The sequence below is a fragment of the Vicia villosa genome, unplaced genomic scaffold (genome assembly GCF_029867415.1).
Source record: "Vicia villosa cultivar HV-30 ecotype Madison, WI unplaced genomic scaffold, Vvil1.0 ctg.000029F_1_1_1, whole genome shotgun sequence".
Lineage (NCBI taxonomy): Eukaryota > Viridiplantae > Streptophyta > Magnoliopsida > Fabales > Fabaceae > Vicia > Vicia villosa.
The window spans coordinates 1240010-1312098 of NW_026704961.1; the positions used below are offsets into that span (position 1 = coordinate 1240010).

At 33.6% G+C, this 72089-nt stretch overlaps 5 protein-coding genes and 1 non-coding gene across 6 annotated transcripts in view; 2 read left to right on the forward strand and 4 right to left on the reverse strand.

Moving 5' to 3' along the window:
- Nucleotides 1–16889: 16889 nt before the first annotated feature.
- On the reverse strand, nucleotides 16890–19711 carry LOC131622311 (cation/H(+) antiporter 20-like). The gene is made up of 4 exons (XM_058893336.1): nucleotides 19532–19711; nucleotides 18417–19445; nucleotides 17375–18331; nucleotides 16890–17285 (listed from the first exon to the last, which is right to left on the reverse strand). Exons 1-4 carry the CDS (start codon nucleotides 19709–19711, stop codon nucleotides 16890–16892), a joined length of 2562 nt encoding a protein of 853 aa, XP_058749319.1.
- A 6188-nt stretch (nucleotides 19712–25899) lies between these two features.
- LOC131622345 (ADP-ribosylation factor GTPase-activating protein AGD7-like) lies at nucleotides 25900–30111 on the reverse strand. The gene is made up of 4 exons (XM_058893379.1): nucleotides 29131–30111; nucleotides 28990–29046; nucleotides 26888–27368; nucleotides 25900–26306 (listed from the first exon to the last, which is right to left on the reverse strand). The coding sequence occupies exons 1-3, from the start codon at nucleotides 29935–29937 to the stop codon at nucleotides 26889–26891; spliced, it is 1344 nt and encodes a 447-aa protein (XP_058749362.1). The 5' UTR covers nucleotides 29938–30111; the 3' UTR covers nucleotides 25900–26306; nucleotide 26888.
- An 8581-nt stretch (nucleotides 30112–38692) lies between these two features.
- On the reverse strand, nucleotides 38693–38764 carry TRNAC-GCA (transfer RNA cysteine (anticodon GCA)). Its single transcript has one exon. It is a non-coding gene; the product is annotated as a tRNA-Cys (tRNA).
- Nucleotides 38765–44690: 5926 nt separating this feature from the next.
- LOC131622283 (uncharacterized) lies at nucleotides 44691–45335 on the forward strand. The gene has a single exon (XM_058893307.1). The coding sequence runs from the start codon at nucleotides 44691–44693 to the stop codon at nucleotides 45333–45335; it is 645 nt and encodes a 214-aa protein (XP_058749290.1).
- Nucleotides 45336–54436: 9101 nt separating this feature from the next.
- On the reverse strand, nucleotides 54437–56906 carry LOC131622284 (eukaryotic translation initiation factor 5B-like). Its single transcript, XM_058893308.1, has 7 exons — nucleotides 56481–56906; nucleotides 56299–56399; nucleotides 55107–55197; nucleotides 54939–55019; nucleotides 54780–54845; nucleotides 54634–54693; nucleotides 54437–54496 (listed from the first exon to the last, which is right to left on the reverse strand). Exons 1-7 carry the CDS (start codon nucleotides 56904–56906, stop codon nucleotides 54437–54439), a joined length of 885 nt encoding a protein of 294 aa, XP_058749291.1.
- Nucleotides 56907–69246: 12340 nt separating this feature from the next.
- The window catches only part of LOC131622312 (UNC93-like protein 3), a 2921-nt gene continuing 78 nt past the window's right edge, over nucleotides 69247–72089 (forward strand). The window contains exons 1-9 of the mRNA XM_058893337.1: nucleotides 69247–69628; nucleotides 69732–69895; nucleotides 70034–70211; nucleotides 70315–70359; nucleotides 70638–70894; nucleotides 71075–71165; nucleotides 71301–71413; nucleotides 71517–71640; nucleotides 71823–72089. The exon at nucleotides 71823–72089 is cut by the window's right edge and continues 78 nt beyond it. Of these exons, the coding sequence (XP_058749320.1) occupies nucleotides 69449–69628; nucleotides 69732–69895; nucleotides 70034–70211; nucleotides 70315–70359; nucleotides 70638–70894; nucleotides 71075–71165; nucleotides 71301–71413; nucleotides 71517–71640; nucleotides 71823–72011 (1341 nt within the window). The 5' untranslated portion in view covers nucleotides 69247–69448 and the 3' untranslated portion in view covers nucleotides 72012–72089. The remainder of the gene's footprint in view (nucleotides 69629–69731; nucleotides 69896–70033; nucleotides 70212–70314; nucleotides 70360–70637; nucleotides 70895–71074; nucleotides 71166–71300; nucleotides 71414–71516; nucleotides 71641–71822) is intronic.

Here is a 72089-nt window from a genome sequence, read left to right on the forward strand (position 1 = left end):
ACATCATCTTTAATAATATTCCAAAAAGTTTGATAGAAAACACCACCGAAACCATCTGGCCCAGGCGCACTTTGCTTGTTAAGACTGAAAACTGCATTATGAATTTCCTCGTACGACGGCAACATCGTAAGCAGATTATTCATATCTTCCGTAACCAGCTTTGGAATCACTTCATCGACGAAACTCAGGTTTTGCGAGGGACCTGCAAAACAGAAAAGGTTAGAGAAATAAGAAACCGCAATATTAGCCATTGCGTCTTTATCAGTAACCACCGTGTCACCATCCATAAGCAGGGAAATAATGCTCCTGGAATTTTTCATTTTAGCAATCCTGTGGAAAAAAGCCGTATTCCGATCTCCATCACGATGCCATTCCAAATTGGCTTTCTCAGCCCAGAAAAACTCCTCCTGTTTAAGAGAATTCTCCAAAGCCAGCTGCACAGCTCTTTCTTGCTCACGCAACAACGGGGAAGCACCATTAATATTAATTTGATCTTGTAATTCGATAAGAGTTTTTTGTTGCTCCTGAACTCTATGGTGAACATTAGCGAAAGTGTCCCAATTCCACAGTTTCAACTTCGCCTTGAGATGCTGGAGCTTTTTGGACAGAATCCACATAGGGCACCCCGCACACTCTAAAGCCCAACAGTCAGACACCAAATCTCTGCAGGAGCTGTGCAGCGTCCACATGCCATAAAACTTAAATTGAGATTTAACTTTGATTTGAGAGAAGGAGCAGTCAACCAGAATTGGGTGATGGTCAGAGCGAAAACGCGGGAGGACGGTGGAAAAAGAAACGAAACAGTCATTCATCCAAGTTTGATTGCAAAAGGCGCGGTCAAGCTTTCTTTCAATGGAGGCAGTCCCGACACGACCATTGTACCAAGTAAAAAGGTTTCCTTTGTAGGGAAGATCTAAGAGACTATTGTTGTCAACCCAACTTTTAAAATCCAAAATAGGGATACGATTAGGGGCACACGAACCTCGATGCTCATGCGCTCCAAGAATCGAATTGAAGTCACCAATGCAACACCACGAGAGGGAGGAAGAACCGAGAAAGGACAGGTCCCCCCAGAGCTCTCTCCGTCTAATGTGACACGTAGAAGCATAAACAGCCGCAATACCTAGAGTTTTGTTATCGGATACGAAAGTAAAAGCCAAATGTTGGTTAGAAGAGCTGTGAATCTGAGGGTCATAATTGTTATTGCAAATGCACCAGAGGTTTGGGAGGAGTAAATCTCGATCGTTGACCGCAAACATTTTCATGTTGAATCTGTTCCAAAATGTGGCAGGGAAAGAGTCATGAGACATCCAAGGTTCTGCAATAAAGCAGAAATCAGGTTTATGAGTTTTGATGAGATTTTTTAGAGCTAACTTTGAGGGGGAGTTAGCAATTCCCCTAATATTCCAGAAGATGCACTTCATTGAGAAGATTTTCCAGAACCAGCTCTCAATCTGGTGCTAGGAATCTCCTTGGTTTTTGTTTTCTTCCTACTCTTTTTCTTTTGGGCTTTTGTAACCACTTCCTTGAAATTTTCGTCTTCCTCGTCTGTAGTATCTTCTTTGTCAACCTGCTCTGCCAAATTGCCCCAAGAATCTGTGAGGAATTTGTTAGCCATGATTTTTGTGTTATCCCACTGTGTTTCCACTACCAATTCAGAGTTTGAACCTGAGTCAACCAAATGATTTAAAACAGCAGCCTGTTTCAGAGTTTGTTCCTGCGTATTTCTCACAACTATAGCGTTTTCTTCCATCTCCGCAATGGGCATTAAAACAGTAGTATTATTTCCCACCAAACCAATTTGCTTACTGTTACCAATCGATTTTTGAATACCTCCGTGAGAGCTTCTCTCCGCCATCGATGGTGGTTCATTCTCTTCGGTAACGTTCCTCCTTCTGTTATTTATATCCAACTGTTTAGCCGTCCCACTAGATTGACCTCCATCCGTAGTAGGTTTTCCAGGGATAGTTTCCTTACTAAGAGGAATCGAATCTGTTTGAGAGTTGTTTTTGTTATGTTCTGTGTTTTGTGCTTTAGATTGTTGCTCCGATGCTAGCTTTCTCCTGCAAGTGTGAACTGAGTGACCCAAGAACTTACAAAAATTGCAGAAATCTGGGAGTTTCTCATACTCTATATCAACGAAGAAGGCGAATCCTGCTCTTTCGACCAAAATCTTATCTCGCAGATCCTTCAATAGGTCAATATCTACAAGCACACGGACAAAATGACCAAAAGGACGATCAACCAAAGGCTTGTTGGAGGAGGAGTCGATGCAAATGGGCGTGCCGATACTGCTAGCAATTGTGAATAGAATTTTCGGTCTCCAATATTCCTGAGCCAGCCCGTGAATACGAACCCAAACCTGGGCAGAGCTTTGATTCATATTGGTGGGAACAAAATCTTTCGTCCATGGGAAGAGCTTTAGGATACCTGGGTTCAGGTTCCAAGCAGGTGAAGAACGAACACGACGAACATCTTCAAGACTAGAAAATGAGAATTCATAAAATCCTTTACCAAGTGAGGTGATACCCCATTTCGGTAATACCAATCTCAAACTATCAGCTAAGAAGAATCGATTATTTTTGGCTAGCTAAGGAGAAAATTAATTATTTTGGCTCAATTATAACTACAAACTATCGGCCCAATCTCAAACTATCAGCTCTCTCTTGTAGGCCAATGAGAAACCACTACAAACTCCATTTATAATAATGATTAATTCAAAATACATAATTAATAGAAAAATACTTTGACCATTTACTTCATGCTCCCGTTATTATTCATTATTTTGATAAGCAACTTCGTATTCCCGTTAATATTTCAAATTTTTTCCGTTAATTTTTAATATTTTGATCAGTAACTTCATGTTCTTGTTAATATTCATTATTTTGATCAGTAACTCCTTGTTCCCGTTAATATTCATTATTTTGATCAATAAGTTCGTGTTCCCGTTAATATTCCAAATTCGTTTCCGTTAATATTCAAAAAAATTATCAGTAACTTAATGTTTCTGTTAATATTCAAAAATTTATCAGTAACTTCGTGTTCCTGTTAATATTCAATATTTTGTCAATAACTCCGCGTTCCCGTCAATATTTATTATTTTGATCAGTAACTTCGTGTTCCGTTAATATTCAAAATTTGTTCCCGTTAATTTTTAAAATTTGGATCAGTAACTTAATGTTTCCGATAATATTCAAAATTTTGATCATTAACTTTGTTCTCCCATTAATATTTAATATTTTAATCAATAACTCCGTGCTCCCGTTAATATTCAATATTTTGATTAGTAACTCCGTGTTCCCAGTAATATTCAATATTTTGATCAATAAACTTCATTTCCCGTTAATATTCAATATTTTGACCAGTAACTTCATGTTCCCCTTAATATTTAATATTTTGATCAGTAACTTCGTGTTCTCGTTGATATTCAATATTTTGTTCAGTAACTTCATGTTCCCGTTAAAATTCAATATTTTGATCAATAACTTCATGTTCCCGTTAATATTCATTATTTTGATCACTAACTTCGTGTTTCCGTTAATATTCCAAATTTGTTCCTGTTAATATTCAATAGTTTGATTAATAACGCCATGTTTCCGTTATTATCAATATTTTTAGCAGTAACTCCATGTTCCCGTTAATATTATATACTTTGCTCTGTAATTTAATATTCACGTTAATATTCAATATTTTGATTAGTAACTTCATGTTCTCGTTAATATTCAATATTTTGATTAATAACTTCATGTTCCCGTTAATATTCAATATAGTTTGATCAATAACTTTGTTTTCCCGTTAACATTCAATAGTTTGATCAATAACTTCGCGTTCTCGTTAATATTCAATATTTTGTTCAGTACCTTTATGCTCTCGTTAACATGCCATTTTTTATCAGTAACTTCATGTTTCCGTTAATATTAAATACATTTAATATTTTGATCAGTAATTTAATATTGCCTTTAATATTCAATATTTTGATTAGTAACTTCATGTACCCATTAATATTAAAAAAAATCTATTAATATTCAATATTTTGATTAATAACTACATTTTCCCGTCAATATTCAATTTATTTTTATCAGTAACTTCGTGTTTCTATTAATATTCAATATTTTGATGATATTTTTAAAACAAAAATAAATTAATTTTAACATTGTTTAAAAATATTTGATGATAATTAAAATATTTTATAATAACAAAAATCTTAAATTGACAAATTATAATGAAGAAATATTCTATCAAATTATATAATACAATTAATAATGAATATTTAATATAATTGATTAAACTCAATTTACAAATCAAATATATTATTCCATATATAAAAATTTTCGAATCAAAAGTTAATTATTCCTATATATAAATATTTTTGTTTTGGAATTATTTATAAAACTATTTAAATCAATTGTAAACTTATTCTCGTTATTATTCAACATTTAATTAAATGTGTTAATTAATATCAGTACCATATGCGCGTACCATATAATTACCTGTGTGTATCCGTAATATATTATTTTGTATTTGGATAGAATTGATCCCATTAAAGTTTTAATGGTAATATTTCAATTATATTAAATATATATTTATTATTGATGAACTTGTCCAATTAAAATTTTAAATTTTATAAATGACAAACAAACTATATGATTAATAAAAAATATCATACAATTTTGATATTATTTATTCATATATTACATATGTTTCATTCTATTACTATTTATTCATACATTACTTATGTTTCATTCTATTACTATTTATTCATAGTACTTATGTTTCATTCGATTACTTATACTTATTAACACCCATAGTTATTTTTAAATATGTTTTTAAAAAAATAGTCAATAGATCTAATATATTTATTTTATGTAATAATCTCTAAAAAATTTCATTATATATATATATATATATATATATATATATATATATATATATATATATATATATATATATATATATATATAACTTTCAGATTTTATATTTTAAATAATTTAGTAGTATTAGTAAGAAATCTTATTAAAGTGAAAATAGAAAATAGTAGTTAGTTTTTCTATACAGAGAATGACGATGGCACATGTTGTATGTTAAATATTTTGAAAATATACTTTATTTTTATAATAATAATTATGCATTTTTTATCAAAAAAAATCCATACAATATATAAAAGCAATGATATACCTAAAACACTTTATTAAAATATGTATCTAATAATATTTATCCTTTTGTTAAATGAGAGGTTAGAAATCTTCTAACCATATGAAATTTGGTTTCAAAATTATGTTGATAAATTCATTATTTTGGAAAGTTTCTATTAAATAATTTTGAAGGAAATCAAGTGAGATAAATTATTTTTATTAATTTTTAATGATAATTTGATTCACTCAATTTTTGGTGATACACCATCAATATAATTGGAGTACTAAATATATTTGTAACGTATTTATTTTATACCAATTAAGATATTGGTAAGTAATTGATATGATTTTAATGTATTGATTCTATATCAATTAAATTATTCCCAACGTAATGATTTTAACGTATGGGTCGTTAAAAAGACTTTTATATCTTACAAAATTAGATAATTTTAGGTAAAAGTACAATATTTTCTCAAAATTATATTTTTTTTTAGGTAAATCATACAATATTGTAAAAACAGTTTAATTTTGTAAGATATAAAAGTACAATATTTTCTCAAATCTAATAATTTAAAAATACTTTTTTTTTGCTATTTGCACCGGTGTCGACCCACCACAGGTGGGCCACTAATCCGGCTCGTGTGGAGAGGCATGCGCACTGGCCAAGCAAGATTGTTCTGCCTGGGAATCGAACTCGGTATTCCCCGAGTACGTCCTTGGACGGGGCTCCTTGCCAATGGAGCTCAAAAGTTGCAATCACATGCATTAAATCATAAATTAAAAGTTGCAATCAATCAATCAATGATTACTAAAGGTAATTATGATATTTAACTTTTTTATAGGTAAATGATTTATGTATTTTCTTTCTAAACTCTTTATTTACCTAAAAAAAGTACTGTTTTTTTCTTTATTCTTTGATTCTATTTTCTTATACATTTAAAAATTATGTATATATTTTTAATTTGTAATATTTTATTATATTCTATCTTTATTTTTTTTGTTTTGTTCAACCTTAAAATAAATAAATATCAATAATATTTTATAAAACTAACTTTATAAATTATATATATATATATATATATATATATATATATATATATATATATATATATATATATATTGATAAACTTAATATTTTAATTTGACCTAACTAAAATATTCTTTAGTTCTATAAATTAATATACAATATTATGTTATTTATATATTATAATATCTATAATTTTTATAATTACTAAGATTTAATATAAATATTACTCAAACATAAAATTAATTAATCAATGAAACTTATTTATTAAAATTTGCAATAATATACCAATTATTTCCATATCAAGAAAATAAGTGTGCTGCTTCATTATTTCAACAAACCATTCTTAAAAATCACGTTCAAATCGACCATAATACTTGGACTATTATGGATAAGAAGTTAAAAATTGCAATCACATTAAATCAAAAATCAAAATAATAAATCAAAAGTTGCAATCAGATTAAATCAAAAATTAAAGTTGCAATCAATTAAAGATGATTATGATATTTAATTGCAATCAATTAAAGATGATTATGATATTTAATTTTTTTTATAGGTAAATGATTTATGTCTTTTCATTTCAAAACTCTTTATTTACCTAAAAAAATATACTGTTTTTTTCTTTATTCTTTGATTCTATTTTCTTATACATTTCAAAATTGTGTATACATTTTTAATTTATAATATTTTATCATATTATATCTTTATTTTTTGTTTTGTTCGACCTTACAATAAATAAATATCAATAATATTTTATAAAACTAACTTTATATATATATTGATAAACTTAATTTCTTAATTTGACCTAACTAAAATATTCTTTAGTTCTATGAATTAATATAAAATATTATCTTATTTACATATTATAATATCTACAATTTCGATAAATACTAAGATTTAATATAAATATCACTCAAACGTAAAATCAATCAATTGAGATTTATTTATTAACATTTGCACTTAAAATATAAAAAATTAAAGTTCATTCTATGAATTAATATAAAATATCATGTTATTTACATATTATAATATCTACAATTTCGACAAAACTTGCGCAAGCATAACCCAGTAATTTCAAGCAGATTCTCCATTGTATATTGACACCAGCCAACTTGATTTCTACTTCTACTACTCAAACTTTCAGGACAGTCAAAGAAGAATATTTATTTCAAACGAATCATATAGACGATATTTGCTATGTCTGCACCAGAAAAAAAATCCAAAACACATGGATTAGGACAATATTTAAATTGTTTCTAAAAGAATAGAAAATAGGGATTGGAAACAACCCATGTAAAAAACGAACCATATACTATGGAGTCACGCCAATTGGTACTTCAGAATTATACACTACAAATACACTACAAATTCAACCTGCTGCAAATAACATGAAAGATATTTTCTATCAAGAAAAGAAAGGAACACGGTCTATCCATGAATAGTCGTGGGAATGGCTGGAATTGCAAAAATAGTATAAACCAAAATTTCCACGATTAGGTTTGATGAACATGATAGAGAATGTGAAAGTATGATCGGTTATATATAGTAATTATAAAACCTTTTATAGAAGGTTGAGGCTGCTGATGTGCAATATTGTGGAGTGGAGCAGCTGATGTGGACAGTCACAATGATCAAGAAAAGGGAGACTTTTCTTATATGATAGATTAGACTAATATTATTATTATATCTTGATTATAAGGATATATATATATATATATATATATATATATATATATATATATATATTAATTTATACAATTAATTATACTATTAATTGAATTGATTTACCTTGATTTTAATTTTTTTAATAAGTATTGAGGTTCTTTCGGTCCGAAAAATTTCAAGACCTAAAATTAGAATATTTCGGATAAGCATCTCCGAAGACATCTCTTTCCTAAAAAAAGTGTCTTCGGAAGTACATCTCCGAAGTCACATTTTTTCTAAAAAAAAGGTGTCGTCGAATATGCACTTTCGAAATAACTTTTTTTTTTTAAAAATGCATTTGGAGATGCTCTTTCGAAATATAAGAGTGTTTTTATAATTTCGCCGCAGATTTCTAAGAAGGTGGGGTCTATAAAGAAATTTTCTTAAATTTTTAATGTATTGCTAATTCATTTATGGTACACTTTCAGGTATATGGAAGAAAGGATTGATAAATTCATTTGGAAATAAATTATTCTGCTCTCTCTATGCCAATAACTATGGTTCATTTTAAAAGATTTAGAAAGATATAACTTTTGTGACTATTAGTATTTTTCAAATTTTAATTATAAAATAATTTTTATATAATTAATTAAAATTTATGATCAAATTTTATTTTTGATGGTTATTTATTTTGACCCTTATAATTTTATTTTAATTTATTTTAGTGTAAATTTAAAGATTATTTATATGTTAAAATTAAATATTTAAAAATTTATCATCAATTAACTCATTTATTATCACTTGTGCTTTGATTTATTATTTTTATGATCATAGAAATAAACTTCTTACCAATTAGATAAACCTGCGTATTAGGGTCAGAATATGATTTACGTCTACTCTACATTTTTTTAGCCATATGACTTGATTTTCCGCAATTAAAGCAAGAGAAAATGTCACTTTTATTTCTTTGAGTTGATGGATGTTGCTTAGAAATTATAGCAATTAAGACACTTAAGAAGTTCTTATTCTTAGAAATTAATGATTTAAAAAGTTCTCATTCATAATTTATTTGCCTCAATTTTGGACTACTTATCTGCATTGGAATTCTTTTTATAGTTAAAAACAACCAAGACCTCGAATATTTGATCTTGTCTCCGAGAGTTTTCTTCATTTTAAAGGCGAGTAAAACGTCAATTTTCTTGTTAGGGGTCCATTTATTTGTTTGCCCTGGGCCTCTAAAAAGTCGGGACTGACTCTGACTATCAGTATGTTGTTATTATCTTGGTTTCCCCCCTCCCTCAATGGGAGGCTCCCTTTTATACATAACCTTTAGGACATGCATTCATTGTGTAATGACCTTCCAACTTCCAAAATCAATAGCGATCTCTAACTCCTGCCTTCGTAATCATAAGGTGTAATGTCCCTTCACTGATTTTCATAATGTCCGTGCAGCCATTGGACAACTGTAACCATAACACTGACTTGGCACTTCGGCCGTCCGACTAGGCATGCCTCTCGTCTCGCCCGACTTCACATCGGGACTCCGGTTTAGTGCATCCTTCTTCAAGCCCGACTTCATATCCCGGCTCCGACCCCTTCACACACACACACACACCAATCATTTACATGCAATCCTGGTTTGTTTAGCATATATCCCTCATCTGGTTTAAAAATCGTCGATCCTTTGAATTTTAGGGTGTACATAAGCCCCCCAATCACGAGACCCAACATGCCAAAGTGTTCGGTCAAAGAATCCTGGAATTCTTTGGACGATGTTCCTGTTCGACTAGGCATGGATCCAACATTCATCTGCTCGCTAACCTGTCCTAGTGGATTTTCAAGCGCAATGATGAGCGCGCGTCCCATCGAACCTCTTCCCATTTCCCTGTAATCATGGCTTTTATGGGGAAGTCGCTGCCATCATGATCCTCTCCCCTAGTCACTTCATCTTCTTGTCTTAGGCTTTTAAAACACTACTTCTTCCTCTCATCCCAACTCATTCGTTCTTACTCTTCCCCAAGGTTTCTTCAATGCTAGTTTCACTCCTTCATTGGTGTGTTTCTTCCTTCTTTCCCACAACTCATATATTCTTTCCTTCACTTTATTTTTTTTTAATTTTTAATTATGGTACAATAGAAGCTAATCAGTGTGAGATGGGTCTGTTACGTGATGGCTAATCCCAAAGGTGAAATTGTCAAGCATAAGGCTCGACTAATTGTGAAGGGAATTTTGCAAAGAGTAGGTATAGACTTCGATGAGTAGTTTGTACCAGTTGCTAGGCTAGAAACCATAAGACTAGTTGTTGGCATTGCGAATTGCAATAATTGGTCGATGTATCAAATGGATGTGAAATCTCCATTTTTGAATGGTCCACTTGAGGAGGAAGTTTATGTAGAACAGCTCCCTAGTTTTGTTGTGATAAATCAAGAGGGAAGGGTCTAAAAATTGAAGAAAATGCTTTATGGTTTGAAACAAGCTCCAATTGTAACACCCCAAATCTACCCCACTATTAATAAGAGAAATCAGAGTGCAACACATCGAAACAAGCAACTAATTTTTGAGGCGTCACATGTTCGACTTAAACAAAATCAACAAAAATGCTCAAAGTACATGGATACATAACACTATATCAAAGGAAAACTCATAATACAATAAACATTTAAATTCAAACAACTTTATAATATCGCAGCGGAATTCGAATGACAACACATATCCAAATCTTATGACCTTGCCAACATGTCACAATGTGTCCCACATGTCTCGACAAGTCATAACAACAAAATCCAATAAAAGATACTCAACATAAAACAAGACACAAGCAAGTATCGCAAACATCCCCCCGAGTGCTACGTATCAGAGCATCGACACACCGACTCGAGCTATAAGGTAAACGGCTACTCCACGTCGCTACCTGCACGTTACCAACAGAGGGTAATATTCAAACAGAAGGGGTGAGATATCATTCATTATAAAGAAGCGTATGATAATATTCAGAGCAATAGAAAGATCATACGATAGTCACCACTTCTCATCACAACCTCAATACAACAATTCACGTCACATAATCAACTTAGGAAATGACAACAATATCATAAATGAATCATGACAATATATGCAATTCACAAGTAGGATTCCGACACATCTCGACAAACATCTCATCATCAAGTCATCACATCAAAACAAACATATCTTCATCAAGTCACAACGACATAATCAAATAAGACTCAAATGTAGTTCACATGTGACTCGACTTATGCAAATGCATGTGGTACCATTGGAGTAAAACTCCCACGTCTCAAAATTTGCCATTGGGCACACGTCACTATTTGCCATTAAAGCCTCGTCGCTTTTGCCATTAAGGCCACGTCTCTTTTATGCAATGGATGTGACTCTATGAACGTGACACCCACACAAACACCACACACAAATATCTACCAAACATCATTACTTTCATAGTAATGTGTCACTTCGCAATCACGTCGCTATGTTGTAACACCATACAACATTACATCACTTCACCACAACAATTATAAATATCAAACAAATTCATTTAGAGAAATCTTAAAAAAGGTTTCCAAAGGTTTCCAAATCATATACATTAGAAAGACATCAATTAGAGCTTCATGTAGGTTCAAACGACACTTAAAAAGGAGTTACGGTTCAAAAGATACATCATTTCAAAGTTTGGACAATTTTGTAAAACAGGGTCCGCTCAGTGAGGCACTGGCGAAGGGGTCCAGAAGCGAAATACAAACAAGGTCCACTTAGCGGAGCACTAGCGACTCGCGACAGAAGCGAAATGCAAAGCAAGGTCCGCTTAGCGGACTAGCTCCGCTCAGCGGAGGCGCGATTGTGCAGAAACTCAATATCAGTATCAGACCTACATAATCCCCCTCCCCTCCCCCATAACTCATTCTAAACATCAATTAAACAGGTATAAATACGAAATCTATCATCCTTCACCATCAAACATCAATTAAAACACATTTCAAATCATAAATTCATGCATTTTGTTCATAAACCCTAACATCTCTACACACAACTTCCATGGATACAAACATACAATCAAATCCCACCCAAAACATCATCATACATCCCTTTAGCATGAAGGAATCTCACCCTTACCTTAGGTTTGGATTGAAGCCAACTCTATGAACTTGAATCTTGGAATTCCCCCTTTCTCTTCTCTTCACTCTCCTCTTCTATTTCCCAATTTTGTGAAAAATGAGTTTCTATCCTCTAAACCTCTAAAACCCTTGTTTTGGTTAATCTTACCATCTTTCTCATAATGCTAATGGGCCTTAAATCACACCCTACACTTACTAATGCTATCTCAAGCTCAATAACTCTCCTAATTCATCAACTTATATTATTTACTATAAAAACCCAATAAATAACACCAATATCACATAAGCACTTAATTAACACCTAATTAGTAAAATAAAACACATAGCATAACATGACATAATTAAAAACGGGCGTTACACCAATAACTTGGAACAAACACATAAATGATTTCCTAGTCGACGATGGTTTCAAGAAATGTGTTTCCGAGCATGGTGTCCATGTAAAGACGGATGCGAGAAAAGATGTGATAATACTTTGATTATATGTGGATGATGTTGATCACGGGAAGCAATGAGTTGAGTATTTACAAGTTCAAGAGTGAACTTATGGAAGAGTTTGAAAGGAATGGCCTTGGGATTATGACTTACTTTCTTGGCATAGAGTTCCACAAATCAAAATTTGGACTGCTCATGCTCTAAAGGAAGTATGCACTTGAGATATTGAAGAGGTGTGATATGAAGCATTGTAATGCTGCCAATACACCAGCTGAAGCAAGTTACAACTGTTCCAAAAAAAATGATAAGTTGAATATGGATCTAACACAATGTAGGAGATTGAATAGATCATTACGTTACTTATGCAATACGAGGTCAGATTTGGCGTTTAGTGTCGGTATTACGAGTAGATTCATGGAGAGACCGAATGTGTCTCATTTGGCAGCATTTAAGAGGATCCTATGATACATCAAAGGTACTCTTGGTTGCGGAATTCTCTTTCCCGCATCAGATACATACAGAAAATGTGAGTTGCTCGATTATACCGATTCCAATTGGTGAGGAGATAAAGATGATTGAAATTCTACGGCTGGTCATGTCTTTATGTTTGGAGGAGCACCAATCTCTTGGTGCTCTAAAAAGGAACCGGTGGTTGCACTCTCTTCTTGTGAGGCTGAGTATATCGCTGCATTGCTATGTGCATGTTAAACTGTGTGGCTTATGAATCTGTTGGGAGAGTTGGGCAACAATGGTGGAGAAGCTAACACACTCTTGCACATGGTATGAGCAAGCATATTGAGATGAGATTTCATTACTTGATGGATCTAGTGTGTGAAGGAAAGCTGAGGTTGGGATACTATCGAAGCGAAGAACAAGTTGTGGATTTTTTGACAAAAGGGGTCACAAATGTTGTGTTCAAGAAGTTGGTGATGAGTTTGGGCATGAAGAAATTGGAGCATTTGAATTAAGGTGGTGTATTGGATGTGCATAATAATTCAAATGTATTGTATAAGCTTCTGAATGGGAACTGGTGTGAACAGCTTATCAAATAAGCACTTCTGAAAGCTGGAATTTGGTTTTGTCGAGGCCGTAACCGGTTATGGGAAAGAGCGTAACCGGTTACAGCAGGTGTTTTCAGCTTTTGGGTTTCTGTTTGAGTTGGCGTAACCGGTTACGAACCCGAGTTTGCACTTTTTGTCTTATTTTTTATTTGTTTTATATTCTACTTGGTTTTTAATATCTTGTATAAATATCCCTCAATTGTAACATTTATTGTTAATGTCAATTTCTCCCCTCAACTTAGTTATTCTCTCTATTATTTTCTTACATCATCTTCTCCAATTATCTTGTGTATGTTCCGATAGAGAGAACCATCATTTCATTAAAAAAATGTACTTTTTCTTTAAGAATAAAGAGAGAAGCGTGGTTTCTAATATAAAATTTTATTTTAGAATCTCAAATAATGCACAACAGATGCTTTATTTATTCTTTTTCGATTCATACACACACACACACACACACACACATATATATATATATATATATATATATATATATATATATATATATATATATGGCATATCATATGAGAATGTCATATTTATATGAGAATGTGAGAATGAATCTCAACCATTGGATTTTAAAATAAATGGTGGAAATTATGTGTGAATCTTTTTTTTTCTCTTTTCTACATCATTTATTTTAATAATGGAGGAGAGAGAAAAAAAGATTCACACATAATCTCCACCATTTATTTTAAAATTCAATGGTTCAGATTCATTCTCACATTCTCATATAAAAAAAGCATTTTCATATATATATATATATATATATATATATATATATATATATATATATATATATATATATATATATATATATATATATATATATATATATGGGGACGACTCAAGTGAGAACACTTGGTTATTATGAGAAATGAGAACAATGAATCACGACCATTAAATTTTGATTTTGTTGATTTTAATGGACTGGATTGATTTCTCTTTCTATAATCCTTAATATTTATTTTAAATCAATATGGAAAGAGAAACCAATCCAGTCCATTAAAATCAACACATCAAAATTTAGTGGTCATGATTCATTGTTCTCATTTCTCATAATAACCAAGTGTTCTCACTTGAGTCGTCCGCTATATATATATATATATATATATATATATATATATATATATATATATATAGGCCATATCATATGAGAATGTCTTTTTTATATGAGAATGTGAGAATAAATCTGAACCATTGGATTTTAAAATAAATGGTGGAGATTATGTGTGAATCTTTTTTTTATCTCTCTTCAATCTTTTATTTTAATGATGGAGGAGAGAGAAAAAAATATCCAAACATAATCTCCACCATTTATTTTAAAATCCAATGGTTCAGATTCATTCTCACATTCTCATATAAAGAAGGCATTCTCATAACCAAGTGTTTTCACTTGAGTCGTCCCCTATATATATATATATATATATATATATATATATATATATATATATATATATATATAGATGAGGAGGGATCAAATTACACCCGAAGAGTTACACCACAAGTTACACTCGTTCAATAACTACATTTCGAATTAATATTTTTTAAATTCAACCGTTGGATTGAAACATAATATCATATAGATCATACCTATAAAGTTTGAGCTTAATCTATAATGATTTACTATACGATCAAGATATCCAAAGATTAACGTCAAAATGAGCTTTCATATAACGTTAATTTTGATGTAATTCAATGACATAGTAAATCATTATAGATTAAGCTCAAACTTTATAGGTATGATCTATATGATATTATGTTTCAATCCAACGTTTGAATTTAAAAAATATTAATTCAAAATATAGTTATTGAATGAGTGTAACTCGTGGTGTAACTCTTCGGGTGTAATTTGATCCCTCCTATATATATATATATATATATATATATATATATATATATATATATATATATATATATATATATATATATATATATATATATATATATATATATATATATATATATATATATATATATATATATATATATATATATATATATAGGGGACGACTCAAGTGAAAACACTTGGTTAATGTGAGAAATGAGAACAATTAATCTTAACCATTAAATTTCGATTCATTGAAATTAATGAACAAGATTGATTTCTCTTTCTATATTCCTCTTTATTAGTAATGTATATAATCTTCAAGAATATTAATTCACATTTATATTTTAAGAAAAAAAATATTTATTTTATTGTTTTTTGGAAATAATGAAAATTGATAAAAAATAATTTTTTAAAGATGATATATTTTATTTAATAATTAACCTTTGAATAAATATAATCATACTATCACAAATTTAAAAATAATAATAATATATTCATCCAACAAATTATTTATTGCTAATATAATTATAAATATAAAATTTATTTATATTTTAAAAATAACAATTACTATAATAATGAATGAATAAAAATAAAAATATTATCTTATATTAATTTGCATATTAATAATATTGTTATATATTTATTATAATCCTTAATATATTTATATGAATTGTTTTTTTATAGAAATACTAAATATTTTCAATCGGATATCATTATTTTAAAAATACAATAATTCAAATATTTCATTTCTTAAAATATAACATATCTTAAGTTATAGAAATTATAAATATAAAAGACATTAGAATGAAAAATCAACAATTACGTTTTTAATTTCTTCAAAAAAAATTATGATTTTTATCTAAACATTACTAATATAATTATATGATAATTAAAATATTATATTTAGTTTTTATATAAAAAACAATTAATATAATTATATATAAATTATTAACATTAATATTTAATTATATAAACTATTTAATTTTTAAAAACGATGAGAATATTTAAGGTTAATGATAATATGTAACGTTAAAAACAATGAGAATATTTAACGTTAATTATTTTAAAAATTAAATAGTTAATATAATTAATATAAAGGTTAATTATTAAATAAAATGTATCATCTTTGAAAAAAAAATTTCTATCAATTTTCATTATTTCCAAAAAACAATAAATTAAATATTTTGTTTCTTAAAATATAAATATGAATTAATTTTTTGAAGATTATATACATTACTAATAAAAAGAACTATGGAAAGAGAAATCAATTTTGTTCATTAATTTCAATGAATCGAAATTTAATGGTTAAGATTAATTGTTATAATTTCTTATATTAACCAAATGTTCTCACTTGAGTCGTCCATATATATATATATATATATATATATATATATATATATATATATATATATATATATATATATATATATATATATATATATATATATATCACTTATTCTTCTGAATCATTTTTCTTCGTATTAATGTTATTAGCAATTATTTTTCTCTCATACACACAAAATCAAGTAATTTAATAGCAATTAACTATAATATGTTATATTAATAATAAATTATCTAAATCTATATTTAAAAAATTAATTACACTGCATAACAATTGAATGCTTAAATAAATAATTACACTGCATCTGCTGTAGTTATCTCATGCCTTCCAGACGAAACATGTGCAATATTCTCACCACGGACCTTAACCTTGTACATTGGTGCATCCTCAGATATGGTCACATCATGCTGCTGTATAATCAATACTGATGACACCATCCTATGACCTCTTGTTGAAGAAGTAAGAATGTCTCCAATGGGACCTAACTCTGGATGCTCTGCTGGCCTCTCTGCTAATCTCGCCACCATATTCGATGGAAACCGACCCTTCCCAACAATTATGAGATGATAGCCCACACTTTCTCCTAATGCTACCACTTCCTCCACAAAGTTGCTGCTACCTTTCTCAATATATTTGACTCTTTCGCCACAATTGCTTTGAAACTCTTCCATTGCCTTTTCATCCAACTCCTGCAATTTATAGCAATGTTTATATAAAAATATTCATATTGTGTCGAAGTATAATTGAGTCAAGTAAAGTTGTTTGGAGTGTTACTTACCAGTTCTTTTTTTCTGTTCATTTTTGCTATGGAGAAGCTATACCTGTTATCAGCACTTTTTCCAGGTGATTGGCGCAAAACAAAGTTATTAACACTTTCGGCATCTTGCTCAACAAACCTTACAACGGTCACTTCAACTGCTGGATGGTAAGCCATTTTCTTTCCCAGCTCTAAAGCCTCACGATCATCCGGCCCACCAAAAAACAATATGCATATTCTTTGGATCACATTACCTTCTGAGCTCAAATTCTTGGACCCAAGCCCATATCCTCTACCCACAAGCACACCAACTGAGCAAGGAGCATTTTTAAGCACCCTTTGGTTCACCCCTCTCCATTCATGCCCAACATTCTCCAACACCTCATGAATCTCATTGTCATTTTCATCATCAACTTCCTTTCTCCAATGTTTGTGGAAAGGCAATATAATCATTGCCACTCTCTTCTCCTCCGCTACATGGCATACATCTTCGTGCATTGTACATAGAGAAGAGATGGCTGTAGTTGACCGGACTATAACCCTGCCCAATTGACTATAACCCTGAAAAGCCCCAGCTAAACGATTATCCCATTCGCCAAGACTGAACCTGTTGAAGAAAGGAAAACCGTCTTTACGAGCGCGTTGGACCATGATGATGGAAGATGAACGTTCCGTGAGCTCAACAAGATGCATGATGAAGACTTTGAGGAGGGAATTTTGGGTGCTACGTGTTGATTCAATGAGGTTTATGATGGCAGGAATGTTGGTTTCACCGTGGATGCAAGCTAGGACTCGAAGAGTTTCCTCCCCCGCGTTTTTGTCTGTAGAGGAGTGTGAGGACATGTCACCTAGCTTGCGAATTGTTTTGGCTGCGATACCACGAGCTGGTTTGTAGATTGCCATTACTAGTGGGGTAGTGATGAATGTTGTGAAGAGAGCCATAAGCACCAATATTGCAAATATTTCGTCATTTAAAACCTGTAAAAAAAATTAGTTAAAAAAATAACTGTGGTGCATCTATAAAAAAAACTAATCACCATAGAGTAGACTAAGTAAAACTGACCTTTTTCTCTTTTCCAATATTGAGTACAATGAGTTCAACAAGACCTTTTGTGTTCATGAGTACTCCAAGTGTAATCGACTCTCTAACTGGAATCTTGCATATCATTGCAACTACAAATGTTCCCAAAATCTTCCCAGCGCAAGCTGTTGAAATCACCAAAGCCAATAGCCCCCAAGCTTTTCCGCCACTAATCTTAGTCACATCCGTTTTCAAACCACTTGAAGCAAAGTAAAGTGGAAGAAGCAAACCCAAAACAAAATCCTCAATTCTCTCTATCAACCTCTTCGCAAAATTACCAGTTTTCGGAATAGTCAATCCAAAAACAAACGCCCCGAAAATAGAATGAATCCCTATGAAATCAGTTATGAATCCTGAAACCATTACACCCGCTAGAGTTAAACAAATATAAACCTCATTCACGGCTTTGTTTTCCGCAGAGCATCTTTTAGCCACGCGCTTCATCACAGGTCCTATAACAAGCATCATGAAGGCAACAAAAGCAACACCGGAAAGAAGAACCCAAACAGAAACCAGAGGGCTTTTACTTTTTCCTCCGCCAGCTCCACTTCCGGCCAACGCAATGGCTAAAGCGAGTAGAATCCACGCGGCTAAGTCGTTGAATGCGGCTGCTGCCATCGCGGTTTCACCCACGCGCGTTGTGAGGAGTTTGAGTTCGGCGAGGATTCGCGCTAAAACGGGAAAAGCGGTTATTGATAGAGCGACTCCCATGAAGACGATGAATTGAACAAATCCGACTTTATCTGCGCCGTCGACGGCTTTTCGGAGGACAATGGCGATGCCAATGCCGGAGACGAAAGGAACCGAAATTCCAAAAGCAGCTATACTGAGTGCTTTTTTACCGCTTTTTCGAATGGAGTTTATATCTAACTCAAGTCCAACGAGGAAAAGAAAGAATAGTAAACCAATATTTGCAACGGATTCGAGCGTTGGTGTGCTCCATGACGGGAATATGTTGTGAATGTAGTTTTTGTTTCTTCCCAATGCAGATGGACCTAAGAGAATTCCACCCTGCAAATACATGCAAATAAAAAAAAAATTAATCTACAAATATATTTAAACTAAATAATTAACGGTGCATGTGATGGGATACATACCACGATTTCGGCGATGACTTTTGGTTGACGGAGAGGTTTGAAGAGGAAAGCGAGGGAGCGAGAGACGACGAGGACTAAGACGGTTTGAACAATGAGGAGTGGGAAGGCGTAATCGAGAGGATTATCGCCTTGCCAGATTCCATTGGAGGATGTTTTGATGGAGGTTATGTTCACTGTCATTGTTGCTGTGAGAAATAATGAACTAAAAAGTTGAGCTTAGTTTAGTATTTATATGTGAAGTTAGTTAGTTACCTAGGGCTTAGTGTTAAAAGATTGTTGTGTCGCAAATTAAGGAAGTTTTGAATGCATGAGATAGAGTAGTTGCACTTTGGAGAAGATTTGGCCTCCAAGTTCGGGTTTCAGTTTTTCTACTACTTTTTAATTGATTTACTTTTGTTCCGCTTAATGTGTTTTATTTGTGATTATCTTATAAAAATTGTTAATATATATGGTTTTTAAAAAATCATGAGATTTTATCTATACAAAAATATTAGATTTAGAATTAATTTTAAATGTTATTTATTTATTATTATTTAAATTATTGGAATTAATGAATTTACTTTGGTTTCTCATAATTAATTTATGGAGAATATTTAGATATAATTCCGTAGGTGTTGTTTGTACTATTTTCTAATAAAAATATGACAATAATTTTCTCTTACACATATAATTTTTTCTTATTTTCTCTTAAATGATGTTAAAGTACATTTGTCATATTTTTATTGACAAATAGCATAAATCAAATCTAAGAAATTGTAGGTAAGTTTTCACTTTAATTTATTTCAAAATAATCATCTATTTGTGAAAATATTTTTTTAAGCAAAACAAATAGTATTTTTTTAATTTTAAATGAAAATTTTATTCCATATTATTTGGAGGTTCAATTGATTTTTAGATGTTATAGAATTATGTTTTTCTAGAGCTTTCTTTCTTTTGTTTGTATTAGGGCCGAATATCCATTGTATTCTCATTAATGCAATTTAGTTTATAAAAAAAATATTAGAAATTGAATGATAAAATATGAAATCGGGCTTTTTATTTAGTGACTTTTAGCCTTTTAAATATTTTATTATCCATTAAAATCATTATAAAATACATTGAGATATTAAATATAAATAAAATCCATGAAAGTCTTTATTTTAATTAAATATTAATTTTATCTTCTTTTTCCATTATTTGGTATTTGAGCTTTTTTTTTATCATTTAGTTTTTTACAGAGTATTTATTGTCTTCGATAATCAAAGAGGAATATCTGTGAAGTTAAATACTTCAGATCTCAAATGGGTATTTAAAGAGTTGGAGCTATTGTAAATGCAAGTGACTGAGTTTATAGAGTAATAACCAATAAACACTTGGATATACTTAATATATTTTTATACATTTTAATGAAAAAAATCAATTGAACCTTATTTTATTCTATGGAGAGTCCCATGTGAATGGAAAAAATAACCTTATTTTTTCCAATTTTTTTTCCAAAAAAAGTATAATTTTTTCAAGATATGCTAAATTATTTATTTTTATTATAATTTAAAATATGTAAATAAAATAACTAACAACTCAAAATGTCATGGACCGATATATAAGATCAAAAGTCCCCTCTTCTAAGGCTGAAAATGAGTCTAGTTGACCCAAACTCATCTTAGTTTGACTTGAATCAATAAAAATTCGTTCGGCTCAAAATTTGACTCGAGTTTGACAGGAACTTCTTTTTAAGTTCAAACTCGACTCATTTTAAGTTCATGAACAACTCGATTCAACTTGTTAGGTTTGGCTCGTTAGATTTGGCTCATTTGGTTTTGTTTTGTAGCGGAACTAGAAATGGTGATGGTGGCGGAAACTACGATGGAACGAAGCTTCCAAGGCACTACGACGTGACGGCACCGTGGATCGAAGGTTATGATCACGGTGCTTCTTGAACCAACGATATTGGTCTTGATACGATGTCGTTTATCGGTGTTGGCTACCTCTAACATTGTCGACTTATGGGGTACTTGTATGGTGAACACTCCAACACCAAGTGAGTTTAGGGTTCAAGATAGTGGTAGTGAAAATGGAGATTGGAGAATGTGTACCTGAAAACCTTTTACGAAGGTATTTATACCTTGGGCCTGACGGAGTAAGTTGGATAATGAGCCTCGTATTATTGGGTCATTGGTCGGGGTGGAGCAGTGGGTCCCGAGTCTTTGACCCGCAAAAACCAGTTGCCCCCAAGACTCGTCGGGCATGTTTGATGTCGGGGGAGTATTTCTCTAGTCGTGGTTGGCCTCAAAGGATGTTCGTCCAGGTGTCGGTTGGCATGTGCCGCTTTGGTTTTGCCAAAGCATGATGTAGATGTGAACATTAAATGCAGTCTCATTTTTTAAACATTTTTTCGTTTTTCTTTGACGTGTGACCTGAAAAGGTGTGGGGTGACGTGACGCAGATTTATGTGTACTCGAGTACACTTGAGAATGTTTGTATTCTCCAGATGAAATTTGACCATTGACTTGCCCTTATTTCCTATTTTTGATCTGGCCCGTTCAATTGTCTTTTCCTATATAAAGATGGAGAGAGATCGTGGAGAAACTTTTTAGTCGTCTTGTAGACTAAGTTTTCCTCGTCTCTTTGTGTGTTTCCCTCTTATTTGAGAGCACTTGTATTTTAGAGTAGTTGTCGTTGCACGTTCATAACTTCAAAGTATTAAAGCTTATGCTTATCAGCTTTCTTCCTTGTTTCAGCGCAGTCGTCCTCAAACTTCAAGGCACCTTCTCTTCTCCTCAGTTTTTACTCAAGTATTTATCGTATTTTTATTACGATGACTCGGAATGCAGTGTTCCTTTGACTTCGAGAAAGAGAAATGGTGTATGAATTGTATTCATTCCCGTGTCAATGGGGTTTGAGTCAGGAATCATCATTCTGAGTGATCATTTAAAAATGGACTGATGCCTTCTCTTGTCTTGACGAAGGAAAAAATAGATGATGTCAGTCAGAGGAGGAAACGTGTCAATCGCTTTAGCAAAACATCCCGGGAGACAACTGGTTATGACCCTAGTGACGCTGACATTATTTGTCATATGAAGTGCCAAGGGCAACATGATGTTGTGTCATGGATCAATACTGGCGACCATCATAGAGCTGACGTATTGGCCTGAAGAAGTTTTAGATTAATAGAGTCGACCAATGCTAATAGGTACCATTGGATAGCCGCTAAAATAGTTGTGACTCCTCGTGGCTTTTTTTAAAAATGATTTTTATAGTGTAACATAATTTGGTGTGAAAAAATTTACAAAGAAAGTTTTTATAAAAACTTCAAATGAAATTTTGATTTGGATAGTTATTCTAAAAATGTTATTTTAGATATTTCACCACTTGAAACTTTTTTTGGATATCAAAATTTTAAAAAATCACTTAATTTTGAAACTATTTCAATAATTTTTCATAAAAATCATTTTTGAAATACAATTTCTTTTTTAAATTGCGATTTCGACTATGTTTTGATCTTCAATAATATATGTTTATGTTATAGAATGTCAAAATTAGTTTTCAATTTACAAAAAAATAAATATAAAAAAAACTTGTAATATTTTAAAAAACGGTTTTCCAAATTTCATTTTTGAAAATAGAAAGAAAAATCTATTTTTTTTTAAACTAAAACAAACATGTCCCATATGTGGTGCACAATTTATTGGTAGCTTATTATTAACTCCAACATGGCACTTATGCAAGTTACAAATTATTACCATTCCTCCTCTAAGAATTAGATAGTCTAGTCTCTCCTAAATCAGCTCAAATGGCAACCGGCGTGATTGTTATTAGTTGAGGTTTTCTTAATCTTATATAGTGCAAAAAATTCTATGAAAAATCGAAAAAATGCTCCTTTGATTTCGAAAATATATTTTTGGACGCACCCTTTACATCACACACAAACGAGCAAATTTGGTTACACCTTGCAGTCAAATAAATTTTTTTCCGAAGATACATCTCCGGGAGTTTGATAAAATAAATTTCAAATTAAACATTACAGGGAGAAATCCGGAGATGTACCTCTGGTATATTTAAGCAGAAATTTGTAATATTGTCATCTTTGCATGTCAGATTATTCTGGAGATGCATCTCCGGAAAAATCAAATGTGAAATTGCTAAAAACAGCCACCTGCACGATCTGAGTTTATTTTCATTCTTCCTTAAACTTTCCAAAAATTCATTCATTCTCAATAAAGTTTTTCACTCCAAATCTTCATTCTTATGTTTTATCAAATCAAAAGGAGTTAAAGGAGTCGAAAATTAAGGTAAAGTCCAATCATTCCAACCCTCATTACTCACATTAATTTTGTTTTAAAACAAAAAATGTCACGCAATTAACAAAAGTATATTTCCGGAATCTCTATGAATTCATCCGAATATGCATTTTCGGAAACTGTCTGTGTTGATTTTCCAGCAATTTGTTTTCTGTTACTTGTTTTATGTTTTGTTTTGATTGGGTATGGTGCATCCCGATGCTATCCCCAAACCTATTGTGTTACAGGATGCTTCACCTATAGTAGTGAAGGTGGTAGATATTAGGAACCATTTTAAAAATGAACAAGAGTATGAATTTCGTGATCACATGCTGCAATGAATTCGTACAGCGACATTTAAAATGGGGTTTGGTGTTGTGATCAGAAGATCCGGTAATGGTTCAAATAGAAGAAGTAAATTTGTGACATTGACATGCGAAAGAAGTGGAAAATATATACCTCATCTCCAGTATTTCAAACGAGAAGATATCGGTTCAAGAAAATGTGAGTGTCTATTTAAGGATGAAGTAACAGTAAGAGATATATTTGGACTAATCATCCTGATTCTATAAAGTTGTTCGACACGTTTTCCACTGTGCTCATAATTGATTCAACGTATAAGACCAATAAGTGCATGCTTCCATTATTAGAAATTGTTGATGTTATGTATACAGAGAAGACATATTATGTCGATTTTGCATTTCTATAGTGCAAAAAAATGACAACTTTGCTTGGACTTTAGAAGTGTGTCGGTCAATGTGAAAAGACCAAGAAGAAATGTCGAAATTCACTGTTACTGACCGCGATACCGCTTTAATGAATTCAGTTGCAAAGGTATTTCCTACTTCTTATGCATTACTTTGTAGGTAACACATTACAAAGAATGTGAGAAATCGGGTTAAACCCGTGGTAGACAAAACAGGTAGAGGTTGATGATAAAAAAATAGTCAATGTGGGTGTTATTGTGGAGAAAATTATGATGGAATGTTATAATATATGCTTCTACAAAATAGCTATATGTTGATGTTGTTATACATTTTAAGGTGTGCGATACAATTTCGGAACGTGTCCTTGTACAAGATAGAGTTTATGAGGTCCATATTTGTCTCCACTACTATAAATATAGATCACTTGCCATTTTGTTTCATACCAAAACACAACATCATTTGATATGTTGGAAATGTTTACTTTAAGATCGCTGAGTACACCCCTCTTGAAGATCTGCAATACACACTGCAGAAGCTTCTACCATATGGCGACAATCACAAAATAATGAAGATCGAGTACCGCTCGCCATCTGTTGACAAAGAAGAGGAGCTTGAGTTCAGCAATTATGAGCTAAAGACTATCGCTTATTTAAGGGCTATATGGAGAACCTTTTTCTATTTAGAATCAAAAATTCTGATCGAGTTGGATGCGACTGTTTCGAGATCGACCGATGATATTATCAAGATGTTACAACGTCCATCTGAATATTAAAGTATAATGTTTGATCTATATTAACATCCCTTATGTATTGTTGATTTTATGATATCAATGGTATTTTCATCTTGCCAAATTGTTTTTCCATTTTGTTTTTCTGTTTCTACTTCGTAACATTCTGGAAATATACCTCCGAAAGTTTTACGTAAATACATTTCCGAAATAATTGATATTTCAGTTCACGTTTGGTGCGTCTGAAAATACATCTCTAAAACCTGATGGCATTATAATATTTTCAAGGGGTGCGCTAAAAAATTATGGGGAACATTAAGAAATCCCCTTATTAGTTATTCTTATACTATTTAAATACATTTAGGCCTAAATTGTAGACCAGCCTTTATCTTGTACTTTTTTTTATCATAAATTCAAAAAGCTATATAGTGTGATTGTAATATTTTAGGCCTTTTCTAAAACGCGTGTCAGCATTCGTGTCGGTATCGAACACTTGCACTGACACTAGTAATTACATTTAATTTATTTATTTTTTCAAATTATTACTGATGTCGTTGTGTCCGTGCTTCAATAGAGTGATTGACACAATTGCAAAAGGACAGACAAATTATAGGAAATAAGGATGCAGAACCATCCGTTCATAATACAGAGCAACCAAAACTACAAATAAGGCAAAGATTTAGATTCAAAACAATCAATAAATTTTCATGTCACAATAATGTTACATCACACGTTCAGGTAAAAGAAAATTTGGGCAATTTGCCCCCGTTCCTTTGGAACTTTTACTGGAAAACTTTGTTTCCAAGTTCCCGAAAAATGACAACAACAAAAATTACATTAGGGTGGGAGAATGATTAAAAATAAAAACATATAGACAATACAATAACCTCAAAGAATTAATCCTTCCTGCACATATGGAGGCTTGTTTTACTAGTGACTAACAAACCTATAGTTGACAGTCTGATAACGTTCGTCATGTTAAATGACACCCCTGCTTGGTATGTATGCCACCAAACCAGTCTGAAAACTATTGTCTTTTTGTCAATTACGACAAAATATTGACGTTTAAAAAGACACAGCAAAACCTGGTGCAAGAATAAAATCCAGCCACAATTTAGTAAGTTGGTAATAAAAATAAAAGGTAGAACAAAAATTAGATATTAAAGACCAAAATGAAAACTGAAAAAATAAAACACAATAAACCAATTAGAAAACAAAACAAGGAAATTATTACTGGACTTTCTTTTAGGTTAATCACAAACAACGACCCAAAAATGATAATCAATATTGAGATGCTGACTACTACTTATAATGTAACCCAAAAATGATATTCAATCTTGAGATGCTGACTACTCCTTATAATACTGATCTTGCTTTCCCTCCCCTCTTTTCACAAAACACAAACACACACACAAGAAATTCAATAAGCTCTGCAATAATGCAGGTTAAAATGCAACAAGTTTTGAAGATCATCCATCAGGTAGCATCCAATTTCTAATATTGTATTAACTATTAAAGCTTGAGTGTGAAGATTTTTTTTAAGTAAATGACAAGTACTGGGCTAAAGCTACTCTAAGTGCAATGCAAGCAAGCCATTTAAATAAAATATGAAAAAATTTAGTAGTTCTTTTTCTTTTGTCAGTTCAGCATTGCATAATTTACAAACCTTAGTGAAAGCCTCCTCCTGTCCAGGCAGAACCTGACGTCCCATTATGACCATAAGATTTATCATCAAATCCATCATCATCTTTGGCATCATCCCAGCCAGCCCAATCATCATTTTTACGGGGAGCTGATCCTTTAGCTGGTTGTACTTCCTTCCTTGTATCTTGGCTGTCCCAATCATCCCACGAGTTTGAGCTTGAGTGATAAGTATTAGTTTGTCCACCTGATGAAGGTTGTCCTTCTCTGGTAGAAGAATTCCAGCCTCTATTCTCTTGATTGAAATCATGCCTATTATTCTCATTTCGCTGCCAGTTATCAGAATTCTCATTCGGGTAATCTTTGGCAAACTCCTCAACTTTTTGTGAGGCCAATGCCATGACCCCTTTCATTATACCCCATGTCCTTTGTCCAATTTCCGATGTCTTCTGAGTTACAATATTGACAGTTTCATTGACCTTGTGATCATAACCACCGTCCTTCACCTGAAAGGGACAATATAATTAATCAGGCAAAGGATAACTGCCAATGGGGAACAACGAAATTTCTGGAAGAAGTGTGATAAGCAATAAACTTCCATATGACAGGAAGATCACCATAAAATGAGATTTAAAAATATACACAATTACTTCGCCTAAAAAAATATGCCTAAGCTCCAAATCTTCTCAATCCATTCCCAAACAAAAGTAACAATGAATGACAGTGTAAGAAGTGAAAACCCTCAACAAAATAAGATTTCAGGAGGCTATTTGGCAAGGTAGAAAGTGTTATTTATCATTTCGAACAATGCACATCTAGTTAGCATTTAGCAAATCTGACGCTCAATCCCAAACAAGATCATTCTACATTCACTCTTGTGTCCAAAATTCCAATCTACCATTCCACAGTTCTTACCAAAAATTTCATCCCCAGTTCACATCATGCAAAGCTCGAATAATAGTATTAACTTATTATTCGAACCAACAGCAACAAGCATCAAATATTTTTGTCAAAATCCCACTATTTACCAAACTAGGCACAAATGCAGACAGACATAATCTGATTTGATATTGGGCAGGACAGTTTTCCTTTTTCAAAACTGCAATATTTTATACAAATTAAAGTAATTAATTTCACAAAAAAAAAAAAAAAACTCTTACGAATAACAACTGGTCGGATTTTGAGGAAATATATATTTTAAGTGACAAGTTTTTCAACCATAGTTAAACAAAACAAAGGATGGAAGGTGACACATGGAAAGGATTTAATTTTCAATATGTGATACTTGATAGAGAGAAAATAGTAAAGGTGGTTCTCATTTTCAGCATCAATTATTTTTCTGTATCAAGCAAGTTCAGAATGTTTTGAATCTGAAATGCAGAAATATTATATTTGCAGCTGTAAGAGGCTCAGAGAATTCCAAATGGACTGAGTTTGATTCTCCATTAGAGAATGTTTAGCTTAGTCCCAACCCCTTTCTTATTTATTTAAAAGTAGTCTCACCCTTACAAATGGCTCCCATAAAACATGAAGAGTAACAACAACATTACCATTATATCCTTTACAATCGATTGAGTTTACAATCATCTACAAAGAATAATTTCAACTTAAACATACGAACAAATATCAATTTTTTAATAAATAAATGTATCCAATTTTCAGAATCAAGCTGCAGATCCTTGTAAAAGATACTGACATAATTTTATCTCATAAGTAAGAACATGTTAAAAACAATATGTTATCAGACATTAATATAATCAGTATAACCTCTATTCATTATAGTTCTCAAGGAAGAAAAACAAGGAGGCATAGAAATTTCATTACATATTAATAAATTATTCGCACATGACACCCCTCATTCGTTAATTAGTTGAGTTTGGGTTAAGGACAAACCGATCCCGAGTACCCGAGTTTGATCCGTGACAATAATATTCTTCAGTCAAGATTTACCTCCTTCCCTATCAAACTCCAAACTCCAGATTACCATCCCCAGCCCCCTTCCCCGAGATCCGTAGTGTTAATAACAAAATGCATCAATTCAAAATAGAGAGAAGCTAAACAAAAAACACAAAACATGTAGTAATTTTACAGAATGTAGGATCACAATTCACAAACAATGCAAATTACCTTGGCAGTGATTTCCTTGGTTGCAGACTGAGCAACCATCGACAATTTACCTATTCCCTGAAAACACACAACAACACAGAAACACATCTCAACAAACTATAAACCATTTCCCATAAACAAAACAAAGATTCAGATTATAACCTCAGAAACAACAGATAAATAATCACTTTGAGGACCCATCCTCTGAGCAGGAGTGGGACTAGATCCAAATCCTACATACTTCCCACCCTGCGACGGAGGAAGCCCCTCCGGTCTCGCACCATTCTCCGCCATCTTCTTCGCGAAAAACCCTTCCTTATTAGCAGCAGAAGCCTCCAATTGCGTCCTGGTATAAATATCCTCCGTCGACTTCGACCTCGGCGACGGCGCAATTCCGCCTCCACCAAACCCCATAACATCACCAGTAGACTGATTCCTCCTAAAATCACCACCGCCGCGAGATCCATAACCACCATCATTATCATTATCATTACCCCAATTATCATCCCAACCTCCTCCATTAGAACCAGCAGCCAGAGGCGGCTTTCCCTTACCATTACCAGATCGAGTATTAGTATTAGCATTCTCCTTAACAACCGGCGGATCGCGCCACGACCGACCTTCAGCAAGAGCCTGAATCCGATCGCGGTAGATCGAAGCAGCGTTGGAATTATACTTAGTTATAATATCCGTTTCCTTGGGAATTCCGTATTGAGAGAGAAACGAATTGAGATTGCGGTTACCACCGGCTTCCATTTTCTTGATCTGGAGATCAGACCATGAGTCCATTGTTACGGATCGGACGAAGGAGATGTGAACGCCGAGGCCGCGGTGTTTGCCGGAGCATTCTAGACACATGAAGACGCCGTAGGAGACGGAGGCCCATTGGGGATTCTTTTGGGAACAGTCGACGCAGATCTTGTTGGAGGCTTCTGATTGAAGCTCACGGAGCCGGCGCGCCGCCGCCATGATTTGATGAGTTTGATTGAAATTGAGTAGTGGGAGGAAAAAAAGGGGAAGATATGAATGAGATTTTGTGTTTGGGAATGGGAAATGGGAAATGGGGAGGAAAGATGTTTTGGAGAGGTGAATCGCCGACACCGTTAAAATGGAAGGGGGTTATTGCTTGCTGACTTGGAGCGCTCTATGTTCCTGGTTTTTTATTTAATAAGTAAAAAAAGCAAAAAAACACTTTTTTGATAGGAATTTAAGTAGTAACATAAATTATTTTCAAATTCTATATTTTAGGTAAATGAAATAAACTCTAACTCCACTCTGTGGTCTCTTTTGCATTATATGCATTGTCAAAAATGTTTTTATGCTTTTGTAGATGTATTTGTGGAAGTATTTTTTGTTTTAAAGTTTGTTTCTTAGGGACATCGAAAGACTTCCAGCGATGCATTTACGAAAACATTTGATCTTATATTCGTATCAGACTCTTCTCCTCCCTCATTTTTCATACTCTCAAACTCTTTCAACCTTAAAAATCAAAATCCACCAAAGTTGTTTTTTTTTCTCTCGAGTTTAGTGGTAAATGTGTGCAATAACGACCAACACATTCCAACAACTTCAAAACTCAATTTAATCGATAACTTTTCGACTTTTCGAGTTATTTTAGAGTATTTCCTGTAATAGAGTTTGAATACACTTTTAGGTGTAGAAATTATTAGTTAGTTTTAGAGACAATGTATGTAATTTTTTATGTGTAAAATGGACGATCATGCCACTAAGATGGGTTTTTTTTAGTGGTTGGAACAGTGACAAACGTCATTGTTGGCAGTTCGACCATCATTGTTCGTTATCTTCTGGAGCGCCTCATGCGGCAGTTCGGGTATTATCTGACTATACATCGCCACCTTTCTGTCTTCGCTCTTGTCGCCATGACCTGTCGGCAAATAGATAAGGTCTTTGCAGACTTTGAGCATCACATGGTTCTTGACGAGGCTCGGATGACTAGATCAGAGAGAGGCTAGAGTTGCATCGATGAGTACATCACTTAGTACTTAACAGTGTCACACACATACATGATCCCCACTGTAGCATGATCACCACCCAGACCAACCCATTAGGAGATCTTGCAGACTCATCAGTCACAATTGAACTACACTGGCAATGTTCTTCCTCGTTGTTGTGAGATACTTGACATGGCGCAGGCAGGCATTGCTGATGGTTTCTTTCCCGAGGGGTCTGATCACAGGTGTATACTGGAAGGTATCGTGGGAGTGGCAGAAAAACATTTTTTTACCATCGACATCGTGCCAGGACAAGTGGGGCACTTGACGGTAGAGGCAGAGTAGCCAACAGACGACGTGGTGGACGCAGAGGCGCCAAAGGCAGGGGAGAGGTTGATGATATTGTCCGGCACACACAGTAGCGATGCTTATGATTTTATTGATGTCTGAATTTTTATTACAGTTATGTAGTTTATTTTGATTATGTATATGACATTATTTGGATGATTTATACAATGTATTCTTTTGGTGTAGTATATTCCATTGCCTTTAAATTGCACTACTTTGATGTATTATAATTTGATGTTCCATTTATGTAAAAAAAAATGGAGTTTTGGAGATGTAGTTGATTTAAAATATAACAGAAGGTTCAGTTGGTACATCTACGGAAAATTATGTTTTTAACTTTTTTCGTAGATACATCTACAGAAGTTTTACTGAACTGAATTAATTTGAATTTTCCCAACGTTCACTATGTTTTTAACTCTTCCGTAGAAGTACCTACGGAAAAAACCAAATTTTGTTTATAAAAAAATACTTCCGGATGTGCATCTACGGAAGCAAGGGACATAATTGAAATTTTGTCAGGTGTCTACGAGTATAAAGGGTTGCATTGAAATATTCTCCTGTATAATGCAAAGTTTTATATTTATTTGGACATCATTATATTAACTAATAAATTAAGTTAGTTTCTCCAAAAGTATATTTGCGGTTTAAGTTGATTTTGATCTTATAATGATATGAGTCCAACCCACTATAAATATTTTAAAAGATGGCCTATAAGGCTTCACTTGAGTAATGAGCAAAATATTTCGTCAACTAAATTGATTTAGGAATGTAAATTTGTTTTCGTTAGTAGGGATCTCGTCGAGGATTTCCTTGTTTGGAGCTTTAAAGATAGAAAATTTTTCTGCAAGGAAGAGGATGGGCAATAAAGCTCCTTTGAAGGTATTTTGAGGACGGGGGCAACCAACATACCCTCGTCCCGTAGAGTCCTCACTCCCGTTTAGAATATCATAATATCCTTAATTTATATATAAATTTAAATTTTTATGTAAGTTTATTTGTGATTTCTAATTTAAAACAATACAGTTTATTTGTCATTTTATATAATTTATTTTATAAACAAGTTTGAAAGTTTGGTGGTCGTGATTTTCAAGAGTATAAATTAAATATTATTAAAAACATATATTTATCCTAGAGGATTAATTTCTTGATTTCTCGTGGTTAGTTTTTGAGTTTTTTACTATTAATTTGGTTTAAAATAGTAAATAAAAATTTATGTTTATGGATCTCCATAAGAATCTTAGAGATCCGTGAGAATCCGCGGAGACGGGAATGAGAGACAAAATCTCCCTGTGGAGGAAATCCGAGATGGGGATGAGGAATAGATTCGAGGGTGGGGATTAAGATGGAAATTTATTCCCCGCACCCGCCCCACCCCATTGACATCCCTAAATTAGTCTCTATAATGATTGATTTATATTGATCTTTAAATTAATTGCTAAATAGAATTTTTAACAACTTAATTTTTAGACAATCAATATTAAACGTATTTGGAGTCATTGTATAAATGTCACACCTAGTAATAAAGTTCGAGAATTATTCTTCTCACCTTAAGGGTTGCTCACACACTCTAGTGAAAAATCAAAATTATTCCTAAAATACGGATATAGACTTTCGGACGCACCTCATTCACACATAATTTATTCATTATTGAGTCAAACCTTAATTTTATGTCAAAAATTAATACGAAAATACATTTATGTATAACTTACGTAAATGAACCTCCGGGCGGGTTTTTAATCAAAAACGTGTAAGACTCTTTTCCTTCCTTGTTTCTCTTTCACTCTCTCAAACCCTCCCAACCTCTCATGCTGTCTTAACTCACTTTCAAGTTTCTACTCTCAACATTCAATCAATCGAAGATCTCAACATCAAACTCACATTTGATAAGATTTTTATTTCCTTATAGATTTTTTATTTCTCTATACATTTTTAGAAATTAAGAATTTGATTGTGTAACAGGTAGTTCATAAAGGTTAATTAACTAAGAAATATGTTTGATAGATAGTTTATATGAGCAATGTGTTTTGAGAATGTTGGATTTCTAAACATTTCTGCCATTTTTTTTTGTTTTTTCTGAGTTGCAAGTTAATACACAAACTCACTTCCATATTCGTTCAAAATTTGATTTTCCAAAATTTCGAAAATGCATTTATGTATTTGGTTTGTCTGCATTAATTGCCTTGATTTTCATTGGGTTTCATTTGGGTTTGATTGTCTCTATTATGTATGGTTTAATTATAGGCATTATAACTCATAACCAATATAGATTAAGGCTCGACATAGGCTCGCTACATGCATTGGTTTGTAGGAAAAAAGCCTAACTCTTGCAACCACCAGTCCGGTTCTAATTCGTTTAGTATGGAGGCCTCAACTTCTGGGGTCCATGTATCTCTGAATTTGTCTTCCCGGAGGGGGAATGTGACACCTCCTGATGCTCCGGGAGCCCCACCGGTCTAGGTTGAGGCACTTTGGGTTGAAGTCATTCTTGAGAAGTTTGGAGGAGGCACGTACGACTTACCGTTGCTACCACTACATCTGAACCATGATGCTTAGCATGTGTCAGACGTAGAGGTAAAATTCATTTATATTTATTCTTTAAAACACATGTGTTATAATATTTGAAGTTTCTGACAATGATTTATGAAATTCTCTAGCACATGGTCAACATGTTAATACTGATGTTCCAACATCGGAACGTGATATCAAGATAAATGTTATGGCATCTGCTCCTGATACAAAATAATAGCATCAACCTGTAAATTTTGAAGAAAAATAAATCATAGAATGAAAACCAGCACAAACCACAAGTTAAGACCAATGCCTCAATTCAAATCATCATGTCAGAACATATGTCTTGACCTCATCTACTGACATAACACATTTACCAAACAGAAAAGCATACATAATTCAATTGCATAATGGTAACTAACACAAATAATTTTTAACCTAGATTAAGTGCAACAACACCTAATTTGGGGGATACCAAGCTAGGAAGGAGATCCACTATTAGCAGTACAAGTTCAAAGCCTAAACAGTCTCAATTTACAACTTATCTCTTAATCACTACCCAGTGCACCTTCTACCTAGAAATCGACATCTATATATGAAAATTTAACATCTCCCTATCAATCACCGCAATGATAAACATATAGTCCCAATCCCATAAACTGTTTCAAATAAGTCACAATCACAATGACAAAAGCTAATCTCAAACTAGTGACAAAAGGAAGTCTTTCTCCACAGCTTCAACTAAGAACAATAATTGATCTTGCTTAGAAGCTTAAATCAAGAACAATACTCAACTTTATGCTTAAAAGCTTAAAGAGTGAGAACAACAACTTGACAAATAGTCAAGTAACAATCATACTACCACACTATCAAAAGATACATGGGTGACTTACACACACAAGAGACTCTCAAAACTTCAGACCCAAGACTTCCCCTAATTTTACAATTGTTAAAGTTATGAATACATTAGGTTAGGGTTCTCTTTAAATAGTCTTCAGTAGTCAATGGGCTTAAAAACATTTTCCCAATTGTTACTTGATCCACACGCTAAGGACTGCAACAAATCTACATAAAAATCTTTTTGAATCTTAGAACAAATCTTCAAGTTTCCTAAATTGTCCAATCATCTAATTTTAAAAACTTAAATTCTGTTGGAGATTTGATTCTATAGTTCTAGATTAAATCTTCTTGACCTGCAAATATAATTGATATATACCTGAAACAAATATCACAAAAACAAAACAAATATGTCAAGATTTAAAACAGCGTGTACTAATGTTCTGGTTCAGCATGTCATGACATCTGTTAAAACATCTGTAGTCAATGTAAGCTCAAGGTCTGCACTATCAGTTGGATCAAGATGTTACGATATCTTGCTCAGTATCTGTCAAGAATCATGTTTTAGCAAAATTGTTTCCAATCCTAAAACCATGGTGTTAATAATTTATTTTTTTGTAGTACCATGATGCTTTAAAATGCATCATTTATTGTGGGAAGATTGTGACACTGCATCAGCCTCTAGAATAATGGTTTCACGTTATGATGCAACTATCTGGGTTGCAAGACTGCTTATTCTACTATTAACCATGGTATATTGTCAATGTTCATTATGAGATAGCACTCTAAGACATCATATTTTCATCTTCCACATCGTGAGATGGTCCATCACACTTGACGATGTGTCATGCCTACTACATCTTCCGATTAGGGGAATACTATTAGACCGACACGATTATCAGAGATGAGGCACTGGAGATGATGGTGACATATTTGGAAGTTAACCTAGGGAATTCCCCTTAAGAAGATATAATTCTTGTGGGTATCATGCTAGGTTTGGATTCCTGAAGAGGGTAAATGCACAACAGCTGATAGCACTAGAGCAGGCCAATGGTGATAATGAGTAGGTTATGCAGCATGAAGCATATGCATTGAGAGAATACTTGTTGTACTTGATTGGCACGTCCATATTTGTGGATAAGAGTGCATATTACATAGATGTGGTTTACCTCAGATACTTCACTGACTTGGAGAGGATTCATGAGTACAGATGAGAAACCACATGTTTGATCTACATATACTCCAATTTAGTTGAAGGTTGTATATGGAAGACCAAACATATAATAGCTAGTTGCACACTGTTAACGGTAATATATTTGCATACTTTACAATTTTTGTACCATTTCACAACATTTGTGTTATGTCATTACTAATAATTCATATATACCATTTTCAAGCATGGATCCTCCAGCACGTCCCAAGCATATTCGATTGGTCATATGTTGATACCTATAGTGAGGATATGCCATTTGCTAGTGCATTAGTCCTGCTTATATGGAATCAGGACCTGAGCACTTTATAGTGTGTCTTGAACGCACACTAGGAGATGATATACACTTCTAGTCGTATCATGATCACCGTCAAACATGTTCCTTGGAAGGCATAGCCTTATATTCATAACGGTTGGCTTGTGGATCACGTCTGATGTATCCACATCTGCTTAAGCACGTCATACACCAGTTCTCATATATACAACTTGTTCTAATAGACCCCCTCGGTTTTGCTACTCCTACTATGGTTTGTAGGGATGTATATGCCATGTATGAGGTTTTCTTAATCATTTGGTACCAGATGAAGCACGGTGTATTGTAGCTCCTAGCGATTGGAGTTGTGCATACGACTATGTTCATTGGTGTTTCATAGTGCCACATCCCTATATGACGTCGAATGCTTTGGGAGATCCATCTAGGCCAACTCATCAGGAGATATTATACAAGGAGAAAACTATGGCAGATCGTGTTGTTAATGTGTTGTCTGCATGTTGTTGTATTATGGATCTTGTGAGAGTGGGTATAAATAAAGGAGTTTTTCTAGAAGGTTCTCGAGATATGAACATTGTAGATGTCATTCATGCTGACATTTCTACAAAAAATACATTTCACCTCGGACGCAAAATGCATCTAACCTCAGCTATAAAAGCGAGGTAAAGAAGGGTGTCATGAAAAGTTGTCACTTTACCCCTTGATTTTTATAACATCAAGAGTAAAAGTTATCTGCACGTGGGTTCGAATTCCAGCATCTATACTTTTATTATTTTCAAAAATATCGCATCATACCTCTTTGGTTTAAGCATATAACCGAGGGGCAAGATAAATTTATTTTAAAAAAACTCGTTACAAACTGTCAAACAAAACAGCCATTCGCTCATAGTCATTGGAGCATTAACCCCACGTGCCCCATGTAGAGCACGTGGTCAACTGTCCGCCGGAAGATTTGGTCTTCCTTCGAATCCTACGAAAAATCCATCCAGGATGGGAGTCACGTGCTAATTCTGCCTTACCACATAGGATCCTAGCAGTCTCCCATTTTGGGTCTCCAATAATCCAACCCAAAATGACAGATCTTGGCCCAGCGTTGGGAGCTATAAATACCGTCTTTCACAAGAGGGTCAGGTAATTCATTCATTCTCACTTTACTCACTTGCTTTCACTCAGAACCTTACTTTGGCATCGAAGTGTATTGCAGGTACCCCCTCATCTTCTTTGGATCGACCAGAAAGAAGTTCATTGGCCAAGAAGATCCTCTGATCCCAGTAAGATTAGTTACCAACTTGGGTATGTTGGGGAAGAGGGGCGGGGTGGGAAAGGTGATGGTGGTGGATGAACAGTAACACGAGGAGGAATAGTAACAGTAGCTTGTGTGGGTGAGTTGGAGAAGGTGGCTGGGTGTCTAAGGGGGGTGTTGGTGGGGTGAAATTCAGGGTAATTGGGGTTGTAAAGGAAATAGAATAGGGGTTTTGTGTGATACCTGAGGAGCTTGCTGCTGAGTGAATAGTAGTTGTATGTTGTTGTTCCCTTTGATTTGCAATTTTGTTCAAAATGGACATGATATACTCATATCTAAAATCTGCAATATGTTTGTCATTATCCAATCTAGTATGAATTTGTCCCACATGAAGCTCCAAATATGCAGTAGCTTTATCAAACCTCTCATCCATTTGTTATTGGGTTTGAGTCATAGAATTATCGAGGTGAAGGAAGATAAACTTAAAACAACTTGAATTTTTTTTCTTCATAAACTTCAACAAGACAAACTATGATTTATCTGAATACTAATGGGCCTGGGCCTTGCTGAAATTAAAGAAGACATAAAGTAATAAATACTATTAATTGCACATCTCCTAATAGGTGTAAAAATCCTTAAGCCAAATTAATTTCTTCTTTATTCTATTGGGCCTTAAGTCTTCCTTCTTATGAGTTAACAGAAGAACAATTCCCACACTCTGGTTCTTTAAAATTGATTTTATTTGTTTATTTTATTTTATAAAATTGATTTTATAAAATTGATTTTATTTTATGAAATTGATTTTATTTTATAAAGTTGATTTTATTTTATAAAGTTGATTTTATTTTATAAAGTTGATTTTATTTATTTATTTTATAAAATTACACCAAAACAATGAATTTTACCTATCAAAGCACAAACTTAATTTAATTTATGATAGAAGGAACTGGTTTCATGCTTACTGAGTTGAGATCTACACCAACAAATAGAATCGGAAACAATTTAAAATTGACATTTTTATTATTTTGGAGATTTATGCTTTGATTTTGGCTAAAGGTTCAGTGAAAACTATAATCCTTAAAATATGTTCTGTTTATATTATAATAGTGACAATTAATATATTATATATCTAATAGCATACAGATATTTCTTAGATATAAAAAATTACAATTGCATCAAATAGATAATAGTGAAAAATTAATATATCTAATAGCATAAAAGTTATAGATTGAATAAAATGTTCACAATTCACACCGAATTTAATGTAAAGGCCATTTAAAAGCGCCTTAAATTCCCAACACACAAGAGCAGTCAGTTCAGCAATCATTAATGGTCAAAACAAATGCAAATTAAAAAGGGCCCAACCGGGTTCGAACCGGTGACCTCTTGATCTGCAGTCAAATGCTCTACCACTGAGCTATGGACCCGAGGTGCTAATTTTGTGAACCAATGGTTATTTATTCAGTTTTATAACATGCCCTTGAATTGCAATTGTAGTGTTGCTGTTGTTTCTTCAGCTGCTATTGTAGTTCTTACTTATGTTTTCAACATTCTCCATTAACCTCTATCTGAATACAACTTCCTCATTGTATCAGATATACATACATATATGCCTCTCCCAAAGATCCAAATCCACCACTCTTTTTCAAATCCAAAACTAGAGACAACTTCTTGCCTAGAGGACAAAAGCAAAAGAATGGCATATGGTTATGGTGCATAGTTGTGATTATGCAATTAGTCAAGCTAAGATACTATTTGGAACTAAATATATATATTTTTTAATATTCTCTTGTTGTAACTCAACTTGAATTTGTATTTTTCTTAAAAAATGCTCATCTGTTGAGTGTTTCTTCTTGTTAATTTGATCTTGTATTTAATTGGGAAATCAGTTTCACATGTTATTTTTTATTTGGTGTGAATTTTCTAGAAATATAGGTCTTGTACTGATATATATGGCTTTATTTATATTATTTATTGATGAACTTTGGACAAGATACCAAATGTATGTCAAGTAATAATATTTTTTAAGTCTGTATATGTAGCAATTGTTTTAATTTCTAAATAATTGTTATTTTGCTTAAATTGTGTAATTGTAATAAAGGGGATATGCAGAGCATATAATTGACAAATATGAAATTAAAATATTTTTGATTAAAAATGATTAGGTCTTTTCTAAATCTTCTATATCATTTCTTAATAATTTTGTCTAACCACTGCAATTAAATCCTTATTTACTATTGCGATGTATCAACAAAATTAGTAACACGTAATCTTTTGGTGCACAACAATCTTCTTTGATCACAATTCATAAGACATGTCTTAGGTGAATTCATGATTGAAGAAGGATTTATAGCACACTAATTTCTAATGACACAACTCAAATAACACCTTATGGCTAGATTTTCTTACACGGATATTGGTTGTGAAATTCCATCACAATTTGGTATAATTTTGGCAGATGAGTTGAATACAAATCACACCACAATTTGATGTATTTTTGGCGTGATTTAAGCAACCCAATTCTTCTCGATTTGAATGATGAATTCGTGCCACGATTCTCCCTTATTGTGAGACAATTTGTGTTGGGAATTTCTTTCACTCTTCAAGTTCTTGTGTCGTGTTATAGCTTTGCTTCTTTTTGTCATTGTAACCAACACCATGTGTGAATATTCTAGAGTTGTCTAGTTAGAATGGTTTGATGTGAATTGATACTTTTCACATTATTCTTGATTCTTGTGATAATTTACTACAATTAGGGATGATAATTTATTACAATTTGTATATATTTTGGTGTAATTCAATAGTTTAATATGGCTGTATTGTAAACTATCTAAGTATACTTGCATAACATCACATCAACAAGCATAATCTCTTTTACGCAAACCTTGCTTCTTCTACGCAAAATATTTTGTTTTTGAAACTCTGATAAAAATCTTTGTCAAATGAAAGTTTTACTTTTGGAGGTATATTCATCCCATCTAGACCATTATTAGCCTATATTATCACCCAACAATTGCCCTTAAAGTTGGTATTTTGATCAGGTCTAAGCGACTCAAAAGTTTGAGAATATGAGTGACGAGGATCTGAAGGGAGCATACAATAGAGCACCACTTTTTTAAGGCAAAAAGTATGCTTATTAAAAGGAGAATGTGTATGTACACTTAACGTCAGTTGAGAAATATCTATAGGTAGCAATCACCGACGGGCCTTTTGTCCCTATAAACAAAGTCGATGATTCTATTAAACTCCCAAAAGACTCGAGTGATGAAGAAACAAAAAATGCTTCATATGATTTGAATACTTATCGCTGCATTAAGTGTTAAACTACATTACTATATCTCGCATCATAAAAGTGTGCAAACTATGTTGAATGCTTTTCAAGTCCTTTATGAAGGAACTGAAGACGTCAAAGATTCTAAAATCAATATGTTGACAGAGGAATACAAAAGGGTTTAGTAAAATGCATGAGGATTCTCTAAGTGCCTTTAAGAAAATTTCTCTTCATAAAAAAACTCATTTTAAAACTTGAAAAGGAGATGCTTTAGATTTCTTGAAGGAAGAGCATGCATTTCTTGTAGAATAGAGTTTTAATACTTTTGATACTTTAATTGGATACATTATGTAAATCACAACATTCCTTATGTTGTGTTGAATTGAAATAACTAGGTAATTAGCTAGAATGAACCCTAATTACCGTTTTATATCTGAACTTAGTGTTAGCTAAGGATGGAAGAAATCATCCTATGGGATGGAATACGTAGTTGACTACTATCAAATGTTAGTATCATAATTAGTGGGCTTATGGTTACGCGATATTTTAAATTTCACAGGGCAAATCTGGATTAATCATATCTAGTATAGGTGAATCCTGGACATGTGACACTCTTATGATTTTATTATATTCATAAAGAGTGGGACTGGAAGGGCATACGGGGTGACGACCTTAATGACATATGTCTAGTTATATGACTATCGCACATATAGGATATGGGTGGATGTTCGTTGTCTGACGTTGGGTGGTTCACTTATGTGAATGGCTTCGGAGTATGACCCCTATATGAGTGTTACTAGACGTATATAGCACTGTAGTATCTCTATTAGGGATAAGATGCATGATTTATCGCTTTAGTCAAGTGCGGGATTTATGATGATCCAAGTCTCGACGTATAGTTCTTGATGTATGCTCGTGAAACACCAACACAAGTTTCCATGAGATAGAGTAGGACAATTAATTATTTGTACCCCACACATGACAGTTGAGAACTACTAGTGCAATTCATTGTCTACGAGTTACAAGAAACATTTACACTCCCGACTCATGTTTCAGATGTTGGGGATTATGTGCAACTTAGCTTATGTGGATGGCAGTGGGATATAATGAATCCATTTGATATGCTTATGAGATGACCTTGATTGGTTATGTCTGTATGAGTCATGTAGAAGTTATATGGTTGGCAACACTTTGTTTATTTTGATAGAGTCTTAGTGAGTCACAATGCTTAAATGTTTGAGTTAGGGTTTAAGTAAAATCACTACATCTCTATCGACTTAGTATATGCTTGTCTCGTTATCGGTTGGCGGACCACTGTGGGATATGTATGTTATTCCATTATGTAAATCAAGTATGTGAGACTAAATGGATGTCCCTAAGTGAGATGATTGTGAGGTATTTAGTCAGTACTCTTTCGCGAAGATGAGTGTGAGATGCCTTGATGCACTTTTCAAGTAGGCCTTGACTTGGGTAAAAGGGTAATGAGAAATTATGTGGTTTAGATCAGAAACCCCCACTGAGATTAGTATCTCATGGCATGCTGTTTTATTATATTTTTCAGGTAAATAAGTTTCATATTGGAATTGCAACTGTGGAATTGGCATTGAGAACTCGTTGGAGCACATTTCCATTGTGTTGAAGATTTTGTCTAATTATCAATGTGCTAGTCATTTTGATTGTAGTATTGTTGTAAAATTTTAATCTAGTCCACATATAAATATTTACAATAATGTAACTAATACCAATTATTAATGTAGTTATTATAGTTGAGATCACTATTAGCGGATGGACCGTTTTTGGAGCAATGTATACCTTTAGTGGTACACCTTCTCAAGTTCTAGAAGAAGTAAAAAATCTTAAATCATCTTATCCTTACACCTCGAGCTCCCACAGTTCAGGTTATGCTTTAGCTCTATATCATCTACTAGATATTGTCATCAAACTCATATTTTAAAGCTATTATGTATCAGCCGATTGTGGTTTAGCACTTCTTTATCATATTTTGGTTAGTCTTTGCACTTCTATTAGATATTGAAAAAAATTGATAGAGAGAGAAAGTAGAGAGAGAAAGGGGGGAGAGAGTTAAGGGTTTTGGTGATGGGGTTTACGGGCGTAGCCACCATGAGTGGTGGTCGATTTCCAAACAGTCGGGAGTGGCAACAGGTTCCTAAAAGGGCGTTCAGGAATTGGGTTCCTCAATGGGACATTTTTAGGGCGCGGAAGATTCAGGAGGGTGAAATGTTGTGTTCGATCTATATTTCGGAGTTTCTAGATAGGTGCAAAGCGCGGGATCTGTGTGGTTTATTTGGGTGTATAGGCGAGATTATGGAGGTCGTTGTTTCTCCCAGAAGGAACAGGGTAGGGAAGAGGTTTGGCTTTGCAAGGTTCATGGAGGTAGTGGACGCTCGCTTGCTAGCTGTGAAGCTCGATAATGTGATTATCGAAGGAAGGAAAATTCATGCCAATGTGCCGAGGTTTGTGAGGAATTCGGTTGTATTGGGGAAGCAAGGTGTGGGAAAGCCGGAGGTTATCGGGGGGAAGGATGTGCGTAGGCATGTGTTTGGGGGTCGTGGTGCGTGGAACAGTTTTGACAGTAGCAGGGGTTACAGGTCTTTTACTGATGTTGTGGCCAATAATCCGGTGCTAGAGATTCAGCGGGAGGTTATGGCTCTCAAGTTCATTCTGAAGGAGGAGACGAGTTTGAGGTTTGCCAAAGCTTTCGTAGGAATCCTCAGATGCCCTGGGTCTGCTCACAAGATTCAAGCGTTGATTGAGAGGGCCGGTTTTTTCACTATTCGCATTTCGCCGATGGGGGCAACCAAGTGCCTGTTGGAGGAAGAAGAAGAGGGAGTTCTGAAGGAGTTCTTGGGGGACGGAGAGGCTTGGTGGAGTGATTGGTTTTCAGAGGTGTATAAGTGGAAAGAAGAGGAGATTGACCCGTTCCGTGTGGTGTGGTTGAATGTGTTTGGAATTCCATTGACAACATGGAACTCTGAATTCTTTGTGTCTTTGGCTAAGATGTTCGGTGAGTTTATTTCTGTCGACGATAGTACAGCGAATGGAAGAAGTTTGGATGTGGCGAGAATCCAGGTGAAGGTTTGTTTGACTCAGACTATCCCTGTAAATGTTGAAGCTGATATCGGTGGCAAGCGGTTTGGCCTGGTTATTTTTCAGGAACACCGGGTGTTGCACAGGCAACTTGCAGGAGCCTCCTCTACTGTGTGTGTGGATTCAGATTCGTCTGAATCGGTTGGTTCAGAGGAATTTTGGTCCAATGATATGATGCTGGGTTCAGAAAATAGTTTGGATTCTTCAGCCAGGCAAGATCAAGATTTTGATGAGGCGGCTGTGGTTAGGGGTCGTTGCGAAGAAGAGGTGGTGTCCGGGAAAACTGGTGCGGTGGGGAAGGTGTTAGAAGAGGATAATTCGGGTGTGAAAGGGAGTGGTTGTATCAGCGGCGAGGGTGATCCGGTCAAGGTTATGGCAGGGGCAGTGTCTGTTGTTTTAGATAGGCAGGAAGGGACTTTCGACAAGGCGATTATTGCGGCCAAGGAAGAATCTTTTGTGGCAGCATCGGTTATCGGTTCGGATTCTGTGGAATTTTCTTCTTCAGTGGGCAAGGGCAAAGAGGTGGATGTGAGTCATTCAGTTCCGATAAGGGGGGCGGTTCAAAAGAAGGTCAAATTTAAAAAGATGTTGGAGTTAGGGGGTGGTCTCAGTAGGATGCAGCTTAGGCACTTGAAGATGGGTGGTAAGAAGAGGAAGTCCATGGTTTCGAAGAAGAAGGGAGGTTTATTTTTAGAGGATGGAAATGCAAATTTAGGGGCAGCAGACGGTGAGGCCTCAAATTTGGTGGAGATGTCCCATGCTGTTTTTTCTTCTGAGAATGAAATTATTTGTAGAAATAATTTTAAACAATGGAATCACGTGGATATTTGTGATGAAGCCAGGCTAAAGGGAGCTGTTGAAGCACTGGGTGTTTCAAATGTTAAAGGTCTGTTTTCTAATAATTGTGTTGTTGGTGTATCTCCGGTGGCCCTTGAGAGAAGGCAATCGGTGTCGGCGTTCTCAACCGGTTACAAATGATTTTAGGTTCCTTAAATGTGCGAGGGTGTGGTAATGCGCTTAAAAGAAGGAGGATTACCGATATAATAAAAAAGGGGAATGCGAATATGTTTTTTATTCAAGAATCTAAGTTATCTCATACGGAGGAGTTTGTTGTCAAAAGCTTATGGAGTAATACGGATATTGGGTTTTCTTTTTCAAATTCGGAATGTTTGTCGGGAGAAATTATCTCTCTTTGGAGGACGGATAGGGTGGAGGTTATTCATAGTTTTAGAGGTGAAGGTTTTTTGGGTAATAAAGTTGTGTGGAAGAAAGGTGTTTATTATGTGGTTAACGTTTACTCTTCTTGTAGTCTGGAGAAGAAAAAAGTCTTGTGGAGAAATTTGTTGGAATTGAAACGTAGGTTGTGTGATGGGGAATGGATAATTGGAGGGGATTTCAACGCCACTAAAAGTTCTAGTGAAAGAAAGGGTAGGAGGAATTATGAAGGCGACATTGGGTCCGATTTGTTTGGAGGCTTTATCGGGGAGAGTGGTTTGGTGGATGTTCCTTGTAAAGGAAAGCGGTTTTCGTGGTTTAGTGGAGATGGGAGATCTATGAGTAGAATCGACCGTTTCTTGATCTCGAATAATATTGTAAACAAGTGGGGTGTGGTGGGGTAACTTATCGGTAAGAGAGACATTTCGGACCATAGCTCGGTGTGGTTAGTGGTGGATGATACTAATTGGGGACCAAAACCGTTCAAGTTTAACAACGAATGATTTTCCTTGCCTTCTTTTCTTCCTTTCGTCGAGAAAGAGTGGAACGGGATGGTTGTGGAGGGAAGGGGTGATTTTGTTCTTAAAGAAAAGTTAAGAAGATTGAAAGATAGGTTGGTTTGGTGGAATAACAATGTGTTCGGTAGATTTGATTTGGAAGTCGAAGAAAGTGTGAGAGTGTTAAATTTGGGTGATGAGGTTTTGGAGAATGCTTCGGAAGAACTCTTTGAAGAGGCAATTTTAAAAAGGAGAGGGGCGAACAAGAGATTTTGGTTAAATTTAAGAATAAAGGAGAATATGCTTGTTCAAAAGTCTAGGCTTAAATGGCTTAATGAAGGTGATTCGAATAGTAGGTTTTTCCATAAGGTTGGGAAGGAGAGGAGAAGAATCAATCATTTAGGTCCGATTTCTTCTCCTGGTGGTTAATTGAGAAGGTGGAGGAAGTTAAAAGTGAGGTGTGGAGGCATTTTTCTAGTAAATTTGTGGAGGAAGATTCGGAAAGAAGTATGCTAGAGGGTGTCAATTTTGAGAGACTCTCTTCCGATGCTTCTAATTCTCTTGAAACTCCTTTTCTTGAAGAAGAAATCAAGGATGCCATTTGGAGTTGTGGAAGTTCAAAAAGTCCGGGGCCGGATGGATATTCTTTCTTATTCATCAAAAAGTGTTGGTTCTTTATCAAGAAGGATTTCGTTCGTTTTTTTAACTATGTTTACTCGGGAGGTGAGGTTAGTAAAGCTATCTCTTCTTCTTTTTTGTCTTTGGTCCCGAAGGTTTCGAACCCGGTTTCTTTGGATGATTATAGGCCTATATGTTTGGTGGGATGTATGTATAAGGCTATCTCTAAATTGTTAGCGGGAAGGTTGAAAAGGGTTCTTCATGAAATTGTCTCTCCGTCTCAAAATGCTTTTGTGCCGGGTAGACAACTTCTTGATGGAGTGGTTGTGGCAAATGAGGTTGTGGATTTAGTCAAGAAAGATGGAAGGAGGAGCTTATTGTTTAAGGTAGATTTTGAGAAGGCCTATGATAAAGTCTCTTGGAATTTCCTTAGGTTCATGATGGATAAGATGGGGTTTGGCCTAAAGTGGAAGAGATGGATGGATGTATTGGTTTTTCATAGCAAGATGTCGGTGTTGGTGAATGGAATTCCTACTAAGGAGTTTGTGGTGAAGGGCTTGAGGCAAGGCGACCCATTATCGCCTTTCCTCTTTGTTTTGGCGGTTGAGGGTTTAGCGGGTTTAGTGAGGAAGTCGATGGAGATTGGTGAATTTAATGGCATTAATATCAATGGGGAGTGTGTGGTGGATATTCTCCAATTTGCGGATGATACTCTTTTAGTGGGGGAGGGTTCTTGGAGACAAGTGTGGGCTATCAAGGCGGTGCTTAGGGCGTTTGAACTTGTTTCGGGGCTTGGCATAAATTATCATAAGAGTAAATTGATCGGTTACAATATTAGCAAGAATTTTTTGGAGGCGGCATCTTATGTTCTTTCGTGTAAGTTGGAAGAGGGGGTGTTCTCTTTTCTTGGAATAATGGTGGGTTGTAATCCGAGAAAGGTTAACACTTGGAAACCGCTTGTGTCAAAGTTGAAGAAGCGGCTTATGGGTTGGAAGAATCGGTATCTTAGTTTGGGCGGTAGAATTACTCTATTGAAGTCGGTTATTTGTTCCCTATCCATCTTTACTATGTCTTTTTATAAGATGCCGGTAACAGTGGCTAAGGAAATTTCTAGTATTCAAGGTAACTTTTTGTGGGGAGGAGGATTGGATGATAAAAGGAGGATTAGTTGGGTTAGTTGGAAGAATGTTTGTTTACCGGTGGAGAAAGGGGGTCTTGGCATTAAAAATATTTCGGATTTTAATTTGGCTCTTTTGAATAAGTGGAGATGGATAATTTTAAGAGGTGATGATGTGCTTTGGTTTAAATTGTTAAAAGCAAGATATGGTGATCTAAACATGAAGATCTTATGTGGAGGTACACTTCCTTTTTCTTCATCTTCTATTTCTTCTATTTCTTCTTCTTCTTTGGATTCTTTTTGGTTGAGGGATTTGATGTCTATTGGTAGTGGTGGGTATAAGGAGAATAGAGATCCTATGGAGTCCTTTTGTTGGTTTAGAATTGGGAATGGATTTTCTACTCCGTTTTGGGAAGCCACGTGGTTGGATTCTTGTTGTTTGAAGAAGGCTTTTCCGTGTTTGTATGAGATGTCGGGGTTGAAGAGAGTGGCGGTGGCGGGAATGGGAGGTTGGGTAAATGGGGCGTGGTCGTGGGGGAATCTAGGGATTAATTCGTTGGTTTTGGGTGATCAAAACTTTGTTTCGGAATTGGTTTCTTTGGGTGTTGTTGGAGGGCCGTGGTTCGTGTAGTAGGGAGACCGATACCGTGGAGTGGATGGCCGAATCGGACGATGTCTTTTCCGTTGCATCTTGTTATAAGTTTTATGTCGGGTTTCGTATTCCTTATGGTCCTTCAAACAAATTCGACGGGGCTTTAAGCTTGATATGGAAAGTGGAAGTTCCATTTAAAGTTAAGGCCTTTGGTTGGAGGCTCCTTGTGAATAGACTTCCTACAAAGGATTTGTTACTCCTAAGAGGTATCACTTTATCGGGAGATATTTCCAAGTGTGTTTTTTGTGGTGTTGATCCGGAAAGTATGATGCACTCTTTCTTTTCTTGTTCTTCGGTTATTTCGGTTTGGGCTTCGATGGCTAGGTGGATTGGCAAACCTTATGGTGGGACGGAGGATAATTGTTTGGGAGGTTTTTTGGATTGGATTTCCTTTTGTAAAAAAAAAGAAAGTTAAAGAAGGTAAACTAGGAGTAGTTTGGTTAGCAACGTTATCGACTCTTTGGTTGTATAGAAATGGTATGTGTTTTCGGAATGAGGAGTGGAATGTGGATAATACTATTTAGAGTATCAAGGTTTTGGTGTGGAAGTGGGCTTTTATAGGAGATATTACTCACCCTATTTGTGGTTTCTACGAATTCAACAAAGATCCTTTGTTCTATATTTCGTAGTGTTGAATCGGTTTGTAATCTCTTGTTGATTTTTTGTGCGGGGTTTTTTCCCCTCCTTTGATGTAAACAGGTGTTGAGAACCCTTAGTTCTCCTTTTAATACAACTTGCTTACTCAAAAAAAAAGAAAAGATATTGATTGCAGGATAGTGTTTTTACACCTATGCGTGCTTCTAATAAATAATTGCACTTCTAATAAATAATTACATTTTAGATACAAAATTCTTATTTTAAAATAATAAAATTTATGTTTTTTTCACGGATCATTATTAATAAAATTTCTTTTTTTCTCACGTGACATTATCGGTAAAATATATATTTTATTTTAATTAACAATTGTCTTTATTTTCAACACAAAATTCTTATTTGTAAATGTTAAAATTTCTCTTTTTTTAACGGGGAACTATCAATAAAATATGTATTTTATTTTAATTAATAATTGCATTTATTTGCTACACAAAATTCTTATTTTAAAATGTTAAAATTTCTCTTTTTCTTATGGGTCACTATCAGCAAAATACCTATTTTATTTTAATTAATAATTATCTTTATTTGAGGCACAAAAATTTTATTTTTAAATGTTAATTTTTTTCTTTTCTTTTTCCATTTTACAGACTCTTTTTTTTGGTACTAGATAAATATTCGTGCGTCAGCACAGATAAATTTATTTAATAGGATATACATTTTATTTAAATATACATGTAAATTTAAAATGAATTTTTTAATTATAAAATGAATAATGATAATATAAACTCAATTGTGTTAGATAATCATATAAAAAGTACAAAAAAAAAAAAGGCTCGTAAAATAGAGAAAGGAAAAAAATAAAAGAAAATTGTCATTTGAAAATAAGAATTGTGTGCCTCAAATAAATGTAGTTGTGAATAAAAAAATAGGTATTTACTGATAGTGGAACGTGAGAAAAAGAAATTTTTTAACATTTGAAAATAAGAATTTTGTGTTTTAAATAAAGATAATTGTTAATTAAAACAAAATAGGTATTTTGTTGACAGTGACCTGTGAGAAAAAGAGAAATTTGACATATGATGATGTATGTTTGATAAAATTGTGGTGATACTGAAATGTCTGAGGCATGTTATGTAGGAATTGATAAATAAATGTATATTGTGTGTGGATGCCTTGTTCAGATTTGCCTATGATGATGTATGTTTGATAGAATTGTGGGGATACTGAAATGTCTGAGGCATGTTGTGTAAGAATTGATAAATAACTGTATATTGTGGATGCCTTGTTCAGATTTGCCTATGATGATGTATGTTTGATAAAAGTGTGGTATAATAGTGCATAAGATGTAATTAAAATACCTTGTGAGTTGTGGTCTAATCTGTTTCTTGTTGACATGAGAATTTAGTTGTATCTATGACCTATTAGATTATCTCCTTGTGAATTTAAATGTATCAGTGGTCTGTTATGTTACCTGCCTGCCAATGATGAAAATTAATTCTGAGGCATGATATGTTGCCTTGTGAATTATATATGAGGGCAATGTTGTTACCTTATATTCTACATTTATCTATTAGGTATAAAATGATATTCATCGAATGGGTGTATCCCTTCTTGTATCCAAATCCAACCCAAGCTACGACCTATGAACAAGAGTTAGCATTCAAATTAAATTCCCTCTTCCAATTGTACCAAGATGCCTATGGTACTACAAATGATGACATTGCCCATGTATATGAAAGTCAAGAAGTATGATCTAGTTCTGGTTTAGGAATGAGAAGTTTGAGATGTTTTTAGAAATTGTTGTAGGTAACACTAATTCAAAATCTGATCTTGAATTATATCTTGAAGAGCGTCCCTTGAAAGTTCCCCCCAAAGCCAAATTTGATGTTTTAACACGGTGAATGGGAAATGAAGCCAAGTATCCTATTCTTAGTAAATTGGCAAAGGATATCCTAACCGTTCCAATTACTACAGTTGCTTCAGAAGCAACTTTTAGTGCTAGAAAAAGGGTTATTAATCCGAAACGAGCATCAATGAAAACTACGACAGTTGAAATAGTAGTTTGTGGGGGTGATTGGATGAAGGAGAAGTATGGGATTAAGAAGGGTTGCACTGCTTCTGTTGTAAGTAAAATTTTCTTTTGTATTTAATTTTATTCTGTATATTGGTTAATATGTTATCTTACTACATATTTTTGATTTGTAGCTTGAGGTACCACAAGATGAACCTTTGACATATCATTTTGGTGAAGATCCAAGTGTCGTTGCTTCGACAAATGCAAGTTGATGGATTTTATTTCCAATGCCAATGATGAGTTTGTTTTGAGGCATCATTTATATGTAATGATATTTTGAAAACATAAGTTTTATAACTTATGTTTATACTGATACTTGAGTACTTATAATTTATGTTTTGAGTTGGTGTTAATGCAATGTCTTTGTTGACACTTGAGTACTTGGCAATAGGATTTTAGTTGCCAATGATGACTTTGTTCTGAGGCATCATATGTAATTCTACAATTTTGATGACTTTGTTTTGATACTACTTGTAAAACATAAGTTTTAAATCTTATGTTTTAACTCATATTTGGTGTAGTAGACTAGTAAAGCATATTTTAAATGAAGCAACTTATATATCAGTAACTTATGTTTTACAAATTTCATCATTGTATTAAAATTTGTTTAGAAGAAACTGTGTTTATGTATCAAATTAGTATGTATCAATAAAAAAAATATTTCAAACAATCGGATGGACCAGTTACCCGGACCGAAATAGGTCGGACCGGTTCTAGACAAAAAAATGAACCAACATAGTTATGGTCTGGTTTCGAATTACCCAGTTATTGATCGGTCCCCAAACTGGGAACCCTGATACTCGGACCAGATCGAAAACAGGCCTAGTTATGAATAGAAGGAGATCTAAAAGCAGTTTCAACCTCTCGTGTGCATAAACCTGTCCAAATAGATAAAAATGGTTTTGATCAAAAACTTACAACCCTAAACCATAATAAAATATATATTAACCACGAAATAGTTGTTGCACAAATTATCTATAATTTAAGAAAATAAGATGTTGTGGAAAACACCAAAACAACATTTTCTCTTTGTTCTTCACCTCATCGATTTAGGGGCATTTTGTGTCAAAAAAAATATTTTTTGCAACCAAATTGTATTATTTGTTCTAACTCAAACATACTTACTTTCATTTGTGCACAAATTGAAAACCCATTTTGTCTTCCTAAAGACTAAATTTTTTTTAACTCCAAAGCCTACTATGCAAAACAAACCAAACTCTCTTCTCTCTCATCTAAACCCTCATCTCTCTTCATATTCCTCATTCTTCAACAAAACCTTCATTTTTATCAACCTCTTTTCTTCTCTTTCTCTCATGTATTCATCTCCAACAACAATATTTTCTACTTCTAATCTTCATCTTCCTCTAAAGAGGAAAATAATGATTCATTTTCTAATTATCTACAAAATTAGAGTGGTTCTCGTTAAAATTTAAACAAGAATGTCAGAATCTAATATCGATATTATAAAAAGAAAAAAATAATCTGATAATATTTATAAAACTACAATAATTTGTATCAAACAAATCATTTTAGATATTTTTTCAATTAATATATCTTCTTGAAGTGATTTACTGTCTAATTCTCCATTCATATATAATATTACTCATTCACACAAAAAAAAATTATGATTCATAAGCACAAAAATAATAGCTAATACTAATTACGAGAAAAAAATAAGTCTTACAAAATGTGTCTCTAATATATGAAAAGTACACCACTATACTATCTCAAAAAGGGATATGAATCCTTTGCAGTAGCTGAATGGTCCAGCTCAATTACAACCACTCATTTTATTCTAACTCATACCATCAACAAAATTAATATTTATATGAATGGCCAAGATTGAAGCATGACCAATATAAATGGCTAACATTATAGCAGGACCAAAAGCATGAGAGAGGGAGCAGGAGAAGTTTTGTTTCCCTCAAAAAGAGATATTAGATAAAGCAAAATAAATCATATCAAACATGAAATCCCTTAAACTCTCAAATTGAACAAAAGAATTTGAACGAGATATTAAATAAAGCAAAATAAATCATATCAAACATGAAATCCCTTAAATTCTTAAATTGAACAAAATAATTTGAACGAGATATTAGATAAAGCAAAATAAACCATATCAAACAAGAAATTTCTTAAATTCTCAAATTGAACAAAGTAATTTGAAATTAATCAAAATTATTCAATAAAAAGTATATAAAAAAAGAGAATTGAAATTAGGGATGGCAAACAGACCCAAACCCGCGGGGCCCACCCGCAACCGAGTCAATGGGTGAAAATCCGAGTTGACTAGGTTTGGGTTCGGGTGCGAGTTTGGGTAGTGTGAAACCCACACCCGAAACCCGAAATTGCACTCGCTTATATATATATATATATATAATATTGTGGAAAGTTGTAGAAAAAATGTATTTTGTGTATTTTGCTACGGGTTTGGGTGAAAAACCTGAAACCTAGCGGGTGTGGACGTGGGTACACTAAAGGGAGCGGGCCTAAAACCTCTCTCCGCCCCGCAAAAAAGTGCGGCTAAAACGGGCTTTCCCCGTGGGCCGTGCCCGTTTTGCCACCCCTAGATAAAACCCTGCATTGCGCGGGCCATAGATAATTTTACTTTACCATTGAATGTCATATTCAATAGGTAAGATTTAATATGATTGTAGAAAGTTATAATTGAAAACAAAAACATAATTTATTTCCTTTGCTGAATAGTATGGATCAACTTGTGATTTGATTTAAATTTAAATATATAATGGCATGATAATGTTATGAGGTGAACATGATGTTTCTATAATTTTTTGTCTTCATACTGATATTTAATTCAATTAAATTACAAGACAGAATAAATTTTAAAATTAATTTACGTTTTTACTCTTATAAATTAGTTCAATTTTTTAGAAGAGATTTGGAGGGAGGAGAGTAGAATTATGATAAAATTTACTTTTGTTATATTGACAAAATTATTCTTATTTTTTAAATAAAATTTTAAATTATTTTTAATATATATTATATGTTAATTTTTGCCGCTTTATTAGAATTTTCTTCCATTTTTCAATATATATTATCTAGAATTTAATTTTATAAATATTTTATGGAATTAGATGGACCATCAAGATGATAAAATGATTCATCTAGTCATATATCATATTATTATTGTATAAAATTTATCAATATTTTATTTATGCTTTAATATATTTTAAAGTATTTGAAGTATTAAATATTTTATGAATTGAAAATTTTCTTTTTTGTAAATATCACATTGTTTCATTAAATTTAGAATGAGTGTTATAATATTTTAAGAATTAAAATATAAATTAGTTTTAAAATCTCTCATTCCCCTCTTAAATCAAACATAACCAAATATATTTTTGTTTAAAAATTCTCTCTCCCCTTTCCTCCTCGACCCTCTTTTGAACTAAACATACTCTTAATTAAAATAACTCTTTTCCTCTCTCCTCTCTTCCCATCCCTTTATTAAAATCTCTCTTCTCCCCTCCGTTGAATCAAACGGAACCTAAGATTCACTTAACTCAATAGTTTAAATAGTTTATTTCTAAATTAAATATTTAAAAATTTTGAGATAATTTAAAATTGTATGAGTTTGTCCAAACAATTTAAAAAGCTAAAGTATTGGTAAAAGAAAAACTAGAATGTGTTAATGGGAAAAAAATGGGACAAACACAATAATAAAAAAGAAGTTAAATACATTGTCTTGATTGGAGAAAAAGAAATTAATAATAAACAGCAATGTAACACCGACACCTCTGAAAAACGGCGTGTCCGTGTCCGTGTCAGTATGAGACACTTGCATTGACACTTACGATTACATTTAATTTATTCATTTTTTTAAAATTATTACAAGTGTCGTTGTATCAGTGTCAGAGTCAAATTCGTAGTGTCAGTACTTCATAGATAAAGACCGATTCAATCTTGGTTCAGGCTTCACCACATTTAAATTTTTAGGCTCGGGCAGGCTTCACCACATTTAAATAAGTGCCAACAACAGCATGTTCAAGCCCCTAAAATATTATTAAAAAAAAGACTTCATGCTCCTAAAATATTATTAAAAAAAATAATGACTAAGTTCTCATTCTCAAAACTAGAATGAAAAGGAGATATTTAAAAATGGCATAGAATAATTATCTTGAAGATGTACCTTGGCAATTATCTTGACGGAATTAACACTTTTGATTTTTTCATGACGAATATGATGAGCCTGAAATTAGACTATCATTACTTAGCCTGAAATAAGAATATATTACCGAGCAAATACTAAAAAAAAAAGAAAATATCTATATGCACCTTATCACCAAGTTTTTTTATTTGCGGGAGTGTTAATAAAACTTGAATTGTGGTAACAATTGGACCCTAAAAATAGAAAAGTTAATTAGAAAAAAAAAACCGGAGATAATAGAAGATAATGAAGTTATATTCAAAGGTACTTGCATGCTTTCCGCAGACAATTATTTGATCTCCTTCATGAAGAACACCATTAAGTAAAACAACATTGATAGCGTTTCTGCTTGCATCCAAAATAGTGCACTAGCAATAAAGAAATAACAATCATCATGTCACTACAATTAACATGAAAAACATTCAATCTGCTTCAATTAAATATATATAGCTAACCTTAAATCTTTCCCTGGCATGAAATTTCTCAACCATAGATTTCTGGCTCAATAAAATCAATTGTTCTATCATATCAAGGACTCCTTCACCACTATATTATCACAAAGAGAACACAAGAATCACTGCCAATCTGTAAAGCCCCGATACTCCAAAAATCGCGAAGAATCGTATCCGATACGTATCCGATACCGATACGTCCCGATACGTCCCGATACGCGTATCAGAGAAGTATCGGGTAATTAACTTATTTTTCAAAACATTTAAATTACCGATACGTATCCGATACGACTAACTTATACATCCGATACGGCTAAACTAACTGATACTTCATTCGATACGTGGAGAATATTTTTTATTATTATTTTAGCTTTTACTTAACCTACTTCAATTTATAAGAAGAATAATAATAAAATAAACAATAAAAAATAAATATAATAATATAAATACATAAATAAGTGGTGGAAGTGCAGCACTCTCTCTCATTAAAAAAAAACAAGGAATTGGTATGGAAACCATTTTGAGTTTCTCACCGTCAGCGTCAGCGATTCTCCTCCCGTCCTTCTAACCTGCCGATTGCTCCATCTCAACATCAACAACAAAACCTCCATCAACATCTTCAGGTTCTCTACTCTGATTCTCTTCTTTCTACTGCTCTAGTTTCAATTTACTTCTATTCTCTCTAATGTTTTGTTCTTCTCCTTTGAATATCTTCTTTTCTCTTTAATCTTCTCTTTTGTTTCACAAAAAATGTTTACTTTCTTCTTAATAAGATTGTTTGTATTAATGATTGTCTTTAACATATGTAAACAATAAACCCTAGATTTATTTTTTCTTTTTATTTATAATACCAACCTCTTGTTAATGTTTTATTATTGTTTGTTTTGTTAATAGTGATGTCCTTTTATAACAGTACTTAACTTAAGATATGTAAATGTCACTTGTTTGCTCATTTTGAGTAATTTGAATGGTAATTTATCATCAATTTTAGAAATATTTATATATTGTGCATTTATATATTTAATTTTAAATTTAATATTTTAAACGTATCCCAGCCGTATCGTATCGGGAATTTTACAAATTTTTCCGTATCGTCGTATCGGTATCGTATCGGTATCGTGTCGGGTATCGGGGCTTCATAGCTGCCAATAAATATTTTATACATGATGCTAAATGTAATAGTAGATGATTTTACCTTCTCGCACTTGTAGGCACAAGGCTGACAGTTTTTCCTATTTCTTTGTTCCAACAATATAAACATGTATTTATCCCAAGTTCTTTGAACTGAGAATTAATCTAGCCAGCCATAGAAAGAAAACAAATAAAATATTTTCAATGACAAAAACTCACAAATAAAAAATAAACATCTTTTATTACCTCTTTGAGCCTTCCATAAAACCTATGTTTAACGACCTTACTCTGGAGGTTAAATGATGAAAGAAATTGAGAATTACTGCATGTTTTCCATCCATGAAACCTGTCGAGGCGATTCAAGGCGACAATGAACCTTGCGTTCCATGTTTGTAAGAGATTGATCAATCGAATTGTTTGTTGTTGTAAGTAAATAGTAATATCAAGAACCAAGATTGCGATATCATAATCGATCATGTATCTGTATCCCAACTTATTCAATTTTAATGTCATGCGATCGAGTAGGGTGGTTTTGCCACTCAATGGATCCCCTACTGCCACCCATGGAGGCAGTGTTATCGAATTCCGATCCAGTGCAATGGTTTTGCCACTCCATGAAAACCGTGTAATTGGACTGTTCTTCCACGGGTCTCCTCGGGTTCTTCCTGCCATTTTCCTCCAGATTAATAGGTTTTCTTTCCTTAGACCAATTCATGTATATACAATATTCTTAACTGTCTATCAATCATTATTATTATGGTATCAGGAATCATGGGATTTGTAGTGTGAAAAAGAATAATCAATTATAAGTATAATTAATATTTAGATTTTATAAATTAAATGTATTATATATGAATTTAATTGAAATAGACCGATGTGGTCAAGAAGTTTTACACCCCGGGTGAATTCCTACCGTTTATTTGTCAAAGTTATTTATTTAACTGATGATGACGAACTGATGTTGTAAAATCTTTTACGGTGATAGTGCATACAAATTAATCTTATTATATTTAAGAGATTAATAGATATGTGCGGCCAGTATAAATTTTTTTACACCAACAATGCATCATCAGACACCATTTAAATGAATTACTCCCTCCGTTTCTTTTTAAGTGTCGTTTTAGCAAAAAGCTCTTCAAACAAGATAGTGGATTATTAGAGTTACTTTTTCTATTATACCCTTATTTATTTTTCTCTTTCCAAGTAAATTCAATCATACACTCTCTTTTTCCAATAACTAATTGAAAAATTTGAGGTGGAGTTATTAAGAAAATAAAGGTATAAATGACAAATTATAACATTAAATTATAAAACGACACTTAAATAGGAACAAAAAAATTCTTCTAAAACGACACTTAAAAAGGAACGGAGGGAGTACTTTAATAGAAATTGAAATAAAAATTCAATAATTTTAACAAATCAACGGTTGAGATTCACTGATAATATAAAACTTCTTTACACCTCAGTGTATTTCAATTAAAATCTATATTTAATTGTTATGTTTAGGATTGGAAATAAGTCAGACCAACTATAACACAGGTCTATCATCTACGCAAGTCAAGTCTATGTCATTTTTTTAAATAAAAAAGACCTAAATTCTTTTATAAATCTATTTAATTAAAAAGATTAGGCCACATGTTATAAAAGTCGGCCTATTTAAATAAACAAAAATAAATTTATTATTATTATTATTATTGTTATTATTATTATTATTATTATTATTATTATTATATTTTACTTATGTTTTGAATTAAAATGCTATAATAAACCTTAGTTATATATCTTTAAAAGTTTATGAAAACGTGTTGAATAAAAACTTATCAACAATGTCGTAAAGTTGTTTTTATTAGTTCTCATTAATAAATAATATGGCAAAATTTATGTTAATAGATAAATTTGAAGCATTTAGTTTCATTAATATTTTAATTTGTTAATCAATTTAAATATTAGTCAAAATTTTTTATTTATAAATGTTCAAACAAAATAGATTTTTAGGTTTACTAATAGGTCAAACAACCCTTCAAAAAGGAGAAGTTCAAACCTAAAATATTTTTATGATAGGTCACATATAAGACTTGAACTTTAAAGTTTTTTACAAGTCAGACTCATGTTTGATAAAGTTTAACTCGGCTCAATTTATTTTCATCTTAGTTATGATTTATATGTTTAAATATTTATTTATTTCTTGAATTCTATGCAAATCAACCAAGATTATGTATACATAATCGTCAATATTAAATTAGATAGTAGTTGTATTATAATGAAACACATGGATGTACAAAATTTATTTATTTTATATTGTTCAAAATTTTGGTGTTATCATTTTGGGAATTTTTTTTTAATAATCAAATTTTTTTAAAAAATAAACAAATTAATATTTCAAAAAAATTATTCATCTAACCATATTTGGGGTATTTTTCATGTAGGTGCCATCCCAAGTGGCGCCTCCTAATTTTTTTAAAGATTTCTCCAGTTACCTGTGGACTAAATATTAAATATTTTCTTAGGTAAATTCCCAGGTAACACTAAACCCGTAGAAAAATCGACAGATAACTGAAAAAAAATAGGATGCGCCATTTGGGATGACGCCTACGTGGAAAACATCCACAAACATGGTTAGATGGGTAATTTTTTTAAAATATTAGTTTGTTTTGTAATTTTTTTTAAACTTGGTTATTTTAAAAAAAGCTTCTCATTTTGGTGTTATCATTCAATTTTATTTAATTTTTATTTTTAATTATAAAATCAACACATCTAAACATTACATTGTGCTTATCATTTAAAAAAACTATAATTGAATAAACATCGCCAAAGTTCTTAAAAAAACATAAAGAACTTAAAAGTTTATTATTTATAAGTATGACTTTTAACAGGTCCGTCTTTAAAAGGCGTACAAGACGAAATATTACACAAGATTCAAAAAATTTCACAATTAAGTCGTGGCTAAAAAGGGCCTAAAAATATTAATTATGTTTAAACAATAATAAAATATATTTTTCGCTGTTAAACTATTGTAAATCTACACGGAGTCTCCAAAAATTTAAGACGATCTTGATTTTTAAATTAACCAATTATATAAGGGATATGATCAAATGGCACCAAGGTGTCAAAGTTTAATTTGACACCAAAGCTCAACCGTTAAAAGAATAGATCAAACGATCATATAAATAGCCTATTTTTTTAGGGAAAAAATAGACTTTATATATATTTTTATTATTTTATTTAATTTAACATGACCGTTGGATCAATTTTTTTAACGGTTGAGATTTGATGTCAAATTAAACTTTGACACCTTGGTGTCATTTGATCTCATCCCATTATAGAATACATATCCTAAATAGTTGTTATTATCATAAATTTTTAATAGATTCTATTATTTAATTGATATAAAAATAATTTAAACTTTTTATTTAAAAAAGTAAGTTAATTAGAACCATATAAATATAAAAAAAACGAGGCCCTAGACAGTAGCCCTGGTGGCCTACCCCTAGGGCCGACCCTGCTTCATATATAACATTGTTAACCATTAGACATAAAACTTTTAGATTTTCCACAATCGAATTGGTTGACCAAGGATTTTCCAACGATGTGCTATCATACAACCAATTTTGTCCTCAAACCGAGATATTCTCTTTCGATCCAATACTATACTTGTACCAACCTCGAACCACAAATTTCGAGCTCCAAATACTCCGTCACACGTGACTAGGATTGTGCCCAATAATTAAACTAAGGAAACCACACTTATGGAAATATTTAGCATGAGTGACCAAATTACAAGGATTTTTCATGAAACTCCAACTTGTTTACCAAGTATAGCATAGTTAAATGCGCTTATATTTTTGAACCTCATACATCTTTCATTCTTATACATAGACAACCAATGCTAAGAAAGCCAATGGACACCTTTAGTGTGATATCAATTATGCCCCCACCAAAAAAAAAGAGTTCATCATTTTCTCAATTTTGTCATTTAAAGAGGATGACAACAAGAAAATACTTCTAACATAAGTCAAAATATATTGGAGAACTGACTTAATAATTGCCTCCCTCCCTGCTTGAGAAATACAATTACTACTCCATGAGTTAATCCTTTTCTAAATTCTATCATTTATAAATTTGAAAGTTATTTTTCTACTTCTACCAATCATAGATGATAGACCGAGATACTTGCTTGTACCCAAAACTTGTTGAACTCCAAAAATATTAGCCATTGCATTCTTAACACTATGAGCAACATTCTTAGCCTGATCTACGTTATACGTTGATAGACCGATAACACGTATGTTGTGTGGTCATCCTTAATCTGCTCGTCTTCCAATATCTCCTGTTGAGAAGGTCTAGTTGGTGCTCCCACGACATCTAGTGTCATATAAGGATGTGACACTCAATAAAACCATTAGATGTAGCTCTATTTATAAGTCCATAGGTCACCCGCTGGCCCAGTATGTGCCTTATATGATACCATATGACTATAGATATCATTGATCATGGCATCAAGATCTATGTGGCGGATTGTCGGAGGAGCAAACACAAAGGAATGTATTGGAACCATTTGTTGATAACTGAACTAGCGCATGACCTGGTTAGGAAAATGTGGATACATCAGGCGCGACCCACAAGTCAACCATCCAGAGAGAAGGCTATGCCGTCCATGGGACGCGTATGATGGTGGTCGTCGTACGGGCATAAGCATATGTCATCTGCTACAATGCAGTCAATAAACATCCTACACAAGCACGTGATAAATCCTCATTGTATTCCATCTCACGTTTCCACCCGGATATTAATAAAATAGGTTTGATACATACCTTAAAATGGTTTAGATATTAATAAGAGGATCCACACCTTAAAATGGTTTAGATAAAATATTAGTAACAAGTGTAACTCAATCATTGTGAAAATATTAGTAAAAGTAAAGGTTATAGATAAATTACTACAAAAAGTGTGCAACTACCAATCATCTGTCTTGTCTTCCAAAGATAAACTTCACCTAGTTTGGAATACAAGCAAACCAAACAAGTGCCCCCCCAATTGTAATTGCGGGTCCACTATCAGCCAATGAAATATGTCAGGTAAACAACATCAACATATGTTGCACTTTTATCCACGATATTGCTGTTCCAACCAAGTATACGGAATATTTCTAAAATGCACGTTGTTTGTGGAACGAAACCTTCCCGTCATCACCTCCAACCCCCACTATTGCAACCAGGGTGGATTTGTACGGGTTAGCCAGGTACGAAAATCGGGCATGAGCGCCTTTCATGGTATCATGCTCCTTTTGGACCTTTCCTAGGTCAGGTCTAAAATAATTTACCATCAATTCAAGTGTCTTGGATTTGCCAATCCGGGAATGATTTAGTATTCCTCCAAAAATCAAAAGATACAAAGGCACGAGACATCATCAAGGGTAACTGACATATCTGTTGGGGGAGTTTTTTACTATGGAGCATTGATACATAGTGTAGGACTAGGCATATTTATGAGAGACATACCACTTATTCACTCAAAACCTTAAGGTGATAAGTGACTGAGTTCTCCCACTTATATATGTTAAAGTCACCACATTCCTATCCAATGTGTGATTATTTCCCCACTTACTCACACTTGCATTTTTATTTTAAGACTCTCCCTCAAGTGTGAGTCCACAATGCTCCCCCTCACACTTGTACCGCCGCTGACACCTTGCAACGGGACACCACTTCATGGGATTTTTGATACAAATGAACTGGTCCCTTTCTCGAACCAAAGGCTCATGATACCATTTGTTGGATGAGTTTTTCCACTAGGGAGCATTGATACATAGTGTAGGACTAGGAATATTTGTGAGAGACACACCACTTATTCACCCAAAACCTTAAGGTGATAGGTGAGTGAGTTCTCCCACTAAAAAATGCTCAAGTCACCACATTTCTATCTAATGTGTGATTATTTTATTTCCCCACTTACTCACACTTGCATTATTATTCTAGCAATTTCACCATGAGAGATGTGGAAATATGGCGTCTTCTTGTGCCACCTATCTACAAAAGCCGCCAATATGCCATGGTTAATAGTCATGTATCCAGTGGAGCCTAAACCTGCAAGCCTAGAGTAACAAACACAATCTCAAAACCATGTGTCTGCATTCTGTTACAGGTTTAGAATCTTCCTGGCATGGCTTACCTATTTTACTATTTCACACTCTTGTAAAAATAAATATAACAACTTCACTCACAATTCAATTAGTATGAAACAAATGTAACGTAAAAGTAAATAAATATATCTCTCCATCCCACACATACCTAGCAGTTTGTTTAACATATATAATAAGTAAAGAGGTGTCACATAGGCCTTGTGAAAAATGATCAAGAACGAAATCATTTATTATTTCTATAATACAAAACAAAAAGCCATTATTCCCATCAGACGTATGTTGGGATACATGATTGTGCCTCGACCTATCTTAATTGTCATGGTTATCAGCCATTATTCCAATAATACAAAATAGAAATCAATATAAAAATCAAGGCAAGTAAATTTCGGAGATACATCTCCATAAAAATGAAAAGCAAAATTCTAAGTATTAGTGGGATGACCAAAATAGTTTTTATTACCATACCTAGGGATGGCAAACAGACCCAAACCCGCGGGGCCCACCTGTAACAACCCGTTTTTTTTATAGTATTTACTTTATTATATTATTTTATACTTTTGGTGTGTTAATTTAATTATTTAATAGTTATGAGATTTAATTATTAATTTAATTAATTAAACTCAAGTGCATTTGTGTTTAATAGAATTAATTAAATTGTTAGAGAGTTAGATTAATTGGGCCTATTTATTGGAGTGATAAGCAATTGGGGGGTGTTATTAATTTTTAAAGCCCAAAATAATAAATAAAGATAGTAAGAAGGGAAATAGGGTAGGGGAGACTCATTTCATTTTTCTGGTTTTTTTTCAAGAATAGAAGTGGAGGAGAGGAACAAGAAGAGGAAGCTAGGGTTTTGGAGGAGAAAACAAGAGATAAGGGGGAGAATCCCTAATCATTGTGGGTTAGTATAATGGGATGATTGGTAAATTAACATAGTTATATTTGTTCATAGTAGATCTTATAAAATGTGTGTTTTAATTCCATTGGTATACTGGAAAATCAGTAGAGGAATTAGGGGTTTAACCAAAAAGTAATACTAGAAAATAAACACCCTGTGTTCATATGTTTATGAAAATGAAATAGCCAATGTAGTGTAGGTTGGAGGTCACCGAATGACATCACCATTTGGTGATGATGACCGGAACAGTGCCTTAGCGTGGCTGTACACGCACCTGTGTTCCATTTCTCCTTGTTTCATTCATTCATAATTTTAGTTATTAATAATTTCTTTTCTCTTGGCCAATGAAAGAAACCGTGGGCCCTATTAACCCTACCAAATGAACATGATGCTGATAATAAATGGGGAAACCAAGTAGAAAACGTGAGTGTACACAATATGAGACAACGTTTGTTTTTTTTTTATTTAGAAAAGTCCATGAGCTACAGTAGGTAGCGGATACCAATGGCATGTGATTGTTGGGGCACCTACTGTAGCGACAGATCAATGAAAGGAGTGTTATGGCTACTTGTTATTGTGTAGTTCACATGGGGAACCAATTAATATCCTCCCCTTTTCCCTATGCCTGCTCCGAATTGACTAGAAAAGGGATAGGTACATAGAGCTGCCATTGATTCAAAGGAAAATATGAGTCACCAACAATCCTTCTCTTGGAATAGTGCCGTGGTAGGGTATATGCTACTTAGTGATGAAAGTAGTACCAATTGATTATATACTACCTCCCCTCAACTGTAGCACATTCACTTGATGTAGGAATAAAAAATGCTGCTACTAATTAATGCCCAATGAATCAAAACGTGGGTCTGCCACCTTGTTCCAAATGAACACCACTTGATAGATTTTCTTTTGCTGTAGCATATTTACATGAAGAATGAGAATAAACTCATCTTTCCATTGCCCTGTTTCGGTTTGTTTGTTTTTTTTAGAAGCATGATGTACCCATTTTTCCTTAGCCATAAAATCAAAAACGTGGAAATGCTATCATCATTTAATGGACCATTGTATCACTTCCCTAACTGTGGCGTTTGGAATTTTGTAAGAGCAAGTGTAGTAACTACATACTAGGTAATCATTAATTCAATGAAAATGTAGGTTGTCCTCACAATTCATTAAATGGGATATATATATATATATATATATATATATATATATATATATATATATATATATATATATATATATATATATATATATATATATATATATATATATATATATATATATAAAATATGTACATACATGTTTAGACTAGTTAGTAAGTAAGCATGTGTGAAATGGAATTGATTTCTAAGTAAACTAAAATACCCTCATAAGAATAGTAACTGGTTTTTAATTCTATTATGGTCCTATAATTAAAAATTTGAAATAGTTAGATGATAAAAATACTAATGTCTTGTTGGTTTAATATGGAAGTGAGTAAACCATATGAAATTGACAAATAGTGAGTTAACATATGATAGTGTTAATTAATAGTGTTGATTGAAATATTGGATTGGAATTGTGTGTTGATTATTATATGTGAATAATGCTTATGTGATGAGAATGTTGTGTACAATATTGTGGAATAATTAATTGAGTGAATTATTGTGATATGCTAAATATTAAGATGGTAGAGATGATCTTAATTGCATATGTTCGATTACATTGTACATACATTCATATCATGGATGCCTTGAAACAAAGGTGGTTTGCTTTGAAACATAAGCGAGGCTTAGATTCTAAAGTGGATCGGAAGCGGTAAACTATATGTTTACGTTTGGTGGGCTTTGGTCTTGTCCGGACCGGAAGCGTGGCTTGGATTCTAGATATTGAATCGGAAAGCGGTGAAACTTTGGGTTCACAATTCGGTACCACATGCATAGCGTCACATATCTTGCATTGAGTCACATTAAAATTATGCGATAATTGATTATGTGAAGTTGATGTAGTTGTGATATGTGTATGAGTTTGATAATTGAAACGAGTGAAGTTTGAATACATATTTGATTAGATGTGTGAATATGTGAGAATTATGATTGTGTACTTAATTGAGAATAAAATAGTAGAATTGAAATATTATACTATTTAAGCTTGTTGTATACTCGATAACATGTGAAATATGTGTTGATTACTATCATCTATCCTGTTTTACATAGTATGACCAATTACTTGAATTGTTGATTTAACCATTATATTCTGTTATACTTCTTCATAATGGTTCGTATTCTCATCCTTCTGTTTTAATGTTGCCCTCGTTTGGCGACATGCAGGTTCTGGAGTTTAGTGGCCGCGTGTGACCTAGCCGGAGGTTCTTCCTTGGTTATTGGAGACTAGGTAGTGAGTCGATGCTCTGGTCATGTAACACTGGGTAGACTAGGAGTATTGAACTCATGTTATGTTTGTGTATGTATTATGCTATGACTGGTGAACTTATTTATTGGTTACATGTCTTTTGAGAGGCTTACAAGCCAAACCTTTTGATTATGTTTTATGTTGGATTGAGACTACTAGTCGATGTATGATCATGGTATGGGACATGAATCATTATAAATCACATGAGTATCATATATTTCCGCTGTGAATGCATATCCAGGTTAAATTGTGATTTGATATTAAGTGTTATTAAAATGACCAGGAGTATTGTGCTGTGTAGATGAATGCTGTCAGTTTTTTTTTAGGTTTTTAGTTATTCTAAAAGCATCAATGTGACACCCTTTTTAATTATATGCATGTTATTCTCTGATTATATGTTAAATATTTGGGGTATAAAAAGGGGTGTTACACCACCCGCACCCGAATCCGAGTCAACGGGTGAAAACCCGAGTTGACTGAGTTTGGGTTTGGGTTCGGATGCCACCCGATATTTCGGGTTCGGGTTTGGGTAGGGTGAAACTCGCACTCGCTTATATATATATATATATATATATATATATATATATATATATATATATATATATATATATATATATATATATATATATATATATATATATATATATATATATATATATATATATATATATATATAAAGATATATATAAAGAGGGGACGACTCAAGTGAGAACACTTGGTTATTATGAGAAATGAGAACAATGAATCATGACCATTAAATTTTGATTTTGTTGATTTTAATGGACTGGATTGGTTTCTCTTTCTATATTGATTTAAAATAAATATTAAAGATCATAGAAAGAGAAACCAATCCAGTCCATTAAAATCAAAATTTAATGGTCATGATTCATTGTTCTCATTTCTCATAATAACCAAGTGTTCTCACTTGAGTCGTCCCATATATATATATATATATATATATATATATATATATATATATATATATATATATATATATATATATATATATATAATAAGTTGTAGGAAAAATGTATTTTGTGTCGGATTCGGGTTTGAGGTGAAAAACTCCGAAACCCAGCGGGAGTGGGCGTGGGTGTTGTTTTTCCACCCAAACAGTATTTGAGTTTGGGTTCGGATGCAGATTTGGGTAGTGTGAAACCATCACCCGACCCGACCCAACCCGTTGCCATCCATAACCATACCAATGTTACTAGAAGGTGAAACTTGGGACAATAAAAAAATAAATAGACAACGATAAATAAATATGAATAAGAAGAAGAATCAAACTAAAAGGAACGGTGGAGTACTCTGTGAATGTTAACGGTAATATGGTAGGCCCGATTGTTCCCGGTCGTGGTTTGAGACAGGGGGACCCTTTATCCCCGTATCTTTTTATTCTTTGTGCAGAAGGGCTTACTGCGCTTATCCGAAAAGCTGAAATTAGAGGTGATATTCATGGTGTTAAAGTTTGCAGGAATGCTCCTATTCGCAGATGATTGCTTCCTGTTTTTCAGAGCTAATATTGCTGAGACTACTGTTATGAAGGATATTCTTGCCACTTATGAGGAAGCCTCTGGTCAAGCCATTAATTTCCTTAAATCTGAATTCTACTGTAGTAGGAATGTCGATTCTGATACGAGGATTGAATTGGCTACGCTTCTAGGAGTCCAACAGGTTCTAGGCACGGGTAATTATCTTGGTGTTCCTTCTATGATTGGTAGAAGCAGGAAATCAGCTCTTAACTTTATTAAAGACAAAGTTTGGAGGAAAATTAATTCTTGGAGTAGCAGAAGTCTATCTCAAGCAGGGAGAGAGACTATGATTAAGTCTGTTTTGCAATCCATTCCATCCTATATTATGAGTCTCTTCCTCCTTCCATCCTCATTAACTGATGAGATTGAGAAAATGATGAATCGATTCTGGTGGGGTCATAAAAGGGATAGAGCAAAAGGTATTCACTGGCTTTCTTGGGATAGACTATCTATGCCTAAAAGTGAAGGGGGTATGGGGTTCAAGAATATTGGTGCTTTCAACCTCGCGATGTTAAGCAAGCAAGCTTGGAAGCTCATATCTATGCCAGATTCTCTTGTGTCCCGCCTTTACAAAGCCAGGTATTTTCCGAAGTGTGACTTTCTCAATTCTAATATTGGCCATAATCCTAGCTATGTGTGGCGTAGTATCTGGAGTTCAAAATTTGTGATTAAAGGAGGATTAAAATGGAGTATAGGGTCAGGAGAGAATATTTCGGTTTGGGATCCGTTCTGGTTGGCCGACGGCTCCTCTCAGACTAATCCTTGGCCTAACAATCTGGTAGCGGTTAATCTCAAGGTATCTGATTTGATGTCTCCGATTGGTAAGTATTGGAATCAGGGTGTTATCCTTCCTCTAGTAGGGGCCGAAGCAGCTGAGAAGATTCAGAATACACCCCTCTTTACCGCGGTTCATACTGATAATTTATTTTGGCAACACGAGTCTAACGGTAAATTCTCAGTTCGGAGTGCTTATAGGTACTGTATCACTAATGTTATTGATACCTCTCACCTTAGAATCAGTGAGAGATGGAATCTGTTGTGGAACATTAGGACCCCCCCAAGAGTAAAGAATTTCCTATGGCGTTTGTGCAGAGATTGTGTGCCTACTAGAAGAAGACTCCTGGATAAAGGAATTGATTGCCCTTCAAACTGTGTCGCTTGTAGGGTCGGTGAAGAGAACAATTATCATCTCTTTCTTCAGTGTCCTAAAAGTATTGAGTGTTGGATACAAGTGGGTCTTTGGTCTATGTTGCAGCAGGTTTTTAGCAATGGGGAGACATTTGCATCTGTGATTTTTTCCTTTTTGCAGGTATCTAGTAAAGACCAACAAGCGATTTTCTCAGTTACTTTATGGAGTATCTGGAAAGGAAGGAACAACCTTGTGTGGAATCAGGTGGAAGATCCTCCGAACATTATTTGTCAACGTGCCCTTCAATTGTTGACAGGATGGAGGGAGGCTCAGCAGATTAACCCAAATAATAGAAGTATCGAACCCCCGGTCACTATCATCAGATGGGCAAAACCTTCGAGGGGCAGACTCAAGTGTAATATTGACGCATCCTTTTCACATAACAAAGTGGGTATCGGTGCTTGCGTTAGAGATGATGCATGTCAGTTTATTGTAGCCCGAACTGATTGATTTTCGCCTTGTACGGATGTTGCTATTGGGGAAGCTCTTGGTCTTTTTAAAACCTTAAAGTGGGTTCATGAGCTGGGTTTTGACAATATGGATTTCGAGTTGGACGCAAAGCGCGTTGTGGATAATGTGACTAATCCGAAACCAAATGATTCGGACTTTGGTGCTATTACTGGCGAGTGTAATCGGTTGATGGCTCTTTTATTTAGGAACTCTCATGTTAAGTTCGTTAGAAGACAAGCTAATGAAATGGCTCATGCTCTGGCGCGGGTGGCTCCATCTTTTGTTAGTTTTCATAATTTCCTTGAAATTCCAACATGTATTCAGAATATTGTTTTTTTTTTTTTTTTTTGAAAAAGCAAAAGGAGAATATTATTAATAGACCCAATGGCAAAGCATAAGGAATGCAATGACAGGGAACTGTTACAAGATTCAGAATCTTTACTAACCACACTTTCACATTCACTAATCTCCAATATCCTATGCATCGTGAAGGGTAACGCGCCGGCGATTTTTCTGCCTCGGCGTCAACGTCGTGACGCAATCAAATTACTATTAGGTTTTTGTCTCTTTCTTCTATGCATAAATAAATATCCATAAACTGAAACAGAACTCGAACCAATGGCTTCTGCAATCACTCATCGCGACGAAGAAACGCCACTGGTTATCACTGATGAACCATCGCTTCAACTTCAACCACACAAAAGCCACACTAGAGATGTTCATATTCTGAGCTTAGCGTTTTTATTGATCTTTCTTGCTTATGCAGCTGCTCAAAATTTACAGAGCACTCTCAATACTGTTAGTTTTCATTCATTTCTTTTAAGTTACTGTCTTAGTAAATTTGATGGTGAATTTGGAAGCTGGCGAGTAATTGTAACTGTGATGGTTTTTTGAATTTTAGGAGGAGGATTTGGGTACGACTTCGCTTGGGATATTATATTTGTCGTTTACGTTTTTTTCTGTGTTTGCTTCTTTGGTGGTGCGGATTCTTGGATCTAAGAATGCTTTGATTATTGGAACTTCTGGTTATTGGCTCTATGTTGCTGCCAATTTGAAGCCCAATTGGTAACTGCAAAGTGGGAGTTATCTTGTTTTTGATATTCATGTATTATTATTCTGCTGTCAATAACATTAACATGCACTGTGTTTGATTTTCATGAGTTTATTTTGCATATGATTAACCATTGAGTGACTGTTATGCAGGTATACACTGGTTCCGACTTCTATGTTTCTTGGGTTTTGTGCTTCTATATTATGGGTTGGACAGGGAACATATCTAACTTCCACTGCTCGCAGTCATGCTATAAATAACAATTTACACGAAGGTGCAGTGATTGGTGACTTTAATGGGGAATTCTGGGGTGTGTATGCACTTAATCAGGTCATAACTTTTTTACTTAACACTGGTGATTTCATTGTTTATGTTTCTTTAAATAAAAACTACCTAGAGTTCAAAATTGATTATTTTTAAATCTGTTTTGCAGTTTATTGGAAATCTTATTACATTTGCTCTACTCAGTGATGGACAGGTATATGGTAGTTAGACTTCATTTAAATTAAAGCTATTTAAATTCTTATGACAGAAAATAACAAGTTTATGATTGGCAGACACCTTGGTCCAAATTTAGTTGAGCTTGGATATTTCTGTTAGAAAAACACACAACTTTTCCAACGAAGTCCCAATATCAATATGAGTTGGTTTTTGTTGTTCCGTTAAACATTGAATTCTCATTTCAGATGGTAACAAGTTTTGTTTTAAAATATTTTACATATTCTTTGGATTTGATTTTGTTTCTCATCACTGCAGGAGGGAAGTACCAAAGGCACAACTTTATTGTTTGTTGTATTCCTTTTTGTTACGACCTTTGGTGCAATACTAATGTGCTTCCTGCATAAACGGAGTGGTAATAGTAAGGAAGGATACAAGCATTCAGAAGCTGATGCTGGTGAATCAAAGTCCCTTAAGTCTCTATGTAGATCACTCACAAGTGTATTGTCTGATGTGAAGATGTTGTTGATCATACCCCTTATAGCATATTCAGGTCTACAGCATGCATTTGTATGGTAATTTCATATGAACCATAAGTTATCTTCCTCGTGATCTTCAATAATGCTTCTCTGAGTTATTGTTTTCTTACCTGTCTATTTTGTTATGTTTTCTTACCTGTCAATAATGCTTCTCTGAGTTATTGTTTTCTTACCTGTCTATTTTGTTATGTTTGCTACTGAAATACTTTTTCACAGGGCTGAATTTACCAAGTATGTTGTTACTCCAGCAATTGGTGTGTCCGGTGTCGGTATTGCAATGGCAGCATATGGAGCTTTTGATGGAATAGTAAGTATTGACATGAAATGCAAAACTGTAGTTCCTTGGGAGGTGGTTCGGAAGTGACTTGATTACATCATGCTTGCGAGCATTTCTTTCTTCTTTTATCTGTTTTTTTTTGTCTTAATTCTTTAAATATTTCAGTGTTCTCTGGCCGCTGGTCGTCTCACCTCTGGTCTCACATCCATTACATCAATAGTTTCTTTTGGAGCTTTTGCTCAGGCGGTTGTACTAATATTACTTCTGCTAAATTTCAGGTTTGCAATATTCCTTATGTTTGGCTAATGTTTGTGGATATTATTTTTCCCATGTAATTTCATTCCGCCTATATTTTCTTTGGCACTCCTGATGCTGATGCAGCATATCTAGCGGATTTCTCGGTAATTTATACGTACTCTTTTTGGCTGCTCTATTGGGAATCGGTAATGGAGTTCTAATGACGCAGCTCAATGCTTTGCTAGGAATGCTATTTAAGCATGACATGGTACACAAATGCAATCTACCCCTTTAATTATGCAGAAACACATTTTAATTTCATCATAGACATCCTCATGATTTGTTGTTCTCATATTGTGCATATGTTTTTTTTGCTTGATTCAGTTTTCATCATTTTTTCTTTTACCAATATCTCTAATGTCAAATTGATACTATTACTTTGTGGTGCAGGAAGGGGCTTTTGCACAGCTAAAGATATGGCAAAGCGCTATAATTGCTATCGTTTTCTTTGCGGCCCCATACATTTCATTCCAATCATTTACCATAATCATGTTGGTTGTACTATGCTTGTCATTCTGCAGTTTTCTATGGTTGGCTCTCAAGGTGGTGAATGCATCATCACCCTCCACCACTGAGTGAATATAATATTACTCTTAAGCTATGCCATCTTTATTTTATGGTGGCATTGCCTTCCATTGATATGATTGTATAAATTGT

Coding starts and splice junctions, on each gene's coding strand:
- LOC131622311 (XM_058893336.1), bottom strand. CDS start 19,711: ATGACAGTGAACATAACCTCCATCAAAACATCCTCCAATGGAATCTGG. Junction 19,446..19,531: donor AAGTCATCGCCGAAATCGTG/GTATGTATCCCA, acceptor ATGTATTTGCAG/GGTGGAATTCTCTTAGGTCC. Junction 17,286..17,374: donor TGAACAGAAAAAAAGAACTG/GTAAGTAACACT, acceptor TATAAATTGCAG/GAGTTGGATGAAAAGGCAAT.
- LOC131622345 (XM_058893379.1), bottom strand. CDS start 29,937: ATGGCGGCGGCGCGCCGGCTCCGTGAGCTTCAATCAGAAGCCTCCAAC. Junction 29,047..29,130: donor ATTTATCTGTTGTTTCTGAG/GTTATAATCTGA, acceptor GTGTGTTTTCAG/GGAATAGGTAAATTGTCGAT. Junction 27,369..28,989: donor CCAAGGAAATCACTGCCAAG/GTAATTTGCATT, acceptor TGTCCCTTTCAG/GTGAAGGACGGTGGTTATGA.
- LOC131622284 (XM_058893308.1), bottom strand. CDS start 56,906: ATGGCAGGAAGAACCCGAGGAGACCCGTGGAAGAACAGTCCAATTACA. Junction 56,400..56,480: donor TTTATGGAAGGCTCAAAGAG/GTAATAAAAGAT, acceptor ATGGCTGGCTAG/ATTAATTCTCAGTTCAAAGA. Junction 55,020..55,106: donor ATGCCAGGGAAAGATTTAAG/GTTAGCTATATA, acceptor CTTTATTGCTAG/TGCACTATTTTGGATGCAAG.
- LOC131622283 (XM_058893307.1), top strand. CDS start 44,691: ATGATTTTAGGTTCCTTAAATGTGCGAGGGTGTGGTAATGCGCTTAAA.